At 33.8% G+C, this 72089-nt stretch overlaps 1 long non-coding RNA gene across 1 annotated transcript; it reads right to left on the bottom strand.

Annotated features, from left to right (window-relative positions):
- Window positions 1-20166: 20166 nt before the first annotated feature.
- On the bottom strand, window positions 20167-44969 carry LOC116871541. The gene is made up of 3 exons (XR_004383422.1): window positions 44934-44969; window positions 34197-34350; window positions 20167-20766 (listed from the first exon to the last, which is right to left on the bottom strand). It is a non-coding gene; the product is annotated as an uncharacterized LOC116871541 (long non-coding RNA).
- Between the last annotated feature and the right edge of the window lie 27120 nt (window positions 44970-72089).

A 72089-nucleotide genomic window follows, 5' to 3' on the forward strand; every position in this document is an offset into this window, starting at 1 on the left:
CTCTACTGATTGAGCCAGGCAGACATCCCAATAGTTGTTTTATAATTAACTGTTTTAATAATAAAACCATGTTTACATTTATTTCTCCTTTATCTAACCATGGTTGATTCAGAATATATCTTTTACTTATAATTTCAGTAATTTCTTCATCTTCAGTTGATGAAGAAGTCATATGTGATATATCTATACCATAGAATATTATTTAACAATGAAAAGAAATGTAGACATGCTACAACAATAACATACATGAATCATTATGATAAATTAATCAGACCTCCAAATCACATATTATATGATTCCATTTACATGAAATATGCAGAATAGGTAAATCTATAAAGACATAAAGCAGATTAGCTTTTGCTAGTGGCTGGGAAGAAGGGTAAATGGGGAATGACTGCTAATGATTACATGGTTTTGTTTGAGAGTGATGAAATATTATGAAATTAGTGGTGATGGTTGTATAACTTTGTGAATGTATTAGAAACAAGTGAATTGATGCTAAAAGGGTGAATTTCATGGTATGTTAATTATATGTAAATAAAGCTGTCTGTCAAGAGAAGATTAGTGAGCTTAGAAGTCTAAGAAACTACTGCATTAAATTCTGAGTCTTGTCATTTGTAACACAAGTTTTGCTGTGACAAAATGTAATATGGTAATTTCATATTTTTTTCTCTTTTTAATTTCCTTTTTTGTACTTGGTCATCTGTCAATTTTTTTTTAAAATATAGAGTTTCAAATAAGATTTTTCCATTATAATAAAGATGTATAACTAATGATTAACTACTTGGGAAATAAGGAAACATTAAATTTTGGAAAAGAAACTGGATGAAATTAATGCTTTCCCTAATGACAACAATTGGATCATTAATCTAGTACTAGAAACATCAAATTTATAAATATAAAAATAACAAATGTAATAAAATATATTTTATATATAATAAGTCAAAAGGCAATAGGTTCATGGAGGAGGAGTAAAACTGACAGGCTATGTAGAACTTGCTCAGTTCTTTGCTAAAGTTTTAAAAGACAGCTAACAAGTAATTAATTATCTCTCTGTGAACATGTGGCTCTTTCAATTTAAATAGACTTATGTATGAATAAAACAAATCAATGGAACTAATTACTCAAATGTCACACTGAAAAAAAGAGTATCTGGAATGATAGACTTTGTTGGTGTGACAGTTAGAGCCTGTTTCCTTCTCACATTACGTAGGGGATGTGTGGTGGCAAACATGGATGTCACTGCTCTGTGAAAGCCACAGTGGGAGAACTATCTGTGAATCACACAACATTTCTAGATTATAAAACAGATCTTAATGGCAGTTCAGGTTCGAGGATGTTCTTGGGTGTCCGTAAAAGCACTATACCTACATGTCCACTTGGATCTCTTACTGAATATGTTTGGAGAGACTTTATGTTTCTTCAAATTATTTTTGGAAAACAAGACTTTATTCAAAAATTTTGGTAGTTTTTAGGTAATAGAGTAACCTTCCAACCCAGCTGTTATTTTAAAATCCCCTTTATCATTGAAGCAAGTAAAAAAAAAAAAAAATCCACATTTTCTTCAGTTTCAATTCTGTTCTCAATCTACATCTAGGCCTTACTCCAGTGGTCAAAATGTGAGACAAAATCTTCAGTGTGAGCCTAAGCTACACAGTTACAGCATGGCATGACCTTTCTTTACCCATTGCCTAATGGTTGTGCACACTTAGGAGATAGGAAAGTTGATGCATTAGTGTCAGGGCCATGAAACAATAGATGATGCCAAAGCACCAGGTCAGGTCAAGGTTTGTCATCGTCGCTCTTATAACCACACAAAATTGCCCATAAGTGTGTAGTTTTCAAATCAAACAAATTGGCTCCTAACTCCCAAAACATTACACTATGTTTGGACTGATGTACTCAACTCTGAGAGGCAGATTTCACACTTATCAGCACTAAAATATAGCTGTCACAAAAATTTATTCTTATTCAGGTTATGAGATTGCTTTCTTATTAATATTAATAATTATGTAATCATCTAATTATATAATTCATCTAAGTGGATTATATTTACAAAATGCTCTGGTAAAAGTAGACTCAAAGTATTAATATAAAATGGGTTTTATATTTCGGTCATTCGGTCAAAGAGAAGGAATCCTGGAATGATAGAACAGGTACCTCAAGTTCCAGCTCAAGCCACAATAACTGTGAGTCATTAATGAATATGGCCAGTAATTATCCTACATGCCTCTATTTTCTCAATGATTAGACTTTTAAATATACTACCTCTTTATTCATATTCTTAGATGAAGAGGAAGGCCAAAATGCCCAACAGAATAAGATATATATTATAGTTCAACCAATAAATAGCGAATAATCTGCATGTGATTTTTTCCCCTATTTTGAAAATAATATGCCAGGATGAAATACAATTAAGGCATAATCAAAATATTATCATTAAAGAAAAAATGAGATGGAATTAGCCTTATTTAACTGGCTGAACAAAAACTACATAATTTATTTAAAACAAAAAGAAAAAACAACCTTGTAGATTGAGCTTTCAGCATCACTTTTCTCAGGTATTGATTCCTAGAGACTTGACACATAATTTGTCATCAAATAATTTTAAAAAGTTTAATTTTTTAAATTTAGATTCCTTAGAGAATTATAAATTTATGTGTGGACAGTAGAAATTACTACCTGGAATTAATTGTAGAGGATTATGTGGGGGAATTAATTGGTTAATATATTTGATGGTCATTCAGTAGTACATAAATATAAATTAAAATTATTTTTTAAAGATTTTATTTATTTATTTGAGAGAGAGAGTGAGAGAGAGCATGAGAGAGGAGAAGGTCAGAGGGAGAAGCAGACTCCCCATGGAGCTGGGAGCCCAATGCAGGACTCAATCCCAGGACTGATCATGACCTGAGCTGAAGGCAGTTACTTAACCAACTCATCCACCCAGGCACCCAAAATTGGTCTGAAAAATATAGCAAATAAGTCATAGAATGAAAACCCGAGTACGTTAGTCTGATTGGTCCAAATTCAATTAATTAATATTTTTCCTCTATTACCATTGAATGCCAACAATTTGAACTGCTAATGTAGTCATAATTTGAGTATAACAAAATTGTTAACTATGCTCACAAAAAAGTTAAATAACCTACATGCATACATTGAAAGTAAATTTTATTTAGATTAAAAGGGTTACATATTTATCATAATAATATCTTTAATATGTCTAAAAACGGCAATGAGTTTTTGGACCTTTATTTAAATATCACAATAGTTTAAAGATATTGTTTGCTAACTTTCACTGTGCTCCTTCAAGAAAAATTATAGTTATTACCTGAAATTTTACATAATTTCAGGTTTGCAGAGTTTATTTTAGTACTTCAAATATGTAACCTATTGAAATTCAATGATGCTATCAAGAATGAGGGCAAAAGTTGAAAAAAATAATTGATTGCCCTGAACTTTCTCAAAAAAGTAAATGTTACAAGTAATTTTTTTTTTAAGGCTATACAGAAAATGAAAATGTGTGTAGGATAGAAATGTGCATGCTGGAGTCATTAAAATAATGGCAATTTGGTAATTATTAATTTTTTTATTTTTGTCAAACTTGTACATTTTTGTGAAAAAAAAAGCATTATTTAAATCTTAAATTTAAGAAATTCTACAAGCAATTATTTCTCTAAGTAAAAGAATGATGTCTGTGACTCTTTTACTATATTTCAATGTATCTAGAAGAATAACTAGATGTGATTCTCAAATAAAAGTCAGAAAAGGAAGAGTAATAAGATATTAAGTCACTGGGAAGATCTTCAATGCTTGAAAGTGTTTTATTAGCAAAAGAAGAGAAAAAGAAATCATTGAGGAAATGGCCCAGAAATAGAAACTGTTGTCTATAAACAATTGTTATCTGAAAAATGGATGGATCATAAATCAACATTAAAGTGAATTATTTTTCACTGGCTAGTTTTGTGAATATAATAACTAAATTTAGATCCTCAAAATGTAAAACAAAATATGTTCCTGACTTCACAAAATAAATATTTATAAAGCAAATCATATAAAACACAGGAAAACTGAAATGAATATTTATGAAACAATGAATGAAAAAGTTGCCTATCCTTTTTTATGGTAAAAATACAACATATTTAAACAAAAATGAGGATGTGTAACTACAAAAAGATAAAATTTTCTTAATATAGAGTAATTAAATGTATCATTAAATCAATACATACTTCTAAATTTTTTTACTTAGCTTAAGGTATTTTTTATTCATAAGTCATCTGATTTGGATAAGAAATTTTATCATGATCTAAATCAATGTTAAATTTCAAATATATCAATGATAGCAAACCCAATATCAAAGAAAATATATTTTAAAAGATAGTAGAAGGGACAAATAAGGAAGTCATCTATTGGTAAAGGAAATAGCACATCAAGAAGATAAAGCAATAATCAATATACGTGTCCTTCAATGATTCTCACCTGACAAGAGTATAGGGAGAAATAAATAAATCAACCATTATCAGTGCAGATTTTAATATACTTCTCTCAGAAAACAACAAAGCCAGCTGTCAAAAGATGAGCAATGATATAGAAGATAAGTTATATGATGTTTTTACAACCAAACAAACCAAGAATATATTTCAATAAAAATCAAGGAAATAGTTGAGTAAATCAACAAATAGATTTTAAAATGTATATAGAAGGAAACCTATTTTGTACAAGTCAAAGCAAGTTGAGAAAGAAGCTACAGCCAACCACATATGAAAACATACTCTGAAGAAAACTATTGTACAATGTGGTACTCGTGCAGAAACAAGCAAAAATAAAATGTGGTTTAAAAAAATAGCACTCAAAAGGAGACCCATTTACATATAGAAAACCTACAAAGGAAAAGTTGGCATTGCAAATGAATCAAGCAAGAATACTTTCGTAGACAAGATTGGGAAGATGCAATTATCTGTGGGAAAAAATTAATTGAATTCCTATCTTATGTTACTTTGAAATATGAAAGCTATATATTCATTTAAGGAATGGAATACAAAAGACAAAACAACCTTGATGGAGGAAAACGTGCACAATACCTGTGGTCATGAACTGTGGAAGAACATCTTCAACAAATCTCAAGACAAAATTTGTAAAATAAATTGATATAATTGATTGCAAGAAATTTAGAGATTTATTTTCACTAAAGGGTGTGTTAGGTAAAATTATCAGATAGATAACAATAGGGAAGAACATATCTGCGATATCTAAAACTGAAAAGAAACTCACATGTAATCAGATTTTAAAATGGAAAAATAAGAAAGTGGATAAAGACTAAGAATTGTCAATACACTAAACAAAAGTCTAAATACCTAGCAAGTGTACGAAGATGTCAAAGTCACTATTATTAATGAAACATTGACAAGACACCATCTTATATCCACCAGATTGGCAGAATTTAGAATGATGGGTAACACCAGGTGTTAATGAGTCTCGGGGACACAGAAAAATGATCGCCTTGACGGTGATTGCCAAGACAATGAAGACATTTCCAGCTGTGAGAGTGTGGATTAGACGAGAAGGATTCTCTTCACACGTCCTCCAAACTCCAAACTCACATCCCTCAAAAAGAACAATTAAGAATGGATCAAGGTATTGGAGAAATCATTGCTTATGTTCTCTCTTAGTATTTCTATGGTTTCAGGTCTCACATTTAGGTCCTTACTCCATTTTGAGCTTCTTTTTGTATATGGTATAAGAAACTGATCCAGTTTCATTCTTCTGCATATTGTTCATTTTTCTCAACCTCATTTGCTGAAGACTGTCTTTTTTGCATTGTATATTCTTGCCTTCTTTGTTGAAGATTAATTGACCGTATAATCATGGGTTTATTTCTGGGCTTTCTATTCTATTCTGTGTTTCTAGTTTTGTGCCGGTGTCATACTGTTTTGACTACTGCCGCTTAGTAATATGACTTGATATCTGGAATTGTGATATCTTCAGCTTTTTCTTTTTCAAGATTGCTTTGAATCAAAACTATAATGAAATTTCACCTCACACCTGTCAGAATGGCTAAAATGAAAAGTACAAGAACATGTGTTGGCGAGGAAGTGAAGAAAAAGGAAACTTTGTGCACTGTTGGTGGAAATACAAACTGGTGTGGCCACTGTGGAAGGCAGTATGGAGGTTCCTCAAAAAATTAAAAAGAGAACTATGATATGATCTGGTAATTGCACTACTGGGTGTTTACCTAAAGAATATAAGAACACTAATTTGAAAGGATATATGTACTCCTGTGTTTATTGCAGCATTATTCATAATAACCAAATTGTAAAAGCAGCCCAAGTGTCCATTGATAGATGAATGAATGAAGAATATGTGTCATACACACGCACACTCACACACATACATATACATATATATGTATACATACACACACACAAATATTATTTGGCTATCAAAAAGAATGAAATCTTACCATCTACAAAAACATGGATGGGTCTATAGAGTGTAATGCTAAGTGAAATAAGTCATCAGAGACAGACAAATACCAAAGGATTTCACTCATATTTGGAATTTTAATCACCAGTTGGGGGGTGGGAAAGAGACAAACTGAGAAAGAGACTCTTTACTATAGAGAATGAAAAGATGATTACCAGAGAAGGGAATGGCGTGATGAGTGAAATAGATGAAGGAGATTAAAAGTACACCTATTTTGAGAAGCACTGAGTAATATATGTAATTGTTGAATCACTTCATTGTATAGCTGAACTCAACACTATATGTTAATTATACTGGAATTAAAATTTAAAAAAAGAAAAAAATTGGGTGGAGGTATTCAGGTCCCCATCATGACAAGTGGCCCCATAAATCTGTCAAGGTGAAAGAAAACAAGGAGACAATTCAAACTTTCCTGAGATTCTTGGATACTAGTGCCTAAATAACTGCTTTGCAAATAACTAGTGCCCACTAGGCCCCTTCACGGGTAGGGGTAGACCGATAGCATTGGGGGCTTGGTGGAGGAAGCTCACTGGAGGCTTGGTGGAAGAAGCTGGTGACTCATGTTAGACAGGTTTGCGTGTATTTATAGATAGACACTGTGAATCATTTCAATTGCTAGTCCTTGTGGCTTTCACCACGGAGTACACTATAGATACTGCTATTTTGGCTGTTTGCAATGTGGATCACTACCACTGCCTCAGGGAACGTGTTCTCTCAAAATAAAGACTTTGTGCCACGACAAGGGGGTGGGTCTGCTGCATCCCACCACTGAGGTTACTTAACCCCTGTCCAGTTATTTTAATGAACACTGTACCACAGGTCAGACAGAGAAAAGAACATGACTCCAACAATGTGATGGGACTTGGGCAGGCAGACTGGTTACACAACACCCTATCACAGTTTAGTAGCCAGAGCTAGCCTGGGGCTACCTCAGATGAAACATCAGGGTGCCACCTATGGCCCCTGCTGTGTCCAACTTTATTGCTGTCACCCCGGTGGTGGCAGCTCACTGGAAGACTGGTGCACTGTTACTGATGTACTTAATGCCTTCTGCTCAGTCGCTTTGCAGGATGAAGACCAGGACTAATTTACGTTCATATGGAGCAGTCTGCAGCATACCCTCCTTACACTTCCATAGGGAAATGTTAATTCCCTGGCTATATGCCATTACTGGTAGGGCTAGATCTGTAACCAGCTAACTTATCCCCCAGTGTACTTGCCATCCCCTAGAGTGGTGATATTCTCATTACTGGCCTGACTAAGAAGCAAACTGACCAGGCCCTACACAAAGTCAGAGACTCTGGTGCACACAGACTGAACGTTCAACCTCGATTGAACCCAGGGACCTGCTTAACAGTTTCACTTCCTGGAAGCCACTTGGGCCAGTAATCATAGGAGTATCCCAGACTACAACAAACAAACAGTACTGTCCTTGGCAGCTGCCACCAGCAAAGAAAGAGCTCAGGATCTGTATGTATGAAAGTCTCCATATCAAACCCAATTTAATGTGCTTTTTGCTAAACCAGAAAAGGTCCCTATTCTAATTTACATTGCAAAAAAATCAATTCTAAAATATACATATTTTCATTTAATATACCAAACAAAATCATTAAATTTTAGGATTTAGAGATATTTTGAAAAATCAATATTTTAGATATATTTAATAACCTATAAACCAAAAATTAAGAATCATTTCTAATTCTTAGTAATTCTTTTCTTACATCAGCATATACGATCTTACACTGCTTTTTCTAAATTTACTTGTTTTTCTATTTAGAACCTAAATCAACTGGCTATTTTTAATGAAGTAATATAATAACTGCCTTCTTCTTTTTAGATTTTATTTATTTATTTGACACAGAGAGAAAGATCACAAGTAGGCAGAGAGGCAGGCAGAGAGAGGGGGGAAGCAGGCTCCTTGCTGAGCAGAGAGCCCGATACGGGCTCCATCCTAGGACCTTGAGATCATAACCTGAGCGGAAGGCAGAGGCTTAACCCACTAAGCCACCCAGGCACCCCAATATAATAACTTTCAATAATAGATTTTCTAATTGTCTGGCCACAATTCATTTATTAATCTATTATTTTGTCAATGTTTTCAAATCTTTTTTTCCTATTAAGTCTCCCTTTTATGTAAATTACTTTTAGATTATTTTGTTTCAATGTTCTATTTGTCCATAATTTTTGTTAGCTTTTTAGTTAATATTTCTTATTTTCTCTTATAGCTCATTTTTTAAAGATTTATTTATTTACTTTAGAGAAAGAGAAAGAGAGAGAGAGAGTGGAGGGGAGGAGCAGAGGGAGAGAGAGAAAGAATCTTCAGCAAATTTCCGCTGAGCATAGAGCCTGACTTGGGGCTCAATCCCACAACCCTGAGATCACAACCCGAGCCAAAACCAAGAGTCAGTCGCTTAACTGACTGTGCCACCCAGATGCCCCTGTAGGTACTTTTAATATATGGTCAGGTAATTTCTAACTCATTAAGTGCCATCAACTTCTCTTCAAAATTTGCTGGCACACTTGCATCCTTAATCCTTCAGATTAACATAAAAAACAATGAAAAATTTCAAGAATAATCAAATGAAGCTCATTAAAACAGAACTTTCCTTTTTTAATTTTCTTATTTGGTTTTAGAACTTTCAGTAAAATAAAAATATTAATCAAACAATAGGCTAGAAAATAGAAAATAGTATTTTTTCAGTATGGCCTTATATTATTGTCTCATTATCCAAAAAGCAGACAAAAAGACATTGCTGAACAATATATATATATATATATATATATATATATATATATATATATATATTTAAGGTCACATTAACTCATTAGAAGTAAGATATAAAGGAACATATCTCATGCCTATTTTGGTTAAGCAACATAAAGTCAATTGGATGTGTTCCTGCTTACCTGGAGTTACTCACCAAAAGAGTAAAATGGTAACAGAAGGTAATGGTTTACATTTCAAAATGTATGTAAGGTTCATGTGTGTTTTATCTACCAAAACTATATAAAATTAGTAATTATTTATCTCACAAAATTTGAATATTCTGTTACACTTATATTTAGTTATTTAAACTGATAGTGACATATTCCATCAGGTAATTTTTTGTGGCATTTTTAGATAAGGATCTAAATCCCTAATCCACGTGGTCCATGTAATTCCTTTATTATTTTTATCATTATTATTGAAATATATTTGACATAAAACATGTAAATTGAAGTTGTACAACTTGTTCATTTGATGAATTTATGTACTTTAATATGATTGCCATTTTAGCAATAGCTAGCACCTTTATCACATCACATAATTACCACTTCTTTTTGTGTGATTGTCATAAGCAAGATCTAGTTTCTTAGCAAGTTTGATGATTATAATACAATATTCTTGTCTAAGTACTTCTGTGTTGAGCTGCTACTTTGAATTCTTTATGTTTCATAAGGTCTGTTTATGTGCTTGACTTGCCAAGTGTTTCCTTGTGCATCAATCTTGCAAAAAATAAAAGAAAATGTTCATGATGCCCACAGGCTCCAATGTTTCTGAAACTACTTTCTGAGATTTTTCTCCAGATAGCATATAGTACTTGATATTCACCCTCTTGCCCACTAATACCTTCACTTTAACTTTCATGTAACTAGCTACCTAATGTAAGTGAATGACTTTTAAACATTGCCTTTTTCAGAATTCTAAAATCCGTGAGTTTTTGAAAATCATAAGAAAGTCACTTAGTGGCAAACCTGAAGAGAATTGATGTCAAGCTATTTATATTCTTTATACATCTCACTTAGTGTGATCCTTTTTAGCTGCAGAAATGTTAATATGTTGCTATAGGGATAATGCCAGAGATCCTATCCAGGTTGCACATTTTGAATGGCTATGAATTCACTTGCTTCCCTAAAAGCCAAAAAATTCTAAATGCAAGTGTTTCAGATGAGGATTGAGGATAGGAAGCAGACAACAGATTCATTGTCCAGCCATGATTATTAACCATCCAAAAGTTTGCTGTGGCATAATGTCTCTCCACAGTTACTATTTAGACTCTCACACTGAGCCTCCCAACCCAAAATGATGTAAGATATTTTAATTTCAAAGTGATAAATCTAAAGGTAAAGACATTTAGGGTCAGAATAAGGTTCCTAGAAAATCCTAAAATGTTATAATAAAGGACTTAGTATGAGTTGTGCAAAGTCAACTGTCATTTTTTCTTTTTACAAAGTTATGGCAAAAAAGTCCAAGGATGACTAAGAAACATAACTCTGGACACTTTGTACATTATGCTATTATTTTTCATTGTGATTTATGAAGAGTAAAAATGAATTCCTTATGTATTCTTCTATATTTCTTTCATAGTATTTTCTGCTGTTATTGACTTAGATTTTATTTATGAAAAATGTTTTCCTTCATATGCCTCTACCTCCCTAGTGATTGCCAGGGTGGCTGGCTGGTGAGAATAATGAGAATCTCTTCCCATCCACTGTCTCCTTTAGTTCACTGTGTTTTTTTGTATTAATTGCTTAGTTTCTCTCAGTGTTAGTTTAACTGACCCTAAAAAGATTCATAGCTTGATACTGTCAGCAAACCAAATGCATAGAGTAGCATGCTTTACCATGTCTAATCACATGTAAAGGATTTATTTTGCTTTTCATTTTAGCTCATTAAAGATAGTGAATCAAATCCACCAGTTATTTTATCCTTGTTTACAAAATGCAATTATTGTCATCTTTCCTCTTTGTATAGCAATCAACTATAACTCCTTTTGATATAAGATAGGTAAAATGTATGTGGCACTTATATGTGAATCATTTAGGAAAAATTAATGAATAAATATTTTAATCCCAGTTATGTCAGAAAGAAATTTTGACTTAAAACAATAAATATAAATCTGGGGCTACAAAACTTACTGAATAGCTAAATCAGTATCTAATCCAGGCTGACTAATTTCAAGCTGGAAGTTTTAACCACAGTGCTTATGGTCCCTCAATATGACAAATACGATTTAATGATTACTCAAGTAGAAGACATTTACAAATAGGCTTTTTTTTTAGTTATTTCTGATAACAGCATACTACAGTTAATACTCCGTATTTTAAGTTTTCCAAGTGGCACAATTTGTGGGGAGTATGAAGTGATAACATGATATGAAAATTTACATTGAATGAATTTCATATCTGTGCAATATTGCTTGGCATTTCTCAAATTAGGTGGGGGCAATATTTTATGTGTCTATTTGGTTTTAAATGATAAATACCTCAAAACCTGAAGAAATATAAGTAGGTGGCATGGTCACAGCCTGAGCAGGATAAAAGAATCAAGTTCTCGTGGTTTAGAAACCCAGGATTTCTAAACCCACAGGCAGCCTGGGTTTCTAAACCTCAATCTGAGTCTGTTCTCTGTGGTTCACTTTTCTAATTTGCAAAATGAGAAGGGAAAGTAGTATCTGCCTCACAGCTTTTGGTAATATTAAGTGAGCCAGTACATACCAAATATTTAGACAATTCCCAGCCATATATATAAGAACTATCTAAGTCTTTTTTTTTATGATTTTACAAAGTACATAGGTACTATAGTAATAGGACTGTTACTTTATAGTCATACTTTGACATTTACCTTGCACTTAGAACATTTTAACATCCTTTAGGAGAATCTGGAAAATGGAGTCAGAGTCTACTTTAGAAATATATGAAATTTGCATATGATGAAGGTGAGCCTTAAAATACTTGAGATAAGATCTGATTTTTTTAACAGTTTTTTTTTTTTAGTTTTATTTATTTATTTGAGAATGAGAGAGAGAGCGTGTGCAAACAAGGGTGAGGAGCAGAGGGAGAGGGAGGGAGAGAATCTCCAGCAGACTCCTTGCTGAGCTGGGAGCCCGACATGGGGCTCCATCCCATGACACTGAGATCATGGCCTGACCTAAAATGAAGAGTCAGACCCTCAATCAACTGAGCTACCCAGGTGCCCTGAAAAGATTTGAGAAATTATTTATGAATCAAAAATTATTTTATCACTTAAAAGATTGAGAAATATTAGTACATTAAAACAAAAATGTGAAAAAAAACTTGGTGAGTACTTGCAAATTATGTAATAGACAAATAACTTAAAAAAGAACTAATTAAAAAAAAAAAAAGAAGAAAAGGATCAATGACCTAATAAGACAATAGTCCCAATATGGACAAAGGACAACACACACATACACACTCATACATATAAAAATATAAATGTCTGTCTAATAGGAAGTGATGAATCCTGTTCTAAATAATGTATATCCATACAAATATATTCTAATATACTATTAATCATCTATCAGATAAAAAATACAGTAATTTAACAACATATCTGTTGGGAAAGTCAGTCAAATGGGTAAAGTCATATATTCCAAGCATGAATACAAAATAACAGAAGCACTATGACCAGAGATTTGATAACATCCTGCAAAAGAGCATATGCATTTATGCTTTCACTCAGAAAAACTACTCGTAAGAAAATATTTCTGATATGTATCTACAATAACACAATTATGTGTATTAGATTATTCTTCATATATCTGTTATGGCTAAAGACTGAAAACAGCCTTTATATCCATGTACCACAGGAAACAATTTAAAAACACCCTACGTACTCTCCTGTAAAAACATGAGTAAATGAGTACAAGCCAAGGAGCCTTGCTTTACCTCAGATTCCTTATTTGAAAAGTGAGGCAAGTCGACTAAGTCACCTTTTTGGTCATTTTCATATAAAAATGAATTAAAGTGTCTTCCTTTTTCTTGGAACCATGTTTTGTTTTATTTCATTTTGTGTTTATAATGATTTGCCCATAAACTACTCTATCAGAATATAGCTCCACTTGCAACTTGATAATTTAAGTTCTCTATAAATAAATTTTTGCCTGAGTAGAATAATTTCCAATAGATAGTAATATGTTATTTAGAGTACTAATTATTTTAGGTATAGTAACACAGGATCTAACAATTTATTTTAAGTATGGTTAATACTTTGATATGTGAAAGATAAAACATGTAAATATAGACTCCAAATCCTATAACTATTAGTTAATTGAACAGGATTTGAAGCCAGGTCTGCTGGTAGATAGCTGTATTAGTCTTTAACCATTTTCTAAGTGCAGGTTCCTCACTTTAATTTGGGAATAATAGTAGTAGCTGATAAAACCATAACATGTTTGCTGTGAGGATTAAATGAGGTAATTTAAGTGAAGTGCTTAAAATTTTGCTTAACACAGTAAACATTCAATATACAGTGTTGAATATACAATAATATAACCTCCCCCCATCATTGTATCACTTTCTGTGGCTTCGGTTACCTGAGTCAATGGTGGTCTAGAAGGTCAACGGTAGCCTAAAGGGACATCACAGTGCCTAGACTTTCACCTCACTTCATCTTATCACATTAGGCATCTTATATCTCTCTTTAAGACAAGAAGAAGGGTGAGTAAAGTTCAATAAGATATTCTAAGAGAGAAAGAGAGCACATTCACAGAACATATATTACAGTATATTATTGTAATTGTTCTATTTTATTATTATTGATGTTAATCTCTTACTATGCCTAATTTATAAATTAAAGTTTATTATGTGTATGTAGGTACAGAAAAAGCCTAGTATATATAAGGTTCGGTACTATTCACAATTTCAGGCTTCTACTAGGATTCTTGGAACTGGGAGTCTTGGATAAGGGGAGACTACTGAAGGTTAATTCTTATTCTGTTTATTGACAAAATGTCTGATAGTTGTGCAAAAATATCCTTGTGGCGAGACTGTAAAGAATGCACTCTCTAGTTAGTTTGTCGTCAAGTTTTAACCTCAAGAAAAGAAGTCCAACTTCAAGGTTTATTTATTTTTTTTAAAGAGACTGCCATAGACCAAATGTTTATGCCCTTTCCCCCATTTATATGTTGAAACTTTTCCCTCAGCGTGATGGTATTTGGAGATGGGACCTTTGGGAAGAGGGTGAGCCTTCATGAATGAGATTAATGTCCTTATTAAAGGAATCCCAGCAAGAAGACACTATCTATGAGTCAGCAAGTGAGCTCTCATCAAACTCTAGATCTCTTAGCACTTTGAACCTGGACTTCCCACCCTCAGAACTGTGATAAATATAATTTGTTATTTATATGCCACCAAGTCTGTTTTAGCAGTCCAAACAGACTAAGAGAAAGACTCCTTATCCCTTGATTCTTCCTAATTGCTCTTCAAAATCACTTCTGATAACATGGAACAAATTCAAATCCTTATCAAAGGACTTCTAAGAATCACTTGTATGCTCACCAACTTTTCACGTTAAGCAAAAGATAAAGATTGTTCAGCCCTGTTTCTAACAATTCAACAATGTTTTTTTCCACTCAGTAGTGACTTTCACTTTTATCTCTGCTGTCATCCTCCTACATTCATTCACTATAATTTGGCTCCAACCAGTGAACTCAGTAAGTCCAGCATAAAGCTTTGAAATCCTCCTTGTTATCAACAAGATTTCTAGTGCCTAAGGACTTCAGAAGCCATGTTACTGGCAGCCTGGAATTTTGGTCATCATGTTGCCTCCTGTCTACTGTTGGGAGAACTCTGCTACCATATACTGTACCACAACTTTCTACTCCATTTCTTTTCTGTTACATAGTGGGCAGAAGCCAAATTCCTCCATGTAGTTTCAAATAGTTTTCCCCCAGAGAGTATTGGGGTGGGGTAGTTTTATTCCCATTACAGCCTTCAAAAGCACCCAACCCCATCTTCCCAGTTAGGGGTAGGAGTGGAAGAATAATGAAGAGAAATCCCTGAGGAAAATTACAGAATTTTCCTCTACCGATAAAGTTTAATCACATACTTTCCCAAAGGGTTATCTCAAAAGAGCAGCTCATTTGTCTCCCTAGAAGCATTAAACAGGAACTTTAACAATCTTTCACAGTACGACCACAGTGAGAGAAGGAAACACAGTGGAAGGCAATCTGAGTCTGCAAAGCTCTCCCAATATGGGAACATCTTCGGAGTACACTTACCCCAAAAAGAAAACCTGCAGGAGATAAAATCTGTTCTTCCAAGCTTCTAAAATCAGCTCCTGGAACAATTTGTCAGAGTTAGAATGATATGATTAGCTTATCATTTCTCCGGTCCTTGTCAAAACAGAAGTTCCTCTTGAATTCCTGTCCATAGTCCACATTCCCAGGTGCAACAAATTAATTAAACTAAAAAGTCTTTCTTATCAAAATGCTTTTTTAAAAAACTTGCTGGCTTCTGACTTCATCAAAGAATATTTAGCAGATATATTGTTTATGTAAGCTCTGAAGGAGCAAAATGTCCTTTAAGTTGGACAAACCTTGTACAATACTGTGATTGATATTTACAAAGTATGACGATTTAAAAATAGAATTTTATATGCATTCATAATCCAAATGTTAACTCCTCCTTTAAAATCCCCCTTACCACCAGGAATTTCTGAATTTTAAGCATGAACATCTTGGAATCTGACCTGAACCACAAATTCTGATTGTGAGATCAAATGAATAATTTATAGATACGTCTATTCAGAAGTTGCTGTGCATAGGAAAGTAAATAAAGAGAAACAAATAAATTGTGAATGTATAATAAGCCAGTTTAAAGCCATAGGCTAAAAGCTGTAAGATCCATTTAAGTAATACCCAGGCATACAGATATTACTTCTAGAGGCAGAAAGCATATAAAAGTTCAATATTAATATTTTTTTTAGTTTTATAAATAATAGTTTAGAAATATCTGCTCAAGGAAATATTTTTATTCCAAATGCCAAAGCTGTAAAGTAAAAATTATGTCACTGATATGGAGAGGGAAATTTATTCAATGCCTATATGCTTCAGTTGTATTACTGGTACATGAAAATAGTTATAATTTCTCCATATCTCATAGGGATAGCTTAAAGACTACATGATTTAAGGTATCATAAAGAACCTTAAGAAGGACAGAGTATCATAAAAGTTAAAAATAAGTGAAAAAATGCTTGAATTAAAATTTTCAGTTTACAGGGACACCTGGGTGGCTCAGTGGGTTAAGCCTCTGCCTTCAGCTCAGGTCATGATCTCGGGGTCCTGGGATCCAGTCCTGCATCGGGCTCTCTGCTCCACAGGGAGCCTGCTTCCCCCTCTTTCTCTCTCTGCTTGCCTCTCTGCTCACTTGCAATCTCTCTCTGTCAAATAAATAATAAAATAAAAAAATCTTAAAAAAAATTTTTCAGTTTACAAATGGGGAAATGAAACACTGATAGTTTAGTTTACTTTTTTTTCAAAGTCATAATACTAATAAGTGCTAACAGATAAGATAAAATGAACCTCCCCACAAGCCACTTACCTCTAAAAACCATTTTGTACACTATCATGTCTCATTGATTAATTTCAGAAAAAGTAGATTAATCCAAATATGTAAAAAAGATTAATCCAAACATCAAAATAAGATGTTTAGTTCAATTGATACATAATACTTTAAAAATCTAAGTTCTCCAGGTAAATTTTGGACTTTCAAAATAGAAAACTAAAAAAATACTTCTTTTTTTTTTAACTTCTCAAAAAGAAGATATGTATCCTCAGTAATTTTGATAAATATTTTCTTTGAATGTACTTGCAAATTCCTAGTCTAAAAAATGCTTTGGTCAATCATGTCTACACAGAAAATATTTTGAACACGTTTACTCTAAATTTCCCTGTCTTCATTCTCCTTAAAATAGATGTTACAGGCATGGCCGCCTGGGGTTTTGAATTGTAATTCTTCAGTTGCCAGATTGCTGTCTATAAACCTGATTGGGACAGATTTAGATTTGGATTCCAACTGACTATATTAAACTCAAGGAATGAATCTAAACTGAAAATTATGGTTCAATCTAGTTCATTCCACTGGGAACTGGCACTGTTACAGATATTTCTGTTCTTGGAACTATCAGCTTCAGTTAAACCTTGTATTCACAGCATCGGTCAGGATAAAAAATTTTCGGAGTCTGAATACTTTCCTGCCTCTAAGGAAACTGAACAGATAAAATTTAAACTCACAAGAGTAGACAGAAACAAAAGGCCACCATCTAAAGTTTTCTTCAAAATGGCAAGAAACATTTTTTTCAAAAAAAAAAAAGAAAGAAAGAAAGAAAGAAAGAAAGGAAGGAAGAAAGAAAGAAAGAAAAAAAGAAAGAAAAAGAAAGTAAGAAGGGCTCCTGGGTGGGTCAATCAGTTGAGCATCTTATTCTTGATTTTGGCTCACATCATGATATAGAGTTGTCAGACTGAGTCCTGTATTGAGTTCCATGCTGGACATGGGCCCTGCTCAAGATTCTTTTTCTCCCTCTCCCTCTGTTCCTCCCCTCTCTCTCTCTAAAAATAAATAAATAAATAAATAAAATAAGAAAGTAATAACAAGTTGAACATTGAGTGATAATACCAGCAACACTCATGTGAATCAATTTGCTTGTCCAAATGTTGTTTTATTTGCTGACAGAATCTTTATTGTATGTAAAGTGCTAGTAAAGAAAAAGGGAATGTATGGAATATGTCTAGCTGTGCATCATAGGATTTTTATTTACTTGTAGAGAACTTATATTTTACTTCAATATAAAAATGTTAACATAATTCAAAAACCAAAATGATATAAATATATATATATATTTAGAAGTCCTGCCCCAACACTGTATAGACAACTACTGTTCCCTCAACATCCTCCTTGTAAAAATGAATTTTAAGTAATTTAGAAAATAATTTAATTTAGTGTAAATATGGGTAGAATTTTATTATGCTGTCCATTTTCTCATATTTTTATTATGTGATATATATTCTTCTGCTGTAAGATTTCTTTTTTATCACTATCTATTGGGTTATTTTTATGTCAGTACACAAGAGCTTCCTGATTTTTTTTTAAGTTTCAGAGTTTCCATTGTGTAAATACAATATATTTAACCTAATATTTCATTTATTTCATCATGATTGTTTTCAGTCTTTTGCTATTATAAATTATGTTGAAGAGATCTGTGTATAGATTATTAAGTATGTATGCAGTTATACTTTAAGGGTATATTTCCAGAAGTGGATTGGTGATTTAATGAATGAAGCTGTAACATTAGTAGCTAGTTCTAATTTGTTTCCATATGGTTGTTTCATTAGCACTCAAAATAGTAAAATATCTGAATAACTCTTTCCTTAAAGCCTGGTCAACAGGGTCGCCTCTTGAACACAATACATCACATATTCAAGAATGTATTATGTGAGTGTTTGACCATAATAATTATTTTCTATTGGCATGCAATTGAACTTGCTTTAGAGAAATAATATGTAGGCTGGTATGTTGGACAATCAGAAAGAATTTATCTTGCAACGAAGAAGAAGAGAAAGAGAAAAGCCATCATAAAGTGAGTACTTGTGATGTATCAGAAGCTGTGATAGATACTTCTGACATAGTCATTAATTTCAAGAAGTACCTGGAGGATTATTACAATTAAGGTTTTGAAATATGAGTCAGAAAGCATACATAACATTTGAGTGGCATGGTATAGATTTGAGCACAAGCCACTTAAAAAGTCCATGCTTTTTAAATATTTTGAATGTTAATTTTTATTATTTTCATCAGGTTTGGAAATTAACTTTTGATTGCTAATTTTTTCCTCAAAATATTCTGTAAGATATTTGCATGTCTGCAAGACATCAAATTTTCAACACAACAATCACATCTCCAGCATGAATGTTCAAAGAATGAAACTATCTGTGTATTCTGTCCCTCTAGGGATGCTAGATTATAATCACACTGTCTGTTAGATTTATAAGGAGAAATGCAAACAGTTAAACAAAACATTTTGTGAAGTTCTTAGAACATTTTTATCTCTAGGCAATTTACTTGGAACCTACTAAGAATTTATTAGATTATTATGTGAGCTTGAAATCAGAACAAAGATATTTATGTAGCATTTCTAAGCTAACACCCAGTTGCTTGCTCATCCTCTTTCTTTCTGACCATTAGAGTACAGTTGGTTCCTTAGGGAAGGGGTTCCTCACAGTTATGGTTGAAATATCTCTCATGTCCTCTCATCATACCTATAAACAGTATACAAATTATATAAATCATATAAAAATAAAAGCAAGAGTATAAGGGGCACAGGATTTAGAAAAGAAAGAGCAATGTCTGAGAAATGAATAAGGAGGACATGGGGAAGGAACACAAAAATTGTTAAGTTCTAATTTATTTTAATTGTTCTAATATTCAGATATATGTTACTTTTTTAACTATAAACAATTAATAGATAGATGATTGATAAATTGCATGAAATAAGATGAATGTAAATAGGATTAATTCCATTCTGTGAACTTAAAATCCATCAAAAGTAAAAGTGAAAAAAGGAAAAAATTAATTAATTAGATTTTAGCTGAATGAGTTTCCATGAGTCTACTGCCTGAATGTCATAACTGGAATTTAACCCTTCCTGAATTAATTAGCATACAGTGATACATAAGCTCCTGGTTATGACACAGATTGCTAATACGTTCTATGGTGTCGAATTTGCCTAATTTTTAATTTTTTTTATAGGATTACCTAGTGGGTCTCCAAGTTCCTGGGAAGATAGTGCAATCTTAATATCAACAACAGATACTGTCTGAAATGTGTCAGGCCAAAGGACTGGTCAATGATAAAAACAGAAAAAAAAGAAAAGGAGAGAGAGAGAGTCAGAAAAGGAAATAATTCTAGTATTATTCATGTAGTGTAATGAGATGTATGATCTCTTTGGTCCTAGAGACAGAATATTCTACTGAAGAGATAGATGTGTCAGATTATCAGAAGCTATTATCATTAAAAACCTCCTTATTTCAGATTTCATGTCTACCAAGCAATTCTTGAAAAATATTTCAGCTTCTAATGCAAATCCATCTCAAGAATGCAAGTATATTAATCAGGACAGAAGTATGTAGTATTTCTTACTGCGAAATAATAAATTGACATTTGAACTTTGATATCAGCCTCTAAGAGCCCTGGTTAAGTCAGTCTACCTCTGATAAACAGATTCAGGTCCAGTGTGTAGGCAAAAAGCTGATTTCTTCCTCAAGTCTCCATACTGGGTTGAGGACATTTTGCCAGAGTAAAGCTGACTTGTGATGTCTCTTGGTCGACAGCCAACTCACTTCTCCCGATGACACTCTGACTTCCCCTGCTCTTCCTATTCACACTTCAACAGGTTCTACTTGATTGAAGTACCCCCTCAAGCCAGCACAAATGGAGATAACTCTCTTAATTAGAGTTCTCAGTATGTGACTGAAGATCTTCTGTGAAGACACCAATCACAACCTGCAAAGAAAAAGGAAATCAGGTAATGCCTGCTTTGCACTCCCGACTTCCTCTCAGTCTACTCTTTCCTTCTGTCTTCTTTCATCTTGCCTGTCTGGAGACTAATTTCAAATTCGGGCCTGGCTTCACCTCAAACTTGATGAAAGCAGTCATAGCAAATCACATGCGAAAGAGTAAGGATTGCACTTTTCAATTGCAGCCCCAACATTTGACAGCCCTTGAATTAGGGGAGAATTTTTGTGAGTTAGGTACTCATTTTGTTACTACTGGAAAATTAAGGCTTTTCCAAATGTATGAACAATTCTTCAACACTTTGAGTGAATTGGCAAAGCTACTCAGCTAGTTTGTAACAAATATCCTGACATACAAGGAAAAATAATACATTGTAAAAGTTGATTCAATAAAGTATTTTTAAGGATGAAAATATACATAAATTGACATATTTCTTTTTGGGTCCATATAAACTGGTTTACTGAAAAATATTACTAGTCCATGATGTGAACATGGCATAAACATTTACAGTAATACATATTTCTAATTTTACAAAGTAATTTGTGTATGTGTGTGTAAATTTTATATATATTCAATTAGCTGAGGAGGAACAAGGTAATGCTATGCCTTCTTGTTTCAGCTTTCATACCATTCACAGACGTCCCTTTCATGGTGTATTTAGTGGCATGTTTTACACATTTTTGTGATTGTTGTTAGTGATTTTGCTGCTTAACGGGCACCTATGCTTAGGGCTGAAGTGTTGTTTAACTTCTTTCTCTAAGCTTCAGAAAACCATGATGTGTATTATGGGGAAAATATGTGTGTTAGATAAACTTCATTTAGGCTTGGATTATAGTGGTATTGGCCATGAGTTTGATGTTAACGAGCCAAAAGTGGCATGTGTGTGTGTGTGTGTGTGTGTGTGTGTGTGTGTTGCAACAGCAATACACATAAAACAAGCTTATTTACTGATTGATTGACAGTTATTGTGACCAGAGGTTCCCAGGAAGTTAGAGTTAGGGTTAGAAGCAATCATTTAGTATTCACTTATTCAGCATTTGCAGAAACTTTATAGAACATTAACTATCATGAATAATGAGCGTCAACTCTGCACACACATACACATGGCTCACCATGAGTGTGTGTGTATAAACTTAAAAGTTAAGTAATACTTATTATAATTGGAGGGATTTTAATCATATTAAAATGCTTTGTTGTCATCTACCTAAGTACTTTGTAGTCTATCTTCTGAATAAATTTAGTATTTATTTAGATGAATTACCCAATTAGCAACATATTATTTCACTGATACAAATTAGGGTAAAAAATATAGTAATATTATGTGCAAATGTAAACCACTTGTTTTAGAGATTGTCTTTATGGCCAGCTTTGCTGTAGGCCTATCCTGCTCACTGTCCTGCTCACCAAGACTCTGCCCCTTTTTAGCTTTGTCAATCTCCTCTCCTGAACAAACCTGATTCTGGGGAAAAAAGAGGATCTGATTCAAGAAAGACCAGAAGAAACTGATAATTAGAATTCAACTAAATCACGTGGACCATGAAGCATAAAATTAAGTGTTTGAATCTGCTGGTGTCTCTAGAATCTACTTAAGTTTAGAGACATACCAGGTATGACCAAGCTTATTACAATCTTTTTTTTTGGATTAAGGATAAATTTATTTTAAATATTTATATTAAACCACAACTGCACAACATTCTAATGTTTGCAGAGTTATGTTCTTTGAGTAGAAGTCCCTGACTTAAATAATTACTGTATTCCATCAGGAAATTTGGCTTTGCACCAAACTTCTTTAAATGAATAATTGTCTCGACAAAATCTGGGTCTTACACCATGTGGTATTTAAATTCTAATAAAACTGTTTCTGAATTTCTCATTTAAAACTTTGATTTAGAAGAAACCAGATATTTACTTTTTTGATAGTTCATGATTTAAGGAAATGTAAAATAAATACGTAATTATGAGAAAGTTGTTGGGAACTTCCTTTTTTCACAAAAGGTAAGTAATTTAGACTATTGCAGTTATACTATCTCAAAATGAAATGGCAAGAGAGAGGCATCCCCTACTTACACCACAATATTGATGTTTGCAGTAAACTAAATAAGGAAAAGATGTATAATTACAGAATTTAATCATTACTTGGTTTTCTCAGATGTTTCACTTTGAATGAAGTGTGACAATATAATTGATGAGAATCTTTCTCTTGTTCATGTATCCATCTTACTCATTATGAAAACGTAATTGTGTGTAGTGGAAAGAAAATAAATATGGGTTGATGCCAATATTTAGATAAGGGCTTAATACACGGACATGTTACCTATAGGCAAGTTATTTCAACTCTGATTTGACATTCTTATTTGTATGTTGTGGCAGATAGAGGTAGCTGTTTCACATTATGCGCTGGTCTTTCATTCACTTAATATTTTCATCTGACAATAGAAGAGCCAGAACATATACATATTTTAAGTCTCTTCTTTTAAGATAAGTCATCTTATGAGTAAGTCCAGGCTCATAAGACACAAGTGGAGTAATATATTCCAGCTTAAGTTGTAAAAGAGTTCCAGCAAGCATACTTTTCTTATCCATACCTTTCTATTTATTGCTGCCTGGACTTTGAAATTAGGGTCTATAACAGATGCTAAATTGTGTTTTCAGATTCCACTTTCTAGGAGTTCTCCAATCTTCTAGGAAAAATGTTTAGGAGGCCAAGTTATGTAATTGTGGCATAATCAATGAAGTGTATGCCTATGGAGCTGTGATTTGATAAATTGATAACTAGCATTGTACAATTACATGAAATATGTTGTCCTTAAAATTTACAATGGAGTGTATCGTTAAAATATCTCTCCATATACAAGAACTTTCTTTTAAATTTTAACATTGCCTTTGCCTAAATTCTCAGTGATCACATAGGTGTCATTAGGTGGAGGAAGTCCTGTTGAATTAGTGATTATACATCATAAAAATAAATTGATAAAGCTTAGAACTCATTAAGTTTATATTTTTTAATTAATCATTTAGCCCCAGATCCATAAATAAGAGTTGTTATTAATAATAGAATATTGTTTTGTTATTCCTGTGATAAATTTGGCAAGAAATTTATAGTACCACAATAGAATGTAATGCATTAAATTAGAAAAATAGCATGCCTGCATGGCTCAGTCTATTAGGCAGATGCCTTTAGCTCAGGTCATGATCCCAAGATTCTGGGAATAGGTCCCACATTAGGCTCCCTGCTCAGTGGAGAGCCTGCTTCTCCCTCTCCCTCTGCCTGTCGCTCTGCCTACTTGTACTCTCTCTCTGTCAAGTAAATAAATAAAATCTTTTAAAAAATAATAAATAGGGGCACCTGGGTGGCTCGGTGGATTAAGGCTTCTGCCTTTGGCTCAGGTCGTGATCCCAGGACCCCGAGATTGAGCCCTGCATCGGCATAGGGACTCTCTGCTCAGCAGGGAGCCTGCTTCCCTTCCTCTCTGTTCCTCTCTCTCTGACTACTTGTGATCCCTCTCTGTCAAATAAATAAATAAAATCTTTAATAATAATAATAATAAATGAGTAAATTAGAAAAACATATGTATAATTCAAGAAAACTAAAGAGTTATAAATATACATAAATATGTAATTGTGTCTATCTCACACTCAATATGACAATAAATATTATTGTTGTAAATTTAGAAAATGCTATTTCTCCATGGAATACATTATTCGAGACTCAAACTGATATTTTGAATCTCTTTATATGGTATAGAGATACTTACACTAAGAATTTTGATATGTATAAGCTCAATAAGGATGTACCAGTATTCTGTTACTATAATTAAGTAGGAGAAAATTGAGACATATTACTAATAATAACAATCCATCTTTATCATTAAGTATATATTTTAAATTATTTTGTGAGGCATTACGAAATGGATCTAGGTATTTGTATCAAAAAGTAGGACAGGGGCGCCTGGGTGGCTCAGTGGGTTGAGCCTCTGCCTTCGGCTCAGGTTATGATCTCAGGGTCCTGGGATCAAGCCCCGCATCAGTGTCTCTGCTCAGCGGAGAGCCTGCTTCCCCCTCTCTCTCTGTCTGCCTCTCTGCCTACTTGTGATCTCTATCTGTCAAATAAATGAATAAAATCTTAAAAAAAATAAAAGTAGGACATATGGGGGCACCTGGGTGGCTTAGTGGGTTAAACTTCTGCCTTCGGCTCAGGTCATGGTCTCAGGGGCCTGGGATTGAGTCCCACATTGGGCTCTCTGCTCAGCAGGGAGCCTGCTTCCCCCTCTCTTTCTCTCTGCCTGCCTCTTTGCCTACTTGTGATCTCTCTCTCTGACAAATAAATAAATAAAAGCTTTTTTTAAAAAAGTAGGACATATGAATCAACAACCTCACTTGGCTTCACAATTAATAAAATATATACATCTTCTTAAATTTGAGTCACTATTTTATTTATAAAGGATTATACAAATTATGTACACATTCAAGTAAATTTATTACTTTTTTTTTCAAAATTATAAGCTACCTGCTGATGCTCTTTAAGCATGGAGCTGGGAATTTGATAGCACTATTGCAACCATATGACATGGTATGCAGAGCATTCATTTTCTTCTCAAATGAATGCTTTTCTGTGTACTTCATGAAGCTAGACATGCATAAAAGCCTGAGGAAATAATTGGTTAGATTCACTTACATGCTTCAGCAGAGTGAGTCAAGGAAAGGCAAGTTTCCATATCTCTCTGAAGTTTGCTGGGAGACCACATATATGTACACATGAGCACATGCTCAAAAAGAATAAAAAGGCCAGCTCAAAATGAGATGAAAGTAGCCAGAAATAAGGTATTTTTGTCTAAAGTTTGCTAAAAGTCACTCTTTATATGAATATTTTAAAGAGTTGAGACTTAATCACTTAAAATTAAACTATTAATAACCTTTCCCTTGACATGGAAGCAGATCACTTTATCTTTATTTTTTTTAAGATTGTATTTATTTATTTGATAGACAGAGATCAAGGTAGGCAGAGAGGCAGGCAGAGAGGGAGGGTGAAGCAGGCTCACTGCTGAGCAAAGAGCCAGATGTGGGGATCCATCCCAGGACCCTGAGATCCCAGGACCCTGAGATAACTACCTGAGATGAAGGCAGAGGCTTAACCCACTGAGCCACCCAGGTACCCCTAGCTCACCTAGTCCTTAAGTATCTCTTGATTTGCCCTATTTTTGATACAATAACCACACAAAATTTTTAAAAAATGGAGATTCCTTAGGGAAAAGAGTGCTCTAAATAAGCAAGCAATACTTCTAACATAGTTGGAATGAAAGTTTCAGTGTTCGCATATTATTTATGTGTAATAAAATTATCAATTATGTATTTTCAAATTAAATATAAAATGATATTTTAAAATTATTATATAAATATTCAGGAAGATTTTTATTACATCTAAAAATAAAGTGAATAAATGAAAATATTTAGTAAAGAAGTAATGATGTAAAAATTAATTGGCTGTTTTTAATCCAGAGCCTTTGCAAAATGCCTGAGATATAATGCAAGAGAGACAAATTTTATGAAAGAACCACTAATTTGTCCAGACAAGAAAAGGAAGGCACTAAATGGAGATATTGTTGTGATAATAATAACTCCATGTTTTTAGCATGAGAAAAAATATGTTTAGATTAAAAGGGAGCTTCTGAAAAAAAGTCAGCCTCCACTTGATTGTTGCACAGAAACACTGCAGTATTAACAACGAGGCTTTCCTTATTGCAGACTGATGTACTCAAATGACAAGAATTTGCTTCGATGTTTCTTAAAAGGGCAGTAGTGGAGAGAAGAGAGATGTCCCACCCTACACTGAGTGAAAGCTCTCAGAATCAACAATTAATCAATTAAATGAAAACAAAATAATCAGGGACCTGGGGTGGCTCAGTTGGTTAAGTGTCTGCCTTTGGCTCAGATCATGATCCCAGAGTCCTGGGATGGAGAGCCTCACGTGTGTCTGGCTCCCTGCTCAGCAGGGAGTCTTCTTCTCCCTCTCCCTGTGTTCCTGCTCATGCTCTCTCACTCACTCACTTTCTCTCAAATAAGTACATGAAATCTTAAAAAGAAAAAAGTAAAGAAAAGAAGTCAGTTCTTCTGCAACATGATGAACCAGCTAAGTATTTAAGTATTTCTAGTAATTCACTCATTATTCCCCACACTGAAATTCACTTTTGAAAAACTAAACCCCTATACACGTGCACCCCAATGTTTATAACAGCCTTATCCACAATAGCCAATCTATGGAAAGAGCCTAGATGTCCATTAACAGGTGAACGGATAAATAAAATGTGATTTTTATATATATATATATATATATATACATATATATATATATATATACATACATACACACACATACACACACACATATATGTATATGTATATATATGTATATATATGTGTGTGTGTATGTATATATATATATACATAAATATAAATAAAATGTGATTTTATATATATATATATATATATATATATATATATATAATATCAGCCATTGAAAAAAGTGAAATCTTGCAATCTGCAATGACATGGATAGAACTACAGGGTATTGGGCTAAGCAAAATAAGTCAATCAGAGAAAGACAATTATCATCATCTCCCTGATATGAGGAATTTGAGAAAGAAGACAGAGGATCATAGGGGAAGAGAGGGAAAAATGGAAAAAGACAAAACCAGAGAGGCAGACAAACCATAAGAGTCTCTTAATCTCAGGAAACAAACTGAGGGCTGTTGGAGGGGAGGTGGGGGTAGGAGGGATGGAGTGGCTGGGTGATAGACATTGGGGAGGGTATGTGCTGTGGTGAGTGCTGTGAATTGTGTAAGACTGATGAATCACAGACCTGTACCCCTGAAACAATAATACATTATATGTTAATAAAAGAAAAAGAAAGAAAAGAAAAACTAACACCCCAGATGAAGACCATAAAATAAGGACAGGCAGAGCAACAAGACCACACATTCATTGGTGCTTACACCAAAGAGTGCTAGAAAGAAACCACCCAAAAGACCCAAACTACCTGGATTTCCTGTTACTTTTATCTCTACTCTACATGAAGCAGTGAGCTTACCACCTAATAAAACAAAATTAGAGATTAACATATAAATTTTTTACCTCCTAAGTGGCAGGCATGAGATCATTTGGACAATCCATTTTCTGTAAACTCTATTATGAAATAAATTCCTGGAAAACCAGAGGATCTCTTTTTATAGAAGGGGCACCTGGTATCTCATTTGTCTGAGTGTCAGACTCTTGGCTCTGGTCATGATCTTGGGGTCCTAAGTCCAAGCCCTACATCAGAATCTGTGCTCTGCACAGAGTCTGCTCATCCCACTACCTCTGCTCCTCCCCCTGCTCACACTCTTTCACTCTATCTGCCTCTCTCTCTCTCTCAAGTAAATAAGTAAATTAAAATCTTAAAAAAATAAAAACATAGAAGACTTTCTGGTTTATTAATTTAAATGGTAAAGACAGTTATAAACAATTAATATAAATGTTCATGATTATAAATGAGTCACTCTAATCAAAAATAGAAAATTCTTGTAAAAAGTACCAATTTGTATTCCATATAAGACCTAAATGGATAATACATATATCTGAGTGGAAAAACATAAGATTGAAAATAATCTCTTTTTTATTGAGATATAATTGACATATAACCTTATATTAGTTTCAGGTCTACAACACTGATTCAGTATTTATACATATTGTGAGGACCTCACCCCAATAAGTCTAGTTAACATTCATCACCATGGTTACAATTTTTTTTTCTCATGATGAGAACTTTTAAGATTTACTCTCAGCAATTTTCAAATATCCAATATAGTATTACTAACTGTAGTCACCATGCTATACTTTACATCCCCTCTGGCAACCACTAATCTGTTCTCTATATCTGTAAGCTTTTTTTTCCCCTCTCTTTCTTTCTGATGTCACATATAAGTCAGGTATTTGTCTTTCTCTGTATGATTTATTTCACTTAACATATGCCCTCAAGTTTCATCTATGTTGTCATAAATGGCAAGAGTTCATTCTTGTTTATGACAAGATAATATTTTATGTGTATATATGTACATATATATACAATATATAGTATTTTATACATATATGTGTGTGTATACACATACATACATACATACATATCATATTTTCTTTATATATTCATCCACCAGTGGACACATAGGCTTTTACCATATCTTGTGGATAATGTTGCAATGAACATGAGAGTGTCTATATCATTTCAAGTTAGTGTTTTGTTTTCCTTTGGATAAATACCAGAAGTGGGATTGTTGGGTTACATGGTAGTTCTGTTCTTAATTTTTTTTAGGAAACTCCATACAGTTGCACTATTTTACAGCATAGCAGTTTTTTTCACATTGTAGCTAAAATTTATCTTGTTTTTTTCTTTGATAAGAACCATCCCAATGTGTATGAGGAGCTATTTCACTGCAATTTTAATTTGCATTTCCCTAATGATTAATGATATTGAGCATCTTTTTATGTATATGTTGGCCAATATATGTCTTCTTTAAATAAATGTCTATTTAAAATCTTTGCCCATTTTTAATTGAGGAATACAATATATGTGTCTTGTATATATTTTTTCCCATTCCATAGAGTGCTTTTTTATTCTCTTGATTATTTCCTTTGCTGTGCAGAAGATATTTAGTTTGCTATAGTTCCAGTTGTCTATTTTTATTTTTAGTAATGACTATTGAAAGGTGAATAGATAAAGAAAATGTGATATTTACAAACAATGGCTATCATTCAGTCTTTGGAAAGAAGAATATCCTACTACATGTGATAACATGTACAAACCTCAAGGATATTATGCAATGTGAAATAAACCAGTCACAGAACAAAAACTGTATTTTGATTCCACGTTTATGACACATCTAAAATAGTGAGAATTATAGAAGCAGAGAGGCAAATAATGGTTGTCAGGAGCTGGGAATAGGGTAAATGGGAGTTTCTATTCAACATACAGAATGTTTCAGCTCTGCAAAATGACTAATAATCTAAAGATCTACTGTACAACATTGTGCATATAGTTAACAGCACTGTATTATGCATTAAAAAAAATAAGTAGTGTCATTCATGTTGAGTGTTTTTACCACGACTGAAAGAAAAATATACAAAAGAGGCAGGAGGAATCTTTTGGATGTGATGGATATATTTATTACCACAATTGTGGAGTAAGTTTATAGCTGTATATATATGTCAAAACTTATGAAATTGCATAATTTAAATATTGGTGTTTTTATATTAATTATACCACAATAAAGCTGTTAAAAATGAATTTTATTTGATATGTGAATAAGCACAGTGTTATTTCAGTGGAAGAGTGTGTTCATCACTGTGGTACATGTGATATATTTAGTAAAGGTCATATGTATAAAAATTTTTTTGAAGTGCTAGAATTTTGTTTTTTCAGGTAATTGTTTCAGGGAATTAATGTGTTCACTACACTGTGCAATGTGTAATACCCTAAGTGAAAACACATGTGCAAACAAATAATAAATGGAATCTACTGTATTAATGAAGTAAAGAACACAATGCCATCATCATATCAGCTAATGTAGCAACAACAAAACTTAAGAGTCATTCATGATAAATGCTCAGAGAAATGAGGATACAGGAGAAATTCCTCAACTTGAAAAAAAAAATCATCTACAAAAAAATGTATAGCTAGCATTATACAATGTGGTAAAAGTCTAAATGCTTCTCCACTAAGATCAGGAACAAGGTAAGGATGTCCACTCCCACCACTCTTATTCAACATAGTGCTGGAAATTAAGCCAGTGCAGTAAATCAAGAAAAATTGATAAGAAATTCAGACTGGAAAATAAATAAAACTGTCTGTATTCAACAGATGACATCACATCTACATGAAAACGTTCATGGAATCTCAAGACAAACAAACTAAACCAAGCAAATGAGTGAAAACTTTGAGAATCAATCTGTGAATTTAAAAAGTCCCAGATATCTCATACAGAGATAAATTGTATTTCTCTTTTAGTATGAACATGTGGACCTTGACTTTTAAAATTTAATACCATTTATAATATCTAAAAATATGAAATATATACAATTCTAACAAAAAATGTACAGACCTATATGGCAAAAACACCACAGTGCTGATGAAATAAATCAAAAAGGATCTAAATGAATAAAGAGGTATTCTATATTCATAGATTGGAGAGTTCAATATAGTATAGATGTCAATTGGATATACAGCTTCAGTGAGATTCCTAACCAAACCCCAGCACAAATACTTGTGGATATAGACAAGATTGTTTTAAAATTTAAGTGGAAAGAGAAAAGAATTGGAATAAAAAATTTTTTTTTGAAAAAGAAAAATGAGACCTAGGAATCATTATATCAAATTTCAAGATTTTTCATATAGTGTGATTGGTTGAAGGGTAGAACTATTAAAACAATGGAGCAAAAAAAAAAAAAAAAAAAAAGAGTTTAGAGATATATACCCCATTGATTTTTAGCAAAGATGCAAAGGCAGTTTAATGCAGGAAAAACAGCCTTTTCAACAACTGTAGTGAAAAAAGTGGACATTCATTGGCTAAAAAAATCATTTGAAAGAAGTTTCTCGTGTTATACAAAAATTAACTCAAAATCAATCGTGGATTGAAGAGTAAAACTCAAAACACTTTACAACTTAGGAAAAAATTGGGGAAGAAAATCTTCAGGATCTAGGGGTAAAACAAAGTTCTTATACTGGATGGTTAAAAAAAATCTGTAAGAGAAAAAAATACATATATAAAATGGACTTATTTAAAATGAAAAATCTTCATGAAAGACACTATTAAGAGGATGAAAGAAAAATTATAGAGTGGGAGAAATTATTTGCAAGCAACATATTTGAAGGACAAGTCTTTAGAATATATAAAGAACTCTCAAAACAAAATATTATAAAAACAAATAATTCCTTTAGAATATGGGTAAAAAGCATGAAGAAAAATTTAGAGATTAGAAAAACATGAAAAAATATTCAACATTTTTGATCACAAAGGAAATATAAAACTATGATGAGATATCATTACACAACTATTAGAATGACTAAAATAGAGAAATTACGACAACATGTAATGCTGACAAGAATGTGGGGAAACTAGAACACATATAAATTGTTAGTGGGAATACAAAACATTAAAATCATCAAATAAGATGGGCAGGCAGTTACTTAAAAAACTAATCATAACAACCAAATGACCCAACAATTGCACTCTTAGACATTTATCCCAGAGAAATTCATACAAAAATTCATATTCATACAAAAATCTATACCTAGCATTCATAGAAGTTTTATTTATTAACAGCTAAGTATGTAAAAGTTAATTTTTAAAAATGGAAACAACTGACCTATCTTTCCATTGGTTAAGTTGACCATTAAACCAATAAACTGTTAGACACTTATACCAGGAAATAGTACTCAGCAATAAAGGAGAGAGAACAATTGATACATGCAATGAATGATCTGGATAAATCTCCAGAGAATAATAATAATCTAGTTATAATAATAATAAAATGTTTTCCTTATTTGAAGATAAAATTACTCATATAGCCTGTATTGCAATGTGTCCATTAAATTAAGATTTATAAGAAATGGTTCCAGTATTTGGTGACACAGCACAGCTCCCTCTTAATCAATTTCATGAGTCAAGTAATATTGTGTAAACTTTTGAATGATTAACCACCTGTTTTTTTTTCACTTTTTTTTAAGATTTTATTAATTTATTTGAGAGAGAGAGAACGAGAGAGAGAGAAAGAGAGAGCACATGAGAAGGGGAGGGTCAGAAGGAGAAGCATACTCCCTGCTGAGTAGAGAGCTTGATGTGGGACTCCATCCCAGGACTCCAGTTTCATGACCTGAGCCAAAGGCAGTCACTTAACCCCTGTTTTTAAAAGAAGTTTCCATATTTAGGACTTTTTTTTCAGTTTTTTGAAGCATAAATATGTCTACCTTTTTTCAATATCTAAGAGTGCAGGCCCAGAAGTACATAGAGCTGTTTTCTTTTCTTTCTTTTTTTTTAAAATTATGTTCAGTTAGCTGTAGTGTTCAATGATTCATTAGTAGCGTATAACACCCAGTGCTCACCTTAGTGAGCCCTCCTTAGTGCCCTCCTTAGTACCCATCACCTTGTTATGCCCTCCCCCTCCTCCCCTCTGAAACCTTCAGTCTGTTTCCCAGGGTCCATAGTCTCTCATGGTTCATCTCCCTCTCTGATTTCTTCCCTTTCAGATTTCCCTTCTTTCCACTATGGTCCTCTGAACTATTGCTTATGTCCCACATATGAGTGAATCCATATGGTAATTGTCTTTCTCTGCTTGACTTACTTCACTTAGCATAATCACCTCCAGTTCCATCCAGGTCAATGCAAATGGTGAGTATTCATCCACTCTGATGGCTGAATAATATTTCAAACCATGTATGTACCACATCTTCTTTATTACATTCATCTGTTGGAGGGCATCTCAGCTCCTCCACATTTTGGTTATTGCAGACACTGCTGCTATGGACATTGGGTTGAAAATGCCCCTTCTTTTCACTACATCTATATCTTTGGAGTATATACCTAGTAGTGCAATTGCTGGGTGATAGGTTAGTTTTATTTTTAACATCTTGAGGAACCTCCATACCGAGAATGACATTATAGATTAAGGGCTGATATCAAAGATGTATAAAGAACTTCTCAAACTCAACACTTACAAAACAGCCCAGCCAAAAAATGGGCAGAAGACATCAACAGACACTTCTCCAAAGAAGATGTACAAATGGTTAACAGACCTATGAAAAAACGTTCAACATCAATAGCCATTAGGGAAACACAAACCAAAATCACAATGAGATACCACTTTATGCCAGTTAGAATGGCAAAAGTTAATAAAACAGGAAACAACAAATGTTAGTGAGATGTGGAGAAAGGGGAACCCTCTTATACTGTTGGGAATGCAAACTGGCACAGCCACTCTGGAAAATAGGATAGAGCTGTTTTCAAATATAAGTTCCATATCTCATGAGCTCTGTATTTTAAAGCAAGTTATTTAACTTCCTAAAGATTCATGTCTTCATATACAAAATGGACTAAAACAGCAGTAACCTCATAGGATTGTAAATCTGGAATATCTTAACACTTCTATAAATTGTGTGCATTGTTAATATTTTGTTAGAGAAATTACATTAATTTCTTATATAGAAACTCAAAGTAATTTGAAAGTTTACCAGTTACTTATTATTGGGATAAACATTAGTCATTTAAAATTTTGTCTTGAAAATGTAGTAATTGGACAATTTTATATAGAAATTCCTCAGCTAAAATATTTTTTAAAGCAGAATATGACTGGTCAGTTGGTTAAACTAGTTTACATTTTGTGTAAAAATGGATTACCTGCCAAACCAAATGGATCACCAGGCAATTTTCTTTGCTTAATTTCAGTGTGTTCTCTTTCAGATGGCTCCTCCAATGAGCTGTCTTGTCCTACTTGCAAAATCAATCCTATAGTTCAATCAGAATCACTTTAAATGTTCAAGAAGACTGCACTCTGTCATTTAAAGACCCAAATAGTACAAAATTGAGATAAAGTCTAACTTGTGGTTTTCTCTTATTTTTTACTGTACCTGAAAAGTTCATTCATTCGTTGTTCATGCATTTGGACCTAAACTACAAAACAACACTTTGCCATATTCAAATGCTTTAGCAATGAATTAACCAGCTATAATTAAGCTTACATATAACACATCCAAATAATTATATATAAATTATACAGTTATAGATACATATAATTATATATGTAATACACAATATAAAAATGCATATTGTGCAAGTCAGACAGATTTGTACAGGATGAAAAGTATACAGGATATAGATTGTGACTTTCCATTCAACTATTCACTTCCTTTTTTTTTTTTAAGATTTATTTATTTATTTGACACAGAGAGAGAAAAAGAGACAGTGAGAGAGGGAATATAAGCAGGAGGGGTGGGAGAGGGAGCAAGCTTCCTGCTGAGCAGGAAAAAAAGTTAAAAAAAAATAAAAGGGTGCCTGGGTGGCTTGGTCATTGGGCGCATCTACCTTTGGTTCAGGTCGTGATCCCAGGATCCTGGTGTTGGGCCCCACATAGGACAATTCCCTTCCTTAAATAACCACAGAATAATATACTTTCTTGTGTTATCTTTACAAAACAGTTAAAAATGTTATGTACACAAATGTATAATATATATAATCATATACACATGCAAATACACATATAAAATTATTTTACTTAAACATCACAAAATACATGTATAAACACACATACTTACTATGTCTGATTCACTTAAGTTATTTGCATCTCTTTCTATGTATCTCTTATCTATATCTATTAGCATTTGGTCATTTGTCATGGATGCATCATATTAACATGAATTATTTATAATAATTTGTTTGATGCTCCCCTCAATAGACATTAACAATATTTACAAGAATTTTTATTGTTCACAATTTCAACTAATGCTTGAGTTCTTTCTTATTCATAAATATACATAAAATAATTATCTTTTTTCAATCAAATCAGATTAAGTATTTTTGTACATTTGTAAAAGTAAAATGCAAACTTGTAAGATTATTTAAAAATAATGAACTTGTAACTAACAAACAATTACCAATATGTATTTTATAAAAAAATGTTATCGACCTGTATAGACACAGCTCTATGCTGATCTTTAGCATCTATTGGCTACTTCGAGGGTAATATGGATTAGTAATTTATAGTATACTATTTAATGTTTAAAACTCCTCCCCAAAAACACCTGTCCCAGTTTGTTTATATTGTTTAGAGAGGTTTACATGGTGGCTTACCCTGGTTTAACCAGATACACATCTTGGTTTGCCTACATGCACCAGTAGAGCATAAAAAATTTCCAGAAACTTTTCCTGAGGCTCTCCAAAAACCAAGATTCCTTGTATATATCTTGGTGACTTACAATACAGATATGAAGTACATCCTCTATAACTAAGAACATTCCTCAAAGCTCCTGTTCTTGAATGTGGTTTCTTTCTCCTGTTGTACCATATCCTTTCTCTGCATTAAAACTAAAACCTTATGTGAGCAAAATATGTACAGTATTGTGAATTCTTTTAATTATTCAGACCTGTGAAATAGTTGTGTGTGTGTGTATATGTAAGTTATAGTTGATATATATATCTAACAATATGCATGTATATATCATTATATGATCAGACAATGAACATTATTAGAACAGAGACCACAGTGGAGGCTTTCAAGCTGATTCATAGAGTAAGTCTTGGTTTGCTTTGGTGATTGAAATAATTAAAATTTTATTTTTTAAAGATTATTTATTTGAGGAGGGGGAGAAAGGGGGGGAGAGAGAGAGAGGGAATGAGTACACTTTGGGGGAGAGGCAGAGGGAGAGAATCCTTAGGCAGACTCTACACTGACCAGAGAACCAGGGTCCTGAGATGAAGACCTGTGTCAAAATCAAGAGTCCTCAGATTAACTAATTGAGCCACCCAGGAACCCCTGTATTTGAACATTTTGAAGAATACAATTACCATTCATTTCACCATATCTTGTCATTTTTGTAATTTTAGTGCTATCTTGAATTACTTCTAATATATCAATAAGCATTTGGTAGTTGTGTTTTTAAATTATTTTCAATACACTTGAATGCCTATATAATCTTTTCCCATTTATTGGTTCCTTATTTTTATATAATCTTTTTATATTATTCTGCAAACATCTGCTGATTTAAAAAGATAAATTTCTGTATTGGTTTCTTCAGGTATCTCTTTCTTAACAGTTTTTGACTAAAAATAGAAGCTGGTGAATGAGTTTTGCATATGTAGATGGCTTCACTTTAAAGGATACAGGCAAGGGGTATGCTATAGGAAATAGAGCCCTTTCATCTACTAGAATACCCTCATTTTGGGAAACTTCTCAAAACTGCTCTCATAGAATATTTATATCTGGAAAAACTGGCATTCTGGAGGATCTGAAAGCAAGACAGATTTCGTTTCTCCTTTTATTGTTGTAGTAGATTGCCAATGGCTATGGTCACCCTACTTCTTGTATTCATTGCCTTGGGTAATCCTCTTGGGCTTTAAGTCTAGTCTCAGTCATGTGAGTTGTTCCAGTCAATAGGAATTGTGACCCAAGCAGAGATCTGAAATGTTTGTACATTGGGATTTACCCCCCTTCTTACTGCCAACATGTAAATAAACTTGAGTTAGCCTCTTGGATGGCTGGGAATGCCTTTAGAGAGTGGGAAATGACCATCCCCAAAGTCCCAAGAATAACCATAATTATAGTCATCTCAGTTGATTTCTGGATATGTGAGTGAGGCCATTCCAGACCATCTAGCTCTACCCACTGGGCCTGACAAAAATAATCTCCCAGCCAAACCAATGCATTATGAAAAATAAATAAATAAATAAATAAATATTTTCTTTTGTTTTGAGCCACTGCATTTTAAGATGATTCATTTTAGATAGCAAAATCTGATACATGTAGATATTTCTTAAATCTGGACTATTGATATAAGTTTTTAGGAAATAATTTTTTGGAAGTGCAGACATTTTATGGAAGCACCTGTAAGGATTATTAATTTCCTAACACATTCAGTTGTTAAAAGCACAAACATGATTTTTACTTTTAATGTAGCCTATATAACAAATGAACAACACAGTGATAATCTTTTAGGCATGAACATTTTCCAAAACCAGAAAATAGTTGTTCCTCTTACACCCTTGTGTTTGATTTTCTTTGTCCTAGTCAAGAATGCCTAGAGCTACATTGCTATAATCTTTGTGGAACAAGTTACTTCTATAGCATTTGTGTAAAAATAACATAAAAAAAAAAAAACTAACATCAATTCTCATTAGTTAACTCTGCTTTTCTTTTATACCAGTGCTTGTTTATAAAACCATGTTCATAATAATAATCAAGGTTTCATATCTGCCAATGTATGTTACTTTCTTAATGCTAAATTTTCTTCAATATGTTCAAAAACCACCATCTGTTTATTACAATTTTTGATAAAATGGATTGGAATCGACACAATTTTCCAAAAAAAACAACTGGTAGGTGACAAATAAAAGTCCACACTGCTATTAATATTTTTAATGACCGCCAACTAGAAAGAATTTTTAAAAATCATATGATATAGATGAGTTAAGATGGAAAGCAAAAATTCCCTGCCCTGATACTCCCACATCCGTCCCTCTGACTAAAGGCAACAATTGAATCATTTCTGTTTTGGGGTTCCAATTAGTTCTCAGGTGTTAACCTGGCTTAATCTTTCTGACACTCTATATTGCAGAGAAGAAGAGTTCAAGAACTGACTAGTATAGTGACTTCATGATTAGGGCTTTAATTCTGGAGTCTGTTTTCAGTCCCAGTGTTGACCCTTTCCAAGCTTTTACCATGTCTGGAAAATCTCCAGTATTCTGCCTGGAGAACTGACTCCCACTTTCACAGCAGTCTGATATGGAATCTATTTTGGAAAAATGCTTTCTTTTCTCATTTTCATTTGTGAACTTACTTCCAATGGCTTTATACTTTAAAAAAAATATGTTAGTATCTTTCATCCTCTTATACCTCTCCCTCAGTAATCTCAGCTTTTGTAAGTTTATTCTCTTTTGCATCATTTTATTTTCATTCTAATAAGATCTCTTGAGAGCGTAGGGAGCAAGATACACATGCCTATTTAGCCATATGCTGGTGAATCAAATAAATATGCACCAAGTACTGATGTTGGAAAAGCTCCACAGTGATGTTGGTAAATATTTCCTGCCTTTCAGAAAAATTAATTATAAAATTTGCCAGAATCTGTACTGTTATTTTCAGTATAGATTTTATTATTATTTGTTGTTATTTTCAGCTCTATTTGAAATACAATATTTGTATGATTAAACTGAGATCTCTGACCTGAAATTGCCCAATCTTTTTCTCCATGTACTTAGTAAAAACAAATTGACAATAATAACAAAAGATTAACTAATTAACAACAACATTAAGGCTTTTTTTTTCCCCAAAGGGTAACAATATTGGATATGACTAATGAATTTGATGAGGTCAATTCATACATTTCATGACGTTTTGTACAAGAGATCATGTCTGATGACTTGTTTGCAAACTGTAGATACAGAAAAGTGAATTAGACATACCATATCATTGGGTTAGTTGTATTCCGTTATGCTGCAAATCTATTAATTATAATCTTAAAAACATGTACTATTCATTTTGAGCATACTGCAATTCATCTTTTTTGCATGTGAGTACTGTGTCCTTTTCTTCCTGCCATTGATTGTTTGTTTGTTTTATCAACTGCATCATGCTTAACTGACCATTATTGCTCTAAGTTTTCTAGTTAAGGGACAAACTCCATATTTATTTTCAAATATTGTAATAATATTTACTTTTATTGATTTTGATCTTCATAAATTATCATCCAATATTAGCTGGGTAGATGGTAAGTAGATTGCATTTTTTTTCTTATTTATTTTTAAGAAGAAAGTATAGAACAGACTTTAATTGTATTCTTTCCTTCTGAATGCTTTCTTTTTCTACTGCTTTGTGATTCATGATGATATTTTTTTGATTCTAACTCCTCCCCATTAGATCTTATCTCATTTTATATTTTCCCTTTTGTTGGATATCAGAATAAAATAAATTAACAAAATTCTGGAAAATTAGCATAATAAATCCTTTAACTTCCCAGTGTCAAAAATGTCTTAAGTTTAAAAATCAAAATGTGATTTAGGAGAGCAATACAATGTTGTTTCATATTTTTTTAAAATAAACGATCAAGTTCTACAGGACATTTTCCCTCAGGAATACACATCTAACATTATAACATATTAATATTTCCATGATACTTCCCTGAATTTTATGTTTGGTAGGTGAATAATTAGCAGCTAGTTTATAAAGTTGGGAAAACACCAAGACTCACTAAAATTATCCTGTAAATGTGCCCACAGAACTTTCTTAAGATATTTTTAAAGAATGTTCCCAAACTGTCTGGATTGCTTATAGTCTAATATTTGAAATTTATTACTTCAATTTATGAAGTAAGCAACTGCTGAATAATAGCTAGGATTTATACACAATTCCTGGACTGAGAAATGTGAAGACATTTTCTAATTTAAATATCTTCCTTTTCTGAAGGAGATACCACATGTATACTACTTGTGTATTGCTTAGACACCTCATATATTTAGGCTCAGTCAGATTGCCCGCTAATACAGTGAGGTAGAAACTAAAATTTGTGTCAGCTACCTCACATTTCATGTTTAACCTGTTTTTTGATCACTTCTATTTTTTGACTTATTAGTAACGTTTCATGCTTCCAATTCTTCTGAGTTTATTTTTTAGTCTGACTACTTGTGTTATCTCAGTGTCACTCATGTATGTATGTATGTGTATACATATATATGTGTGTGTATATGTGTGTATATGTATGTGTGTGTATGTGTGTATATATATGTATATGTGTATGTATGTGTGTGTACATACACCATATACATATATATATATATGGTGTTGTTAGTCACCATACAATACATCATTAGTTTTTGATGTAGTGTTCCAAGATTCATCATTTATGTATAGCACCCATTGCTCCATGCAATACATACCCTCCTTAATAACCACCACCAGGCTCATCATCCTCCATTCTCCCTCCCCTCTAAAATCCTCAGTTTGTTTCTCAGAGTCCACAGTCTCTCATGATTCGTCTCCCGCCCTCCCCCCTTCATTTTCCCTTTCCTTCTCCTATTGCCCTCCATGTTTTTCCTTATGTTCCACAAGTAATTGAAACCATATGATAATTGGCTTTCTCTGCTTGACTTAATTCACTCAGCATAATCTCCTCCAGTTCCATCTATGTTGATGCAAAAGTTGGGTATTCATCTTTTCTGATGGCTGAGAGTAATATTCCATTGTATATATGAACTACATCTTCTTTATCCATTCCTCTGTTGAAGGGCATCTTGGCTCTTTCTGCAGTTTGGTTATTGTGGACATTGCTGCTGTGAGGATTGGGGTTCATATGGCCCTTCTTTTCACTACATCTGTATGTTTGGGGTAAATACCCAGTAGTGCAGTTGCCAGGTGATAGGGTAGCTCTATTTTTAATTTTTAAAGGGATTTCCACACTGTTTTCCAAAGTGACTGTACCAACTTGCATTCCCACCAATATTGTAAGGGGGTTCCCCTTTCTGCACATCCTCCCCAACATTTGTTGTTTCTTGACTTGTTGATTTTTGCCATTCTAACTGGTGTAAGGTAGTATCTCAATGTGGTTTTGATTTGAATTTATGGATGAAAGACCTCAATATGAGACAGGAATCCATCAAAATCCTAGAGAACTTAGGCAGTACCCTCTTCGACATCGGCCACAACAACTTCTTTCAAGACAGGTCTCCAAAGGCAAGAGAAACAAAAGTGAAAATCAACTTTTGGGACTTCATCAAGATAAGAAGCTTCTGCACAGCAAAGGAAGCAGTCAACAAAACAAAGAGGCAACCCACAGAATGGGAGAAGATATTCGCAAATGACACTACAGCCAAAGGGCTGATATCCAAGATCTATAAAGAATTTCTCACACATATATTTTTAAAAGTGATGCTTTAATGAGGAAATAATGTGGTTTTATTTCTTTTTTAAGATTTTTATTTATTTATTTATTTATTTGACAGAGATCACAAGTAGGCAGAGAGGCAGGCAGAGAGAGAGATGGGAAGCAGACGCCCTAGTGAGCAGAAAGCCCAACGTGAATCTCGATCCCAGGACCCTGAGATCAGAACCTGAGCCAAAGGCAGAGGCTTTAACCCACTGAGCCACCCAGGCACCCCAGCAAATGTGGCTTTATATTAGAAAAGTAAAATCACTATCACTATCATTATCACAAGTTAATATGTCTATTTTTAATTTCTAGTGCTGTCTGTCATTGAAATTCAAGAAGGTAGAAGGCCTGAGAGTTTGAATAAGAGTAACTTATTCAATACTGATTATATTGACAATATTCCTTGTAATTTTTGTAGATTCAATTAGATAAAATACAAGACTGACTATTTAGAAGTTGAAAATCTCTGAATTTATCATAATTGTTCTCCAGTAAGTTTATCTGAAATTGTCTATAAGAATCATATTGCAGAACTTTGTCTAAGATGTATAAAATAATCACAAGGGATTCCTAACCATAATGAAGAATGGGGGATATTTTGAGAAGGAGGAAAATGATTTCAGTTTTTAACATGGTAAATCCATTGTGTTTATAGATCTTGAATTATTCTCTATATAGGTCTGGGATTACCCTGCTAAAAATTCCCCAGTATATCATTTTGATGTTTAATATTGTGTTAACTTTTTAATATACCACATGAATAACAGACACTGTAGTGTAGAGATTTCTAAAATGTTCATTCTACGAGTGCATGTGTAGAGAAGGTTGTCATTTTAATTTTCATCTAACATAATAAGAGAAAAAAGGAAAACTTACACAATAGAATACAGTGTAGTGTAGGTATCTGTATCATGGAGGAGAGAAATTCTCACTATCTTAAGCTATCTTTTGGGCAGCATCAGCTATATTTTCTTGACATTCCTGGTGTCATTAACAAAGTTTATGAAATGTTTATATTGTTAATGGATGCCAAAAACATGGTCTATTATATTTCTCTTACTGCCCAATATTAAACTGATATAAACTAGGATGATCTTGTAAAACTAACATCATACATCACTTAACATTTCAGGGAAATACTGTTGTGTACCATCTTAAAAGTAACAAGATAATTCTTACTCCTTTGCATAGTTAGATGGATGACTACACCTTGAGGATATAATGTCTTAATGTTCCTAGCAACTTTGCTTATGAAAAATGGCTGCACTCACTAGATAAACACCATCATGCTGATACAGGAAAGCAAAAATCAATTTATAAAACAAAGTGGTATAACCATTTTCCATATATATATATATATATATATATATATATATATGAACTGACCATGTGTCAATTTGTTTTTACCCTGTAACAGAAAACATGGTAAGTCCTATACTCAAATCTGGAAAAGCTATCATTAAGTGCAGACAGCATAGTTCTGCTAGTATATTAAAAAAAAGTTATTCTATCAAATGGACATTAATTTACCTGATGGGAGTATGTGTATATTAATTGAGATGGACATGTGAATCTGTCACATGTTTGTGACATAGTAGTCAACCCTAAATTTAGTAGTCAAACCCTAAAAAACAGGGTAGTCAAACCCTAAAAAAAAACATAGTAGTCAAAACCCTAAAAAAACAGGCTTCAAGTATTGAAAAGAACAATCAATTTTTTTTTTTTTTTTTTTTTGACAGATAGATATCAAGGGTGCGGAGAGGGGGAGGGGGAGAGACAGGAGGAGGAGGCAGGCAGAGAGAGACAGGAGGAGGAGGCAGGCTCCCTGCTGAGCAGAGAGCCCTTTTTTTTTTTTTTTATTTGACAACAATCAATATTTTTAAATCTTTTCTTTGCCTTAAATAGTTATTAGTGTACCCTTTTAAATTAGTGTAGGTATAGCACATGGAGATATACACCAAATAGTCTCACCTACTATATTGCACTGAAAAATCATATGGGATTTTTAAGTTAGCACTATTTCCAGAAGTGGACAAATAATGAATTGCCATGGAATGTTTAATGACCAAATAATTCTGCAACTCTTTTGATTAGTCAACAGAAAATACAAATTTGTCTATTTATTTATTTGGCTCCCACTTGTTTTTTTTTTCTTTTTTAAGAATTTTAGATCATTAAGAAAAAGGTCCATTATATGTTCCTTTTCTTAATAACTTTATATACAGTTCAGACTCAGTCTAATTTTGCAAATTCAATCAAAACAATTCATAATTAAAACTTCATCTTCATTTAAGACTTTAAAGTTCCTGGGGTTCACTGTTTTATGATGATATCACTATACTAAACACAGTATATATGAACTATATATATATATTCCATTGTATATATGAACTACATCTTCTTTATCCATTCCTCTGTTGAAGGGCATCTTGGCTCTTTCTGCAGTTTGGTTATTGTGAACATTGCTGCTGTGAGGATTGGGGTTCATATGGCCCTTCTTTTCACTACATCTGTATGTTTGGGGTAAATATATATATTTACCACAGTATATTTTTTGCTTCACAAGAGGTAGGACCAGAAGTGATATTTGATAAAGAGCCAAGAATAATTTATATTGTTAGGTCAAGAATATCATGAAAAATATATATTTTCATTAGCCTTCATGTATAAGGCTAATCTACAAATGGCATAAAATACTTCTATGTAGGCATTATTTTTTTCTTCAGTAATCATCAATTCTATTGAACTGAGCCTATGATTCAGAAGCCATTTTGATTATAGTACATCAACAAGTATTTGATTTTCTCTTTAGGTTGATCAAACACAGGTACAATGAATATGTTAATTTTGTTCTCATTATTGCTAGATTTTTATCTGCCTATATCTCAATAATCCTAAGAAACTCTGCGTGTGTGTATTTTATTATATTATAGACCACTTTTCAGAAATAACTTGCTTAAATTGTCTCAATTATGACTGTATCACAATTACAGTGTCTTACTTATATAGTATATGTAAAATGTGGCATGGAGGTGATTGTTTTTGTGTATTCTATCAAAATTTCTAAAATAATACTGGTATCTTAAAAAGCAAAAACAAACAACCAAAAAAAAACTTCTGAGTACAACCAAAGCAATTTTACAAATTATCATTTATTTTTGGTGTTTCTTTTCTTAGCTTTTTTGTTATATTGGAAGAAAATACAAATATTTCATTTCCATATCTGCAAAAGAGTTCTCAATGTTTCACATAATATTACATGGCAGTTATAATTATGACACACATACCTAAAACAAAATTAGGGTGATAGTTGATTTCTACCTATTAGTAAAATTTATATTTGCAGCTTTCTTACTCTGGGCTTGGCATATATTACCATTCAGACTTAGAATATTATTTTCCCTAATTTTTCAAGACTTTCCAGAGGAAAATGATATAGGAAGAAGATAACAGTATTCCAAAGATTTCCATACCTTAACCCTCAGAAAAGGTAAATACATACATTCATGACAAAAGAGACTGTGGAGATATGATAAAGGTTAAAGACCTGAATATAGTTCTCCTGGATTATTCAGGTGACCCATTTTAATCATGTGATTCTTAATGATGGAGAATGAAGACAGAAGGGTAGATCACACAGATACAATGTGAAAAGACATCAAATTACCATCTCTGGCTCTGAAAATAGAGGAAGAAGAAGTCCATGAGTCAGGGAATGTGGGAGACCTGTAGACTCCAGAAAACTTGGACCTACAACTGCAAGAAACTGAATTCTCCCAGTAACTTGAATGAGCAAGGAAATGGATTCTCCTAATACATTTTAGAAGGGCATGAAGATGCGTCCACACCTTGATGTTAGCCAAGGGAGGTCTGTGTCAAACTTGGAGATAGAGAACTATAATGTAATAAATTTGCTTTAAGACAACAAATTTGTGGTAATTTGCTCTGTGAGCAATAGAACGCTAATAGAACAAGTGGGTGATGACATATAATAATCTAAATTAAAGAGAATCTTGAGGTGTCTTGGTAGCTCAGTCAGTTAACTGTCTGACTCTTGATTTTGGCTCATTATCTTAGGGTCATGAGAGTGAGCCCTATGTTGGGCTCTGTGTTAAGCATGGAACCTGCTTAAGATTGTCTTTCCTTCTCCCTCTGCCCCTCTCCTCATGCTCTCTCTTTCTCTAAAATAATAAATAAATAAATCTTAAAAACATGAAATTTGAAAAACAGATTTTAGAGAATTTGTTACTTTCACATTGATTTTTTTTCTCTTATTCTTTCCCTATATATTTTTCTAATTTTCTGTTTTTTTTTTTCCCCCAGAATAATGTTTGGAAATGACACTTTGAAATTCAAAGGCATTATTTTGTTTTTGATTTTCAGAAATGTTTGCTAATTCTTGGACTCAAATATAGAACTTAAACTTTTCCTAATTGTTATTTATACCTATACTACATCTTCCTTCACTATTGTCTTATTATTTTAGTGTTCCTTAAATATATGTTTTGTGGGTGGATTTATTTTTGAAAGACTGCTTAGACCACCTTATGCTAGTGTCAGTAGACCATCTGGGGGTAATACATACACACACACACACACAGAGTCATGTCCTACTCTAGGGACCTTCTTGAGAAGAGATTTCAGATTTAAAAATAAATATTTAATGTAATTTAAAAAAATACAAGGAAATTTTTGAAAGTGATGGATATGTTTAGTACCTTGGTTGTGGAGATTGGTATACATAGGTGTATGCATCTTACAATTTCATCAAGATGTGTATATTAAATGTGTGCAATTTTTTCTTTATCAATGATACCTCAAAAAGGTAAGAAAAATATGTAATGAGCAGAGTCAGAAATATTAAGAAACTCATAAAGCTCAGAATCTGTGGACTTCACTTTGTATGGGCCTCTACCCAGGCACAGGGAGGGGTCTTAGTAATGTTTAAATATGATCACAATAATTTTATAAAATTTACAAAATTAAGAAATTTTCACAGCAGTGTTTGTTTTCTTTTATTCTATTCCAGTTTCTTCCTTTCATTTTCCTCCTATATAAGTGGTTCAGTTATAATTATTGTCATCTTTATATTAATCTGAAATTTATATTAATCTGAAATTTATATTAATCTGAACTTTATATTAATCTGATAGGTGGTATTACGTATCACAACCATTTTGAATGATTCTCTTAAAATTAAAAATAAAAACTCTCATTCACTTTATGTATGTGTCTATATTAACTTCAATGGAACAATATAGATTGTACAAAAATAAACCCATGCTTATATGGTCAATTAATCTCTGACAAAGGAGGCAAGAATATACAGAGGGGAAAAAGTCTCTCCAAGAAATGATGCTGGGAAAACTGGACAGCCAATTACAAAAGAATGAAACTGGACCACTTTCTTTTACCCTACATAAAAATAAATTTTAAAAATTGGATTAAATACCAATATATGAGACCTAAAGCCATTAAGCTCCTTAAACACATAGGCAGTAATCTCTTGGACATCAGTCTTAAAAATGTTTTTTTAGATATGTCTCCTCAGGCAAGGGAAACAAAAGCAATATAGGTTTACACCAAAAGCTTTTACACAGTGAAGAAAACCTTCAACAAAACAAAAAGGCAACCTATTAAATGGGAGATTATATTTAAATAACATAGCTGATCAGGGGTTAATATATATTATGTAAAGATTATACAAACATATATAGAATTATTAAATATGTTTTACAACTGGAGCTAATAAAACATTATATGCCAGTCATACTCCAACAATAATTATAAAATGGAGAACTTACACATCTCAGCACCAAACAAAAAAATCCAAGTAAATTGAATAAAAAATGAGCAGAGAACCTGAATAGATATTTTTCCAAAGAAGACATGCAATGGCCAACAGACACATGAAAATATGCTCAACATCACTAAACATCAGGGAAATGCAAATCAAAACCACAATGAGCTATCACCCCACACCTGTCAGAATGACTAATATAAAAAAATGTAAGAAGTCACAAGTGTTGGTGAGATACAGAGAAGAAAGAACCCTCATTCACTGTTGGTGGACACTGTGGAAAACAGTATGAAGATTCCTCAAAAAATTAGAAATGAAATACCATTTGATCCAGTAATTCCACTACTGGGTATTTAACTGGAGAAAACAAAAACACTAGGTAGAAAAGATATATGCACTCCTATGGCTATTGCAGTATTATTTATAATAGCCAAGATATGGAAGCAACATAAGTGTCCATAGATAGAGGAGTGGATAAAGATGTAGAGTGTTTATATATAAATGAAATGGAATATTACTCAGTCATAAAAAAGAATGTGCTCTTTTCATTTGGAACACATGGACAGACCTAGAAGGTAACATGATAAGTGAAATATGTCAAACAGGAAAATGCGAACATCATTTCACTTACTGTGGAATCTAAAAAACAAAACAAATGAACAACAGCAATGACAACAGAACATGTTGACTTATAAATGCAGAGAACAAACAGGTGGATGCTTGAAGGAAGGGGACTAGAGGGATGGGCAAAATGAGTGAAGAAGAGTGGGACGTACCAGCTTCCAGTAATGGAATGTATAAGTCACAAAGATGAAAGCTACATAGATCATATGAATTATAGTCAATGGTAATGCAAAAGCATTTTATGGTGATAGGTGGTAGCTATAGAGTTGCTGAGTCAATATGTTGTACACCTGAAACTAATGTAACATTGTGTGTCAGCTGTATTTTAATTTAAAAACAGAATTTATATTTACATTAGTTTTAAATATTAAGCAAAATGATTTTATTAGCAAATTACCAGGAGCTATTAACATTCATAACCCTTAAATTTCAGATATTATCAAAGATTTTCTTCTGAAGACTATTTGGATGATCATTATTTCTAGTTTCCAATACTAACAGCCTATAATGACATAGGATGATGAAAAAAAAAAAAAAAGCATAGGGGCTCTCAATTCTTTTTTTATCCTAATTTTCTGAAGGAAATAAAATTGCAATTGTATAAGCAGATGGCTGGTCACCAGAGCAACCAGAATCTGATAAGAGTTTTCAGAAGCTTGTCAAGATCACAGCCCACACACTTGTACAAAGAAAAAAAAAAAAAAATCAAGGAAAAAAAAAACAAAAAGAAAAGAAAAAAAAAGAACTAATTTGAGATTTAACAGAATTTGTACTGGAGCTATTAATGGGCTTTATGACAAAATCAGAACTCTTTTCCACTTTTATCCAATTCTCTCCAAGTGGAGAAATTAAGTATATTTAATTTTAGCATTAAATGAAATGAGGTTATGGGAAACAAAACTAAATTTTTAAAACGGTGTGATGAGGTACTCTTGTAATACTTATGACTTATTTTCTACTAACTACTAAATTCAGTAAACACCTAATGGATATTATTTTTAATAGGCCACTATACCAAGCACAAAAATAGATAGATGATAGATAAAAATCATACAAACCTTTCTCTGTAAAATGTAACAATCAAATTAACAGAGACATAAATGTACCCAATGCAATAATAATAGTAATAATAATAATAAATTTGGTAAGAGCTTTAAACTATCAGACAGTATGAAAAAAACATACAAGTTAATCTTTGGAAGTTAATACATCTAGAATCAATGCATCTAGAATTGAATAAAGCAAACAGCACAGACTGACAAAATTACCTTTGGCAAATTATTTAAATTCTCTCTTATAACTTAACTCATTTGTAAAAGGTGAATACAACAGCCAATTTTGGTTTCATTGCATAGATTAATAGATATGCAAAGTAATTATCATAGACTTAGCTATATTGTTTACTGTTCTTTTTGACATTGCTGTTACTATTATTATAACAATAATAACAATAACAATAACAAACATTAGGTGCTCAGTAATGGTGAGAACCCATTCCCTTGGGGAGTCAGTCTTCAGTGTCTGGTAGACTGAAGATAGATGTAATGGCTTCCAGTATTTAAGGGTGGTCAGAGAAATTGATTGGAAGTCATGTCTCCATAAAAAGTATACACTAGTTTCACCAATAATCAGTACCATTTGGAGATTTGATGTGTGTGTGTGTGTGTGTGTGTGTGTATGTGCATGCTCATTGGAGAATGCCAGGGAGAGAGGAGTTAGAGTCTCTATAAATCACTAATAAGTAGTGGAGATGACTTTTCAAATTTTAGAACTAAAAAAAAGAAAACAATTAAAATGGAGACTAGGAATGATGGATTTGTGTTCATGAGTAAACAAGGAATGGAGTTTGTCTGTAGAGTGCATTTAGGACCGTAGAAAGAGATAAGTAAGGCTTGGGATATGGTCTTATAGACATTCCTAAATGGTCTTATAGACATTACTGTTTTCTTAACTGCAGAACATCTGAACTCCTTTATACTTTAAAATCGATCTTTTTAATGAATCTTAAAAGGCATTGTGGTGACGTCGCAGAGGAAACCATACCATTGTAATGTGCCAGATTGTTCTGAAAAGTATTTTCATGACAGTTTGGAAGCCATTAGTACTTCATCATGCACTATAATTCTGATATTCAGTGAAGTTAAATTATGAATACCAAATAAACGTCTTACAGACATCATTGATTTTAATGTGTACTCATGTTCTTAGTACATTGTACATCTAGAAGATCCTCATTAACTAAGCATTAAATGAATGATAAGAGAAAAAATAATTAATACACACATGCATTAAGAAATATGTTGGACAGAGATTTAGGTAAGCAATGTAACAAATAATTGAGGTATCTCTTATGAGAAAAGAGGTTTCAACTAAGAAAAAATTAATACAGGGTTCATCTGTAGTGAAAAGTAAAGGAAAACAAATTAATATAACTATTTTAATAGAAAGTTTTAAAATCCTTGATTTAATATTTGGAGTCTAATAATTTTTTTCTATTTTTTTTCTCTAAGCTGCATATGTTACTTATAATTTTTAAAATATATGATACAATTTGAATTTTGGATGGAATGACATGGCTATTATTTTATTTATATTTTATTTTAAAAGTATTTATATATTTAAACCTTAAAAACAGGAAACAGTATCTTAAAATGAAAAAATATTAGATTAATATCTATCAACATTGTAATACATACACAAAAAACATGCATATTTTTAAAAAATCATATTGCATTGTATCAGACCAATTATGTCTTGGAATGCCAACTAGCAAGTTCTAAGTGATCTTGTATTTTTATAATAGAAGTCCAATTATGTTTATATTTCAAAAAATCAAATTTCTTTTCAGATGTAGTGACTTTTAAAAATTAATTTTCAAGAAGTTTGGAAGTATATGATATAAAATAATAGCCAGTAGAATGTTATTATTGTTTTACACATCACTGAATATTTTTTTCTTTTTCTATCACCTTATTCTGTTTTTTTAATTTTCTTTCTAAGATTTTATTTATTTGACAGAGATCACAAGTAGACAGAGGGGCAGGCAGAGAGAGGAGGAAGCAGGCTACCCACTGAGCAGAGAGCCCAATACGGGACTCGATCCCAGGACCCTAGGATCATGACCTGAGCCGAAGGCAGAGGCTTTAACCCACTGAGCCACCCAGGCGCCCCTATTTTTATTATTTTCATGCTACTTATCACCATCTTATATTTTATTTATCTACTTAGCTATTAGAGTTATTTTATCTTACCATATAATGTAAGGTCCATGAAACAATCTATAACAGTTTTTTGCATTTAAAAAATACTCAATAAATAGGGCTGGATAAATGAACTGATTAAATTAATGTATAAATTTAGTAAGACTACACTAAATTGAAAACTTTTTTCTGTGTGTGTTGGGGGGGGTTGTATGATATATGCCTCTGTGGTAGCCCAAGGGAAAATATAAGACTTTGATAATAGACAATGTTAACTTAAATAGGATGAGAAACTACTGTCCACAATAGCCAAACTGTGATAGGAGCCGAGATGGCCTTCAATGAGAATAGATAAAGAGGATGTAGTACATATATACAATGGAATATTATTCAGCCATAAGAAAGGATGAACACCCACCATTTGCACTGACATGGATGGAACTGGAAGGGATTATGCTAACAGATAAGTCAAACAGAAAAAGACAATTATCATATGATTTCACACATATGGGGAACATAAGGAATAGCACAGAGGAACCGTAGGGGAAGGGAGGCAAAACTGAAGGGGGAGAAATCAGAGACGGAGATGAACCATGAGAGAGTTTGGACCCAGGAAACAGTCTGAGGGTTTCAGAGGGGAAGGTGTGGGGGAATGGGTGACCCAGTGATGGGTACTAAGGAGGGCACATGTTGTGAAGAGCACTGGGTGTTATATGCAATTAACGGATCATTGAACATTACATAAAAACTAATGACATACTAATAGTAGCTAACTGAACATAATAAAAAATAAAATTAAAATTAAAAAATTAAAAAAAAATTAAAAAGAAAGTACTACATCTTATCCCTTGCCCATAATAAATATCCAATAAATAATTTTAAATGAATAAATGTGGGAAAGAAATAATTACAAGTTAATTCTTATATGTGATAATATTAAATTGGGTTGGACAATGTGGCTTCTGTTATAAGTGTGTGAGAGATCAAAATGAGTAGTTCTAAACATAGTGTAATTAAGCTTATTTGATGTCATTTGGTCCAATTAAATAAACTAGTTAGAAGCTAGTGGAAACTTCAGCTTTATTAATAGTTTAATCTATATAATGAAACAAAATAATGCCGAAAATATTTTAAGAGCATCTTGTCTTACAAATTGGGAAAAATATATATAGTATTTAAGAAAAAGAACTCCTTTCTTTCAGTGACTAAACAGAGCTCCTAACACTTCTTTTATTATTAAATAATAATTCAAGGATCTTACGTTTTTTTATTAAAATATTTTATTCAAATTCATTAATGACACATAATTTATCACTCTTTTCATGCTTTCAAATTTACATGTTTGCTTCTGTCACAGAAAAAAAATGATATTTATGTAGAAAATTATTGGATCTGTCCTTACCCTTGTACTAAGGAAGTGTTAACTAATTTGTATTCTCTTTAAATTTTTAATTTCACATATTAAAATATATTAACATTCACCAATATATAATAAATTAAAACTATAGAATAATGTTTTAAAATATTTTAGGGAAGAATAATCTAGTTTGTTTTACTACCAAACATTTAAATAGATTACCACTTTTCTTTCATTAACTTTTAAATGACATATAAAGGCATTTTATTTGTACATTTTCACAGATTTTTTTTATATAGTGATGTATAAATCTGTGTATATAGAGCTGATAAATATATATACATATATATGTGCATGTGTGTATAGTAATGTATGTATTTATTGATATGTAACTAAGTTCTAGGACAATTTACATCAATTAATTGATCTATTTGTTTTTTTTTAAACTAGAGATGGAGTGATTTCCCTAGTGAACTCAAAATTAATAATACATAATTACTAAATAGTGATTTCAATGTAGTGTGAAGCTCTAGGAGCTTCTGAAATGGGCTAGGTAGGGTACTGTTTTATGAGCATTACTTCTTTTAATTCTCAGAAAATCTCATGGAGTATGTGTCCCTCATTATCTGCTTTTAGAGAAGAGGATATTAAGACTTGGATAGGTAAAGTGATATTCCTCAGGTCACAGAGTTTCTATATGCTGGAACTAGCCCTTAATCCCAGGTATTATGACTCAAAAGCTAGCTCATTTCATCATTTTTTTGACTTTTTTTAACTCTATTTTATTATTTTTTAAACTGCCATGGAAATGCCAGAATTAGTTAGCTTCTACCTTGTTGAGGGACCTCTGAGATATTTAGTTTATCACTCTCACAAACTATGGTGTAATAAGCACCCGTTTTCATGCTTTTTATAAAAAAATCAGATGTGACTATTTATATAGGTCCTCTCTTTTCTTTTTTCTCAGCTAATGTTTAATTTCTACAACTTTTCATAGTAAGAGATCTTAAAATAAAGAGACTAACAAAAACTCCTCAATTTGTTTTTCATTAGGTTTGGTATTTTAATATTAATTTTGAATATAATAAATTTATTAACAAATAATCTATTTTTTCTTGCTAAATTGTTAAAGTTATTTTGCTAGCAATTCTAATACAATATTAAGTAAAAATTTTTCTTTTGAATTCTTCCTTTAAGGATTGTTTTTGAGGGGCACCTGGGTGGCTCAGTGGGTTAAGCCTCTGCCTTCAGCTCAGGTCATGATCTCAGAGTCCTGGGATGGAGCCCCGCATCAGACTCCCTGCTCAGCGGGGACCCTGCTTCCCTTCCTCTCTCTCTCTGCCTGCCTCTCTGCCTACTTGTGATCTCTGTCTGTCAAATAAATAAATAAAATCTTTAAAAAAAAAAATTGGGTATGACCAGTGATTGATTTAAAAAAAAAAAAAGGATTGTTTTTGAGCCAGATATAGTAATATAAGAAATATTCTTTACCTGCTCTACAAAAAGGTATTTGTTTAATTTTCACAACTTTTTTTCTTCTACCAAGTATCTTTTTTTTTTTTCTTAAGATCAGAGATCACAAGCAGGCAGAGAGGCAGCAGAGAGAGAGGAGAAAGCAGGCTCCGCTGAGCAGAGAACCCTATGGAGGGCTTGATCCCAGGACCCTGGGATCATGACCTGGGCCAAAGGCAGAGGCTTAACCCACTGAGCCACCCAGGCGCCCCCAAGTATCTTTTTTTGTTAAGAGTAATAGTTTCATTTTTCTACCTAAACATCAATATGCCAGTAATGAAATTATGATGTTATTTTAAGGACAAGTGTTCTTGCGAGAACTCATAAAATAGATTTATTTGCTAGTAAATAAAGCTTCTTTTCATTTGAAATTTCTGAATGAGAAAAAAATATATATTGGCTAATGGAATAGGTTATCAAATTCAAAAACAGCCTTCACTGATGGAAAGGAAAAAGAAAGCCCCTCCCATCCATGTGTTCCTGTAAGACACACTGAATGCTCCAACCCACTACATAATATGAATGAATTACTCATTGAGTGAGGAGAAGAAAAAGAGTATCTCCTCGCTTACTATTTAGTTCATTTTGTTAAATTACTTAGCTTATCAGCAAAGCCATTGTTCACTGTGTTCTCAGGGAGAAGAGTTGCTGAAAATCAGGGAACACCTGATACCATTTCCATGAAAAAACATGTAAAACAACCTTCTCGACTTGTACCATTTTTTATATGACTGGTAATATGGGTACCTGAACCTTGAAATAATCTTCAAACCTTTTAAAAATATATATTTTATTTATTTATTTGTCAGAGAGAGAGAAAGAGAGAGAGCACAAGCAGGGGAAGCAGCAGACAGAGGGAGAAGCAGGCAACCTGTTGTGCAAGGAGCTCGATGCAGGACTCGATTCTGGGGCCCTGGAATCATGACCTGAGCCAAAGGCAGACACTTAATCGACTGAGCCACCTAGGCATCCTAAAACCTTTTTTTCTATTAGTTCTAGAAGCTTCTAAAAATAGTTGTGAAAGGATTTTTTTAAAGATTTTATTTATTTATTTGACACAGAGAGACAGTGAAAGAGGGAATACAAGCAGGGGGAGTGGGAGAGGGAGAAGCAGGCTGGTTCCCCAAGCAGGGAACCAGATTCGAGGCTGATCCTAGGACTTGGGGATCAAGACCCAAGCCAAAGGCAGACACTTAATGACTGAGACATCCAGGAGCCCTGCATTTTTTTTTTTTTAGATTAACAATTTTAATGTAACAGAGTATGAAAGGATCATTGATATGGTTCTAAATTTGAAATTGCAACTAAGCTTTATGAAACTACAGATAAGTTGGGATATAGCATAAAACAGTAATACTCATGTATGTCTGAAATGGCTATTAAAATACTCCTCCCCTCTTCAGCTAAATATCTGTGTAAGGTTTTCTTAACATCCTTCAACCAAGAGAACATAGTTCAGCAGATGGAATGAGAAACCAATAGTCTTCATTAAGTCCTTTTTGTTTGCCCCAGACCAGCAGTTCTCAAATACATTCCTCTCAGGACAACTTTACATTCTTAATAATCATTAAAAAACACAAAGAAGCTTTGATTTTGTGGATTATATCGAGGATATTCACCATATTCAAAGTTTTAAAAATACTTATTTAATAATGTTTTCAGAAATAGTGGTAGCCCTTAACATGTTATCAAAGACATTTTTGTGAGAGGATTTTAATGAAGTCAGTGCCAAGACTATACATTTCTTCAGTCAGAGTTTCCCTCATGTTACTCTTCCAATTCCATTTTACATCCTAATTCCTAGTGATTTTTCTAAGATGCTGTCATGAGCACTCGGTGAAGACACACACAGGAGTTGTGTCTTTCCAGGTGACCAGCTTTATTCAGTCATAAAGCAAAGTTAATCACAATGATAAAGCAGTTCAAGATTCCAAACTAAATGACAATTCACCATGTGATTAAACTTGGCTTCTTCTACAGCACACAGATGAGGACAGAAGAGAAGCCACACAACAAACAAGATAACAGAAGGGTGTGGGAAGTTAACAAACCAAACCAAAGTCAGTCTGTGGGCATGCAGTTGAGATAAGGCCTAAGTCCTGTCTGGGTCAGCTCTTGGCACTTACTGCTTATTGTGTTCAATCCGTGAAGGATCTCAGTTTTGTTCAGAGCTCAGTTGGGCAGAGCCTTTAGCAACAGTTTTTCAAGTGGTCAGACATAGGTCATCATGTCTAAAGAGTCTGAGAGTTTGCTGCCAAAATCCTCCCCTTTTTAAAGTGATTTAATTGGTCTTGGGCCCGTGCTGACCTCCTCTGCTTCTGCTTGTTATCAGTTCTGGGGTGTCAGCTACTGTTGGTCCCAGGGATATCTCGAATCTGTACTACCTTAACTAATTTAACATCATTGCTTGGCACAGGCTCCTGCTTGACCTGAGAGACTCCATTTTGCTCTCTACAGATACGTAGCACGTTTGACATATACAAAACAAATTTTATACTCAATACATACAGAATATGTATTGAGTTCCTCTTGGATTAGATACTGAGGATAAGCAGAAAACAAAATGGATGGGCTCCCTTCCTTTATGGAGCTTTCATATAATGAAATAAAGTGGCAATGCATCTCAAATAAAATGATTTAAGCAACAGCAAAATCACTGATGTATTATTTTTACTATTTCTCCTTCAATTTTAAGCAATATCTATTTTTAAATAATGAGAGTTGAAAAAGTAGTATTACAAATCCTTTTGGGAAAAATCAAATTCTTTAAAATCTACCTTCTCTTCATTTTTACTTCAATACAAAGAATAGCAGAACTCCCAAATCCAACTAGCTTTGCCCCAGTTGCTCTTATCAGATAATTCATATAACTCTAAAGAAAACAATGCAGTAGCAGAGCCTCAAAACCAATGGAAACAGGGTCTTTGCTGTGAAATCATTTTCACCTCATCTCTTATCTCTGTTTCCCATTGCTTACTGGCTTTATTTTCCAGGCAAACTTCCAAACCATGTCAGGAAACAAGGCCACTCACAGAAACTGAGCAAGATTATCCCCCGAGATGCACTTTGTCTCTTTCTTAGCTTTGGAAAACAACTTAGTCTAACTTTGATAAAATCAAGTCCAGATTCAGTCAAAATATCAGTCAAGAAGACAATTTTAAAAGTGATAATTTATGATCCATAATTGCAGATGAAAAATCAGTATGTTCTAGAAGGGTTAAAGGGTAGCTGCTGAACAAACCATTAAAGGTCTCAAGTGATGGTCTGATCTCGAGGTTATTTAGATCATCATCCTGTAGCTTCAGTTTAGACTTCAATTGTTATAATAGATGAGGGTCCATTGGAATACCCAAACTCAGATTTGTTAAAGTTATTCAAAAATATACTTTAAAACTGACTAATAATTCAAAAGGACAAGAGGAGGGGCACCTGGGTGGCTCAATCAATTAAGCATCTGCCTTCAGCTCAGGTCATGATCTCAGTGTCCTGGGATGGAGCCCCACATTGGGCTCCCTGCTCAGTGGGGAGTCTGCTTCTTGCTCTGATCCTCCCCCTACCCATGCTCTCTCTTTCTGTCAAGAAAATAAATAAAATCCTTAAAAAAAAAAAAAAAAAGGACAGGAGGATATCAAAGTTCTAGCTCTACACTCTTATAATTTAAGACACTGTAGCAAAAATATTCCTTCAAATGATTTCCCTAATATTTATTAGACATTGTATTTTAGAAAACAGAATGGAAGAGAAATTAATCTTAGCTTAGTACCAAAATCAAATCAATCCATGTCAGCTGACTAGATCCTATGGATTGATATTTTGAAATCGGATGATAGTAATCATCCATGAAGAAAATTAATTATGACCCACCCCTAGGTTCAAATTTGGTATAATGACAACAGTTTGATGACAATTTCTCCCGATGAAGAACCTCTTGAATATTTGAAACCACTCCATTTCCATTTCTTCTCTAACAACTCCATGCAGAATCACAGTCCATGAAAGAGCTCTGCCCAGAGAGAGAACTTATTTTCTATTAAGAGCATCCACTCCAAATCTAGGACAGAGAGTTAACATTACCATTCTTACTCTAATCCTATTTCATGCTATTTTGTTTGCATTGCTTCAATCTCAAGAAAACTCATGGCATTTTTTTAATGTATTTTATTGGGTACCTATCTTCCTTCTCCTTCTTCCTTTCTTTTCCTGAATACTGTCCATAAATCTAGCCCATCTAGTAAGAAATCACATGTATTTAGCCAGGTAGTCTTCCCCAAAGCACTGCCTTCCTTAAGCATTTGAATTTCCCAAGTCTTAAATAACTTGGACTACATCAGTGACTACATAAATATACCTTATTTTCTAATTCCTTTAAATTAGCAGATATAATTTTAATTTTTCTTTAATGTTTAATTTTCCTCTGTTGTTTCTCCAATCCTTTGAAGCAGACACAGCTGTTAAAGATATGTTTTAAACTTGATTCTCAATTTATTCTTATTCTACCCTGTTGATTTTTCTGGATCAGAGTCTCTTCCTCTCTCTTTGCTTCCAGGCTAGTGCATTCGTTCTCCGAACAAACTACAAAAATACTGCTTTGTGAAATTGGGAGATGAGGAGTAGCAGTTTCAGAGGTCTTGACTGGCCCTTTCCAACTATGTTAGCTCTTACCTCATAGGCAGGGAAGCAGTGTGGAAGTTATTCTAACTTTCAAGTCCATAATTACTACTTGTACATCCTGGGTCAGTAGAAATTATTAGTGAAAGTGTCTGTTGACCTAATGGACCCACTGTTAACTATAATGCTATTTATTACTTGGTCCTCATAAGTCTGCCTCTATCCACTATCAGGAGGTCCATGTTGACGCTATGCTGGATATTCATGCCATCTCCAAACCCTATATTCAATAGTTCTCAAATGTCTGATTATTCTGTTTTCCTCAGTATACAATAAACTGAATAAATGACCATAGGTTTTTGGAGAATTATTGGATGAATCAGTATGGTATAAACTTGCAATGTAATGGCAGTGTACTTTCTCAGAATGGTCTCGCAAATTCTCCAGATCATAGATTCCAGATTTGAATATCAGTTAAGGTCTGGGAACTCAGGAAATGTCATGAATTTTTGTTGAGATAACCAATATCAGCTGTCTGCTCCTGCACCATTGTTGACTATTCCAAGGGATGCCGTGTTTTATTAACTGTTCATAAAATTCTCTGCTCGTGAAGCCCTCTTATTGGTCCTTCCAACCTTGCTATTTATTATGGTAATTGAAACCTTCTGGGTTTTGGTAGTTAAATGTTATCACCTGACCTCTATTAGCATTCCCTCTATCAGTGCCCATGAATATTGGTAAATTGAGCACTAAAATCACCACTCCAACTGTCATAACTAGCCTGAAATGCAGAGCCAACGCTGTACTTCCTAATAAGTTTGATTCTCCTTCATCAACACATTTCTTGACAGCTGTGGTGACTGTTATGTCCTTTTTGCCTTACAATAGAATGTAATACTCTGGCAGTTTTCTTGACCTTTCAGAGTTACCTTAACAGATTTTGATCATCCCCTAGGATCGTTGCCAGCTTGTTAAATCCCTTACCCCTAGAATATACTTTCAAGTCAATGAATTTTTACTTACTTGCTTTTATATGCTCACCCTCTTCATCCAGCATCCTCAATATCTAATATCTGGGATATTTCCAAGGTTGATTGAATATATCTTGGCTGAGTATTTAACACCTACTTATTCTGTAGCTCTTATTGTTTGATGTTTTTCTGCTCAATTATGTTCATCTTTCTGCCACAGGAGAGAAGGACCCTACTTGTAAGCTACAAAATACACCCTTTGACTCTCAAATTTAGGCTTTATATGCATTAATGACCTTAAGTTTCCCATTATTTCTCTGAAAAGTGTCAGCAATAACCAGCCACTTATGCTGTTTCACACTTTTCAAATACTGAAATCACTGCACTTGAAAGCACACTTCTCAAAATTGTAACTACGTCCCAGAGCACCTCCAGTGAAATATTTACCAATTGCATTGTCACTACCACACTGGATGTACCACCCATTCTACTCTGGATATCATCATGTTTGTCCATCCAATGATGAATAAGTGGTCCCAGAATGCAGGGTTCCATAATGCAGAACTGCTTCAGACCATTACTGATATCATGGGTTTTAGTCTGGGTCCTTCAAGAAGCAGACACCAAGATGGATTTAGATATGCAAAAGATTTTTCAGTAAGAGAGAATGGGAAAAAGCCAGAGAAGTTCAGGAAAGCATCAGACCATAATGCAAGTCAGACTCCTCTAGAGGAGAGAGGAAAGTAAGAAAGATTAGATAGAAAAAACAAACAAAAACAAAACACTCCTAAGAAAGTTAAGACAAGGACAATATTGAGTTATCAAGCCAAAGTCACCGGTTAGAAATGTAACATACATCTAAGGAACAGGCCACCTTCAGTAACCCTGACATACTTAATCATTACTGAGAGAACCCTATTGGAAGTATGACTTCACTGAGATTGCAAGGGCAGTTTTCAGGGACCAGCACCCAGGCCCAGGGTTCAGCTAGATTTCTGGAGGTCAGGATCTGACAGGCATACCTACAGGACAACAATTCCTGTTTCCTGCCAGAGTCAAAGGAAGGCAACTCTACAGTCACACAGGGTCTTGGCTTAGAGGTGTTTGTGCTTACTTTAATCCTCTGATGTTGATATCATAATTTATTAATGATTTTTAAATAAGGATTTCTACCTTTTCATTTTACATGGAGCACCAGAAGGTATATAGTTAATCCTGTCTGTGACTGCGGCTATGGTGAACATTAAAAGGAAATGTTCTAATTTCTACCTCTTAGAGATGGTATTTCCACACAAGAATTAATTTCCAGTTATCAATCCAACATATATCTCAAAGCCATACTTGATCTACTATGATTCTGCATTTGTTCTGTTATTGTCTCTCATATGCTCCACTTCATAAATTCCCAAGGTTTGTTTCCGCATAAAGATGTAATTTCTGTTTCTATACCTATAAACAATACCTAAATTCTATCAAAGTCTAATAATTCTCTGCTGAATTTTACCTTTACTCAAACCTCAAATTTGTGGAGAATGCATAATTATTCAAGAGTGAATAATTATTTAAGAAATAGTGAATAATTATTCCGGAAAGTGAATACTTACTCAAGAATGTTATAACTGGACTAATTTTCTAATCTCATTAGTATATTTGAAGTAACGGGCCTTCCTGGGGGTTTGACAACAGGTATAAAGTTTACTCCCACAGGGACACCTGGGTGGCTCAGTTGGTTGAGCTTTGATCCAGGTCATGATCCCAGGACCTTGGGGTCAAGCCTAGTATCCGGCTCCCTGCTTAGCAAGAAATCTGCTTTTTCCTCTCCCCTTCCTCTCCCCTTCCTTCTGCTTATGTGCTCTCTTTCTCTCTCTCTGTCAAATAAATAAAATCTTTAAAAAGAACGTTTACTCTCACCATTTGTTTTATAAAGAGCTCTGATGGGCATTAAGAAGGGCACATGATGTAATGAACACTGGGTATTATATACAACTGGTAAATCACTGAACTCTACCTCTGAAATTTATAATACACCATATGACCATATGTTAATTAATTGAATTTAAATGTAAATATATGTGCATATGTATATATATGTGTATATATATATATGTGTGTGTGTGTGTGTGTGTGTGTGTGTGTGTGTGTATTTTTTTTTTTTTAGTAGCTCTAGGAGCATCTGGGTTAACCAGCATCCAAGAGCTGGTTAAGCATCCAACTCTTGTTCTCAGCTCAGGTCTTGATCTTAAATTCAAGCCCCAGGTTCAGCTCCACGCTTGAAAAAAAAAAAAATAGCTCTAGTTTATTCATTAGTCTTGAATACGATTGCATAATCTAATGACCCAAACTCTGGATTCAATAATAGATTTTATTAACAAGTGCATATGAAAAAAAGACATTAGAGGGCACCAGGGTGGCTCAGTTGGTTGGGCCACTGTCTTCACTCAGGTCCTGGTCCCAGTGTCTTGGGATCAAGTCCCCTGTCCAGCTTCCCCTGCTCTGCAGGGAGCCTGCTCCTCTCCCTCTGCCTCTCCCCCTGCTTGTGCTCTTTCTCTCTCTGTCAAATAAATAAATAAAATCTTTAAAAAAGAGACATTATAGAGACAAATTATTATATTTGGAGGTTGGAATGTCAGACTAGATTGAATAACATTTCTGTAAAAGTCTAGAATAAAGATGAAAAATAAAACACTCTTGCTTTAAGAACTAAAGAAAAGAAACAGTGTGAAATGAAAAGACTTTAGAACCAGAACTTGAAATAGGAAACCATTAATTAAGCTTGTGAAAGGAAATATTAAACATTAAACATAAAAGAAAAACATATTGTAATAAAATCATCCTGAAAATGGTCTAAAGAGGAACAGTGTGAAATTAAAAAAAAAAAAAAAAAAAAAAAAAAACTTAGAGGAAAAAAAATTACTCATTGTCATGAAAAGAGACTTTGTTTTTGAAGATCAGGGAAGGTTGAAATTATACACAATGAAAAGAATTATTAAAATAACTATTACTTTTAAGCCATGATGTAGGTGATTGTGCATTATTGTTTTTTGTTATATTTTGGAGTTTGAGAAAAGATACATAAAGTATTAAAGGAATCATCTGAAAACTCAAACTGGAATGAACTTACCAGATAATATAAAGTAATGACAAAGTTTGAGAAGGTACTTCTTAAAACAGCATTTAGAATCTCTGAATATCAATCATATAATAAGCACTCAATGACCATTAATAACAATAGTCTTTGTAAATTCATTTTTTTAGCAGTTAAGTGAAACTCCATACTTTTTTTTGGAGAAAAAAGGGCATTCATTTTCTTTTAAATGGCTAATCCCAGGATATAGCTTCTTCATGTCTTGCTAGATCTGTCACTCCTTTGAGTATATCAGAACTCAATCTGATTCTTTTTCCACCTTTCAGCCAGATCCCTCCATATCTACTAAAGTTTGCTGTTTGTTGTAATCTACAGAAAAGGAATTAGGTGGATTTGATCCAATGAACTACCATCATAAGCATGGGTAAAGAGTGTTCACAAGAAGAGTTGCTTTTCCTAAAATAATCTATTAAAATAGCATAGGTTTGGAATCTTTGTAAGTAAAAACTATTAACTATCTTAAATGGGTAATATTGAAAGACATAAAAGATAATTTGCAGTGAGCTAGAAACAACAAATACATGATGAATTCCCTGATGAAAATATGAGGAATTCAAATAGAAATCACATTTTACAAATGTATGTGGCTTAATTTTTTTTTGATGGTCTGAAATTTCTTTTTTTTTAGGGAAATAGAATATTTATGATTTTTGCTCATGTGTTTGTTTTTGACTGGGGAAGTTAGAATTTGTAAGAAAAAAAAAAGAATGGACCATTGAAAGAGGAACAGGAATTTGATATAAAGCTGAAAAACTCAGGAGGGATAGAATTTTTAAGATTTATCTAAATTCCACTTGTCTTATAAACTAAGGAGTCAAAAATGCTGTGCATAGTTTGAACAGAAATATTTTAGTTTTTCATCTGCTCAAGCTATAGAAAAAAATTAACATAAAAAATACGTCAAGTATTGCTGGCTTGCAAAACTGTTGTTAAATAAGATAGCTTTCCAAAATACTCTACAATGCCACGGTATTTTGCTTGCAAAATGTTCCTACTGTCCATTACTGGACTCAAAAACCTGTTTCTTTTTGTTAGCATGACATTTAAAAATTAATGTGTGATAATTTATTTAAAACAGTTTTGCTTTCAGCACAGTCATCAAGAGTGTTCATTTTCATAGCTCTGTAATCAATGGGATAATACAAAATTTTAAAATTTCACTTTTGTTCATTACACAATATAATGAAATTCTCAGGTTTCAAATCCATTCATAGCTGCACTTTTTCCTTGGATCTGAAAATGCAGTAGGTAATATCATTGGTTTTTTTCACTACTAAGTGAATTTTATTAGTCATTAAAAATCTCTGGATAAAGGCAAAAAAGACACTCATAAGTACTGAGTCAACATGAGGAAAGTATTATAGCATTATGATAATCATACCATATATTTGTTTAGAGATTTACAGTTTATGAGGTGCTTTCATTTACTTAAATCACTTGATCTCTACAAAAACTACCTAAGTAAGGATATTTTTGATTGTACATGACAGACATATTAACTTATAATAGCCTAAGAATTTAGAGGAATTATTATAAAGGTCCTCTGCAGACATTTGGAACTTAGTAGATGAACGTGTGGTTATGGAATAAATATGCACAACAGCTTAAAAGTGCTCTGTCACTAGTTCCTGGTACATCCTATCTGTGTGTGTATTCTTTTGGAGGAGGTCACCAAGAGGATGTGACCACAGGTTAACTTGAGAGCGGGACCTAAGCAATGAATGGCTCCTCCCCCTCTCTGACCTTGGAATCTATGTTCTGTGCACAGTTTCCTACAGCAGGAACCATTTCAAGGAGGAAGCCTTGAGAGAACAATGTGTTCCTGAGACACCAGGATGGCCTAAGTGACTGAACCCAGTTAAGACCTCCATATAAACTTTTAAGATTCTGGCAGGTGGTGCAGAGATCTATTGGTCTTGAAGGTGAGGAGGACAAGCCTTGTAGATATGTTTCCTCATTTTAAATCTGCCACCTACCAGTCTAGAGTGGCTGTCCCTTTAGTCTTTCCCTACCCTCCACATTTGGGGGACAGTTTGTGAATCAACAACTATCTCTCAATCTCTGTTCTCCTCCATTTCTATTTCTTTTCTCAATTCTACTTTTACACATTTCTCATGTCTGAATAGCAAGAAACATGTCTACAGGTAGGTTCTAACCTTTACAACATAGATACAGACAAACAAAGACAAACTTCTCTTACTCAATTCCATATTGAAATGTTTGTTGAAGCATTGCCTGGCCAAAAGGAAGCTCTTTAAAATACCATGGAGACGAGTGACAATAGTGCCAGGTCCCAGAAGGAGAATACATTTCCCAAAGAAACAAAGGACAAAATTATGCTTATCCCCTACAAATATCACAAGGTACATGGGATTACTATGTTTCCTAATTAATAAATGAAAAACAACACACTAGGGTTCAAATAAGTTAATTTATGAATTATTCAACATGTTTCATAAGTTTTATCTAAGATATTTATGTAAGATTTTGTACTAAAATTCATTTGAAATTTTACATACAAAATAAGGGAAATTGATTAGGCGATAGCAGCATAGATAGAGATCATTCTGTTTACAGCTAATTTAAAACTTACCTGGGATTATTGGTAGATGGATGGATGAGTAGATGGGTATTGATAGGTAAATGCAAACACATTGTTACATACATGCACAAATACATATATGCATAAAATACGGTGTGCATATATATGTATAATACATAGTAGAACATAATGCTTCTGTAATTGCATTTATCATCATTTATTTCATTATTACTGGGTTTTGAACCCTAGTTGGAAAACTTTCTCCACATCTAGTGTATAAATAAATTTACTCATCTCTCCTAGATCATTATTTTTTATTTTTGTATAAACATATATTTTTTATCCCCAGGGGTACAGGTCTGTGAATCGCCAGGTTTACACACTTCACAGCACTCACCATAGCACATAACCTCCCCAATGTCCATAACCCCACCCCCCCTCTCCCAACCCCCCTCCCGCCAACAACCCTCAGTTTGTTTTGTGAGATTGAGTCACTTATGGTTTGTCTCCCTCCCAATCCCATCTTGTTTCTTTTACTCTTCTCCTACCCCCTTAACCCCCCATGTTGCATTTCCACTCCCTCATATCAGGGAGATCATATGATAGTTGTCTTTCTCCAATTGACTTATTTTGCTAAGCATGATAACCTCTAGTTCTATCTACGTCATCGCAAATGGCAAGATTTCATTTCTTTTGATGGCCGCATAGTATTCCATTGTGTATATGTACCACATCTTCTTTATCCATTCATCTGTTGATGGACATCTAGGTTCTTTCCATAGTTTGGCTATTGTAGACATTGCTGCTATAAACATTCGGGTGCACATGCCCCTTTAGATCACTACGTTTGTATCTTTAAGGTAAATACCCAGCAGTATGATTTCTGGGTCATAAGGTAGTTCTATTTTCAACATTTTGAGGAACCTCCATGCTGTTTTCCAGAGTGGTTGCACCAGCTTGCATTCCCACCAACAGTGAAGGAGGGTTCCCCTTTCTCCGCATCCTCACCAGCATCTGTCATTTCCTGACTTGTTAATTTTAGCCATTCTGACTGCTGTGAGGGGATATCTCATTGTGGTTTTGATTTGTATTTCCCTGATGCCGAGTGATATGAAGCACTTTTTCATGTGTCTGTTGGCCATCTGGATGTCTTCTTTGCAGAAATGTCTGTTCATGTCTTCTGCCCATTTCTTGATTGGATTATTTGTTCTTTGGGTGTTGAGTTTGCTAAGTTCTTTATAGATTTTGGACACTAGCCCTTTATCTGATATGTCATTTGCAAATATCTTCTCCCATTCTGTCAGTTGCCTTTTGGTTTCGTTAACTGTTTCCTTTGCTGTGCAAAAGCTTTTGATCTTGATAAAATCCCAATAGTTCATTTTTACCCTTGCTTCCCTTGCCTTTAGCGATGTTTCTAGGAAGATGTTGCTGCGGCTGAGGTCGAAGAGGTTGCTGCCTGTGTTCTCAAGGATTTTGATGGATTCTTTTCTCACATTGATGTCCTTCATCCATTTTGAGTCTATTTTCGTGTGTGGTGTAAGGAAATGATCCAATTTCATTTTTCTGCATGTGGCTGTCCAATTTTCCCAACACCATTTATTGGAGAGGCTGTCTTTTTTCCATTGGACACACTTTCCTGCTTTGTGGAAGATTAGTTGACCATAGAGTTGAGGGTCTATTTCTAGGCTCTCTATTCTGTTCCATTGATCTATGTGTCTCTTTTTGTGCCAGTACCATGCTGTCTTGATAATGACAGCTTTGTAATAGAACTGGAAGTTTGGGATTGTGATGCCACCAACTTTGGCTTTCTTTTTCAATATTCCTTTGGCTCTTCGAGGTCTTTTCTGGTTCCATATAAATTTTAGGATTATTTGTTCCATTTCTTTGAAAAAAAATGGATGGCATTTTGGTAGGAATTGCATTAAATGAGTAGATTGCTTTAGGTAGCATAGACATTTTCACAATATTTATTCTTCCAATCCAGGAGCATGGAACATTTTTCCATTTCTTTGTGTCTTCCTCAATTTCTTTCATGAGTACTTTAGAGTTTTCTGAGTATAGATTCTTAGCCTCTTTGGTTAGGTTTATTCCTAGGTATCTTATAGTTTTGGGTGCAATTGTAAAGGGGATTGACTCCTTAATTTCTCTTTCTTCTGTCTTGTTGTTGGTGTAGAGAAATGCAACTGATTTCTGTGCGTTGATTTCATATCCTGACACTTTACTGAATTCCTGTACAAGTTCAAGCGGTTTTGGAGTGGAGTCTTTTGGGTTTTCCACATATAGTATCATATCATCTGCGAAGAGTGATAGTTTGACTTCTTTGCCGATTTGGATCCTTTAATTTCCTTTTGTTGTCTGATTGCTGAGTCTAGGACTTCTAGTACTATGTTGAATAGCAGTGGTGATAACGGATATCCCTGCCGTGTTCCTGATCTTAGCGGAAAAGCTTTCAGTTTTTCTGCATTGAGAATGATATTTGCGATGGGTTTTTCATAGATGGCTTTGATAATATTGAGGTATGTGTCCTCTATCCCTACACGTTGAAGAGTTTTGATCAGGAAGGGATGCTGTACTTTGTCAAATGCTTTTTCAGCATCTATTGAGAGTATCATATGGTTTTTGTTCTTTCTTTTATTAATGTGTTGTATCACATTGATTGATTTGCAGATGTTGAACCAATCTTGCAGCCCTGTAATAAATCCCACTTGGTTGTGGTGAATAATCCTTTTAATGTACTGTTCAATCCTATTGGCTAGTATTTTGGTGAGAATTTTTGCATCTGTGTTCATCAAGGATATTGGTCTGTAGTTCTCTTTTTTGATGGGATCCTTATCTGGTTTTGGGATCAAGGTGATGCTGACCTCATAAAATGAGTTTGGAGGTTTTCCTTCCATTTCTATTATTTGGAACAGTTTCAGGAAATAGGAATTAGTTCTTCTTTAAATGTTTGGTAGAATTCACCCCAGGAAGCCGTCTTGCCCTGGGCTTTTGTTTGGAGATTTTTGATGACTGTTTCAATCTCTTTACTGGTTATGGGTCTGTTGAGGCTTTCTATTTCTTCCTGGTTCAGTTGTGGTAGTTTATATGTCTCTAGGAATGCATCCATTTCTTCCAGATTGTCAAATTTCTCAGCGTATAGTTGCTCATAGTATGTTCTTATAATTGTCTGTATTTCTTTGGTGTTTCTTTCATTCATGATTTTATTTATTTGGGTCCTTTCTCTTTTCTTTTTGATAAGTCTGGCCAGGGGTTTAACAATCTTAATAATTCTTTCAAAGAATCAGCTCCTAGTTTTGTTGATTTGTTCTATTGTTTTTTGGTTTCTATTTCATTGATTTCTGCTCTGATCTTTATGATTTCTCTTCTCCTGCTGGGTTTAGGGTTTCTTTCTTGTTCTTTCTCCAGCTCCTTTAGGTGTAGGGTTAGGTTGTGTACCTGAGACCTTTCTTGTTTCTTGAGAAAGGCTTGTACCGCTATATATTTTCCTCTCAGGACTGCCTTTGCTGTGTCCCACATATTTTGAACCATTGTGTTTTCATTATCATTTGTTTCCATGAATTTTTTCAATTCTTCTTTAATTTCCTGGTTGACCCATTCATTCTTTAGAAGGAAGCTGTTTAGTCTCCATGTATGTAGGTTCTTTCCAAATTTCCTCTTGTGATTGAGTTCTAGCTTCAGAGCATTGTGGTCTGAAAATATGCAGGGAATGATCCCAATCTTTTGATACTGGTTGAGACCTGATTTAGGGCCCAGGATGTGATCTATTCTGGAGAATGTTCCATGTGCACTAGAGAAGAATGTGTATTCTGTTGCTTTGGGATGAAATGTTCTGAATATATCTGTGATGTTCATCTGGTCCAGTGTGTCATTCAAAGCCTTTATTTCCTTGTTAATCTTTTGCTTGGATAAACTGTCCATTTCAGTAAGGGGAGTGTTAAAGTCCCCTACTATTATTGTATGATTGTTGATGTGTTTCTTTGATTTTGTTATTAATTGGTTTATATAGTTCGCTGCTCCCACGTTAGGGGCATAGATATTTACAATTGTTAGATCTTCTTGTTGGACAGATCCTTTGAGTATGATATTGTGTCGTTCCTCATCTCTTATTATAGTCTTTGGTTTAAAATCTAATTGATCTGATATAAGGATTGCCACTCCTGCTTTCTTCTGATGTCCATTAGCATGGTAAATTCTTTTCCACCCCCTCACTTTAAATCTGGAGGTGTCTTCAGGTTTAAAATGAGTTTCTTGTAGGCAACATATAGATGGGTTTTTTTGTTTTTTGTTTTTTATCCATTCTGATACCCTGTGTCTTTTGATTGGGGCATTTAGCCCATTTACATTCAGGGTAACTATTGAGAGATATGAATTTAGTGCCATTGTATTGCCTGTAAGGTGACTGTTACTGTATATTGTCTCTGTTCCTTTCTGATCTACTACTTTTAGGGTCTCTCTTTGCTTAGAGGACCCCTTTCAATATTTCCTGTAGAGCTGGTTTAGTGTTTGCAAATTCTTTCAGTTTTTGTTTGTCCTGGAAGCTTTTAATCTCTCCTTCTATTTTCAATGATAGCCTAGCTGGATATAGTATTCTTGGCTGCATGTTTTTCTCGTTTAGTGCTCTGAATATATCATGCCAGCTCTTTCTGGGTGCCAGGCCTCTGTGGATAAGTCTGCTGCCAATCTAATATTTTTACCATTGTATTACATGTAGACTTCTTTTCCCGGGCTGCTTTCAGGATTTTCTCTTTGTCATTAAGACTTGTAAATTTTATTATTAGGTGACAGGGTGTTGACCTATTCTTATTGATTTTGAGGGGGGTTCTCTGAACCTCCTGGATTTTGATGCTTGTTCCCTTTGCCATATTGGGGAAATTCTCTCCAATAATTCTCTCCAATATACCTTCTGCTCCCCTCTCTCTTTCTTCTTCTTCTGGAATCCTAATTATTCTAATGTTGTTTCATCTTATGATGTCACTTATCTCTCGATTGTCCCCTCGTGGTCCAGTACCTGTTTGTCCCTCTTTTGCTCAGCTTCTTTATTCTCTGTCATTTGGTCTTCTATATCGCTAATTCTTTCTTCTGCCTCATTTATCCTAGCAGTGAGAGCCTCCATTTTTGATTGCACCTCATTAATAGCTTTTTTGATTTCAACTTGGTTAGATTTTAGTTCTTTCATTTCTCCAGAAAGGGCTTTTATATCTCCCGAGAGGGTTTCTCTAATATCTTCCATGCCTTTTTCGAGCCTGGCCAGAACCTTGAGAATCGTCATTCTGAACTCTAGACCTGACACATTACCAATGTCTGTATTGATTAGGTCCCTAGCCTTTGGTACTGTCTCTTGTTCTTTTTTTTTTTTTTTTGTGGTGAATTTTTCCGCCTTGTCATTTTGTCCAGATAAGAGTATATGAAGGAGCAAATAAAATACTAAAAGGGTGGCAACAACCCCAGGAAAATATGCTTTAACCAAATCAGAAGAGATCCCAAATCCTGAGGAGCGAGAAAGGGAATAAAAAGAGGTTCAGAAAGAAAAAAAGAAAGAAAGAAAGAAAGAAAGAAAAGAAACAATTAAAAAAAAAAGAAAATGAATAAAGAAAAAATATAAAAAAGAAAAAAATATATATATATTAGATAAACTAGTTTAAAACGTTAAAAAAGAAAAGGGTAAAAGTTAAAAACAATTTAGCAGAAGCAGAGAAAAAAAAAATTGAAAAAGAAAAAAAAAATTAAATTAACTTCCAGACTAAAGAATCATGGGGAGAAAGCCATGAGTTCCGTGCTTTGCTTTCTCCTCCTCTGGAATTCCGCTGCTCTGCTTCATATTGAAACTGAACTCCTTGGTAGGTGAACTTGGTCCTGGCTGGATTTCTTGTTGATCTTCCGGGGGAGGGGCCTGTTGTAGTGATTCTCAAGTGTCTTTGCCCCAGGCAGAGTTGCACCGCCCTTACCAGGGGCCGGGCTGAATAATCCACTCGGGTTTGCTTTCGGGAGCTTTTGTTCCCTGAGCGCTTTCCGTAGAGTTCCAGAGGACAGAATGAAGATGGCGGCCTCCCAGTCTCCGGCCTGGAGGAGCTGAGAGCCTGGGGCCCCACTCCTAAGTGCGCCTCAGAGAACAGCGCCCAATTACTCCCATCTCCCTGGCCTCTGGCTGCGCTCCGAGCTCACTGAGCCTGCAACTGGTTCAAGGTAACCCCGAGCTGAGAGGTCACTCCTTGGCTGTCTCTGTAGCCGGCTTCCCCGTTCTAATACCTGTAAGCTCTGCGACACTCAGACACCCCGATCCTTCTGTGACCCTGAGGGACCTGAGGCCACGCTGACCCTGTGTGGGCTTCACCCCGGTTAAGCCTCTGGAGCGATGTCCCTCAGCGGAACAGACTTTTAAAAGTCCCGATTTTGTGCTCCGTTGCTCCGCCGCTTGCCGGGAGCCGGCCCCTCCCCCCGCGGTCTATCTTCCCATCGCTTTGGATTCACTTTTCCGCCAGTCCTACCTTTCAGAAAGTGGTTGATTTTCTGTTTCTAGAATTGCTGTTCTTCTTCTCTTCGATCCTCCATTGGATTTGTAGGTGTTTGCAATCTTTAGATAAGCTAATAGCTGTTCTCCTGCTACCTGAGGTAGTCTCATCCTGCTAGTTCTCCACCATCTTGACTCCTCCTCCCACTCCTAGATCATTTTTTAATACTGTTTTTCTTTTGTGTCTTCAGATCTCCAAAATCTTGGAATAGTTCTACATTGTGTTTTATGAAGTATGATCCCAAAATTTGTTTTTCTAAGTGACTAGTACCTATTGTCCCAAAACTGTTTATTTAAAAAAATATATTGTTTTGCATGCTAATTTAAAATAGCACTTTATCAAACACTGACTGCTTAGTCTATTTCTGGATCTAGACTGTTGTGTTTTCCT

Source organism: Lontra canadensis, unplaced genomic scaffold, assembly GCF_010015895.1.
Source record: "Lontra canadensis isolate GAN:19392208 unplaced genomic scaffold, GSC_riverotter_1.0 scaffold26, whole genome shotgun sequence".
Classification (NCBI taxonomy): Eukaryota; Metazoa; Chordata; class Mammalia; order Carnivora; family Mustelidae; genus Lontra; species Lontra canadensis.